Here is a 68,188-nt window from a genome sequence, read left to right as displayed (position 1 = left end):
TTTTATTGACCAAATGTTAGATAGATTGGCTAGTAAGGAATATTACTGTTTTCTAGATGGCTATTCAGGGTACAATCAAATAGCCTTAGCCCTTGAGAACCAACCAAAGACCATATTTACTTGTCCTTATGGCATCTTTGCCTTTAGGAGAATTCCCTTTGGGCTGTGCAATACCAGCCACCTTTCAAAGGTGCATGATGGCTATTTTTTTTGGGGACTCTTTTGAAGAATGCTTAAAAAATTTGGGAACTGTGCTTGAGAGATGTGAGGAGACAAATATAGTCCTAAATTGGGAGAAGTGCCATTTTATGGTGAGAGAAGGCATTGTGTTAGGACATAGGATCTCCAAGGCTGGGTTAGAGGTTGATAAAGCCAAGATAGATCAAATTGAAAAAATTGCCACCCCCTGTTAACATAAAGAGGATAAGGTCTTTCCTTGGGTATGCTGGTTTTTATAGGAGGTTTATAAAAGATTTTTCAAAAACTTCTAAGCCTCTTAGTCATTTGCTTGAAATCAACACCCCTTTCCATTTTGATAAGGCTTGTCTTAAAGCCTTTGAGGAGCTAAAACAGAAGCTGATTTTTTCTCCAATTATAATAGCCCCTGACTGGTCATTGCCTTTTGAGTTAATGTGTGATGCAAGTGATTGGGTAGTGGGGGCTGTTTTAGGACAAATAAAAAATAGAGTTTTCCACTCTATATACTATGTCAGCTGAACCTTAAATGAAGCCCAATTGAATTACACAGTGACTGAAAAGGAACTGTTAGCTGTGGTGTTTGCCTTTGACAAATTCAGATCATATTTGGTAGGCACCAAGGTCATTGTGTATACTGACCATTCTGCCTTAAAATATTTGGTGGAAAAGAAATATTCAAAGCCTAGGTTAATTAGATGGGTTCTTCTCCTTCAAGAGTTTGATATGGAGATTAAGGATAGGAAATGAACCGAAAATCAAGTGGCTGATCACTTGTCTAGGCTTAATGAAGGACAACAAGATGAAAAGGTGGTTGAGCAAGCCATTAGAGAAACCTTCCCTGATGAGCAACTATTTTTAGTTGCCACTAACACAACCCCATGGTATGTTGACATAGCTAATTATTTAGTTAGTGGGGAACTACCTAAGGAGTTAAGTTATCAACAAAGGAAAAAGTTGATACATGACAGTAGGTTTTACCTTTGGGATGAACCTTACATGTTTAAAAAATGTGCTGACCAGATCATTAGGAGATGTATTTTAGAGGAAGAAAAAGAGGAAATCCTTAGGTAATGCCATGATTCACCATATGGTGGTCACTTTGGTGGCATGAGGACAGCAGCAAAGGTGCTGCAGTCCGGTCTTTATTGGCCAACTGTGTTTAAGGATGTAAATTCTTATATTCATAAGTGTGATAGGTGCCAAAGACTTGGCAACATTTCTAGAAGGCATGAAATGCCTTTGAAACCTATTCTGGAGATTAAACTCTTTGATGTATGGGGCATAGATTTTATGGGCCCCTTTCCATCTTCTTTTGGAAACCAATATATATTGGTTGCTGTAGATTATGTTTCCAAATGGGTGGAGGCTGCTGCCTTACCCACAAATGATTCCAAGGTGGTAATTAAATTCTTGAAAAAGAATATTTTTACCCGATTTGGAACTCCAAGAGCCATTATAAGTGATGGAGGTAAGCACTTTGCTAGTAGACAATTTGAAGCTCTTTTAGCTAAATTGGAGTTAAGCACAAAGTTTTTACTGCTTACCATCCACAAACAAGTGGGCAGGTGGAAGTTACAAATAGAGAAGTTAAAAGGATTTTAGAGAAAGTTGTGAATCCTTCAAGGAAGGATTGGTCCCTTAAATTAGATGACTCTTTGTGGGCCTATAGGACAGCTTATAGAACACCTTTAGGCTGCTCTCCTTACAAGCTGATTTTTGGTAAAAATTGCCACCTACCCGTAGAGCTTGAGTATAAGGCATATTGGGCTTCCACACAATTGAATGTTGATGCCACTGCTTCAGGAGAAAAGGGGCTTCTCCAACTTAATGAAATGCATGAATTTAGATTAAATGCTTATGAAAATGCCAAGTTGTATAAAGAACAAATGAAGAGATGACATGATAAGAAAATTTTGGATAGGAAGTTTGCAGTGGGGGAACAAGTCCTGCTTTTCAAGATTAAAATTCTTCCCCGGGAAGTTGAAATCTAGATGGTCGGGTCCATTTAAGGTCACTAAGGTACATCTTCATGGAGCTGTAGACATCTTGAGTGAGAAAGATGGTAGGAAATTCACTGTTAATGGGCAAAGATTAAAACATTATTTTGGAGAGTCCATAGAGAGAGCAGTTATTTCAATCTCTCTTTGTGACCATTCTACTTTGTAAAAACAAACACAGTGACAAAAGTCTAGCTTAAGACTTTAAAATTAGCATGTTTTGTGATGTTTGAATTTTTTTCTTTTCTGTCTTTGCTGTTCTGAGATTGTGGATTTTTTTTTATTTCCAAAACCAAAAAAATATATATATCTTTTGAAAATAAAATAGCTGTTACTGACACTCTCATTTCTTCTGTTTCAGGTGTTAGTGAATTCTTTTTGCTGATTTCTGGAAGCAAATCCAAATTAAGTTTGGGGGAGTGGCCTAAGTATCAACTTGCTATTTTATTTCTTTTTTGTAGTTTTAATTTTCTGTTTTTAATCATATTTTTTACTTGGCATCATGGTTAGAAAGCATATCTTGCGTAGTGGAGGACCCCACAGTCCAAAGCTTACACCACACACACCTGATCCTGAGAGTTTTTCCCTCTCATCTTTTACATGTGAAAAAGCCGTGGAAAGATTTGAGAAAACTATGCTTTCCAGGGACCCCACTCCTAACAAGGGATTTGAGGAAAATGGCTCTTATCTCGAATATGTTCATGAGGTAGTTCGAACCCGACATTGGGAACAGTTCTACCTGCATCCTAAGGATGATGCAAATGTCAATGTGGTGAGGGAGTTTTATGCAGAAATTCTGGATAAAAGTCAAACTGTAGTTAGTGTTAGAGGTGTTAAAGTGTCCTATGACCCCAAGGCTATTAGGGAATTTTTTCCCTACCTAAGACCCCCAAAGATGAATTTGAAAAGTATGCAAAGAAGCATGACCATGATTTCATGGTAGAGGTATTAGGGGTCATAGTTGTCCATGGGGCTCAATGGGACATAAAAGACAAAAACTACACCCTGCAGAAACATTTTTTAAATGAAAAAGCTCAAACTTGGTACCACTTCATTAGAGCTAGACTGCTGCCCACTACCCATGTGCATTTAGTGACTAGGGATAAGGTTGTTCTGTTATGGTGCTTATTAGTTGGCAAACCTGTGGATGCTGCCAAATTAGTGTTCACGGGAGTTGGAGCTTGTGCTGGAGGTAAAAAAGGCAAGCTCCGGTTCCCCAGCTTTATATCCCCAGTTGTGCAAAAATAAAGGGTGTCTCAGCAAATGCAGCTGATGAGTTCTTTAAAGTGAGTGAGGCTATCACTGTCAAAATAATTAATAAATTAAAAAGAGGCATTACTGCACCCTTGGTTGAAGAAAAAAAATTGAAAAAAGTGGGTAAAGAAAAATTGAAAGGAGTGGTTGAAGTTTTTTCCTCCAGGGAAGAGAGGAAAATATGTCCCTAGTGCTGAGAGTTCTCAGCAGTAGAAAGCTGAAAATATTGCAAATGCAAAACACCTGGAGCAAATGGATGCTCCCACTGAAAATCACTTTCCCCCTGGCTGGTTACATAACAATCTGGTTCATATACATAAAGTGCTCTTACAAATGCAGGATCATAACAAAAAATATGACTTGTTGTTTCAAAAAACTTATGATCAATTTTATACTTTTATGTATAATAGATCCAGATTTCATGATTATATTGCAGAGAGGGATAGAGTGTTAAATGATTTTTTGAAAAACACTTTTGTGAATTTTCCTGGTTTGCCTCCATTTCCTCAAGATTTAACCTGGCCACCTTCTTCAGTGTTTGTTGATCCTCAGGTTAAAGAATTCATGGCAAAAGCTGCTGATCCTCCTCCTCAACCTATAAAGAAAGAGGCAACTCATCAACCTACCAAGAATGAGGGCACCCCATCTAGCTCAAGGAAGAGGGGAAGGCCGCGATCAAAAGCTGCCATTGAAGAAGTTAGTGAAAATGAAGAAGAGGGTGACATGGAAACATCTGAAACTGAATCTGAGGATGTGGATAAATCTGAGGATGTGGATAAATCTGAGTCTAGTGACTCAGATTATCAAGAGGAATAGGCCAGAACATCTTCTGGCCTCAGGTTACACTGTTTTTAATTGCCAAAAATTTTGTAACTTGTTGGAGGCACAGTGAGGACACTGTTGAACATAAGTTTGGGGGGAGAAAAGCCATGCTTGTTGAACCATATGTTTGTTCTAAAAAAATATTTTATTGCTCTGTTTCATTTGCTGTTTTGAGATGATTATGAATATGTTACTGTTTTGACAACTGGAAGTTGGTTATCTATTTGTACAGTTTTGTTTTAAAAAATAATAAAAAATAAAAAAAATAAAAAAATAAAAAAAAGAAGAAGAAAAATGTTTTCTGGTTTCAAAAAAAATTTGTGCATGACATAATAGCAGAGGAATCCTGATTAAAAAGCTTGATTTTTTTTAGCAAATGCTCAGCTGACAATGGTGTGAATATAGACCTTGAGAGAAGAGTGTTTAGATGGTTAAGGGATGATATCAGAAAGAGATTGATAATCATAATGGACTGAGGAAGGGGAGAAAAATTAGAGCAATAGGTGATTGAGATGGTAATTGAACACAGTGAGGATTTGGGCCTAAACAGATGATATTTCCTGTCTTTTTCTTGAGAGATCTTCACTTGGGTAGATGAGGCAGAACTTGGCCTGATGCTTAGGTGAGTGAGTGTAGCACTTATGTAGGTTTGAAGTGATAAGGGCATTCTTTTCATATAGCTTTGTTGAGCCAAAAAGCCATCCTGAAAAAAATTGAACATTGGAAACCCCTTTGTGTCTGATCTTGGTTTTTCTGGTAGCCATAATGAAAACCATCCATAGTCTCACCCCACCATGTAGTTGTGATGGAAAATAAAAAAAATAAAAAAAAATCTTGAGGCAAGTTACTGTTGGCTGAAGAAAAATTACAAAGTATTGCTGTTTACTGAAGAACTAAGTGTTTTTTTTTCTAATGCAGTTAAAAAAAAACAAAAGAAAAAAGTACTCAGCAGCAGGAAAAATAGCCACTAAGACTGTTAGATCAATGCCTCTGATATGTGCTTTATTGTTTTTTATTACAATTGCTTAGCCATCATTCCCACAGTTACCGCACCTAAACCTCAGCCAAATTACCACCCTGGAAGTCCCTTTGATTAAGCCTTCACTTGTTGTTGCACTTAGGAAGCATGAGCATCTTGCCAAGCCTATGTCAAGGCTATTCCTAGTGAGGTATGGAGAGAAACAGATCCTTGAAACACTGAGTGAGAATGTGAGGAGAAAAGTGTTCATTATGCTATTCTCAATTACTTATTGTGATGATTTTATTCTCTGCTGTTAAGAAGTGAAATCATGATCTTCCCTGATTGTTGGTCCATTAACCATTGAGTACATTCTTGAATATAGATTTGCACAATGTTTGTTGAGTGATTTGTGATGAATTGAATGTTTAATCAAGCTGCATGATTGGTTGATTCCATAGCTGTTGTTTTCATGTACAAAGTCTGTGAAATTGTGTCATGCGCTAGTCATAGAACTTATCTTGAAAAATCTGTTTGATTTGAAATGAGGTTACATGTGAGGATAAAAGTTGATACATAAATCATGCTTATTGTTTTGTTGGTTAGAAGTGAATTTGTTCCTTGGGGACAGGCAACAATGTAAGTTTGGGGGTGTGATAACACTACAAGAAAAGTGGCTTTTGCCGTCGGATTATTTTAGGCGGTTACCACTAAACCGCCTCAGAAGATACAATTCAGGCGGGTAACCAGGCAGTTAACAAGGCCGACGACTTTTGGTATCACACACCGTCAGAATTCGTGGCTTTATATCGTAACCGCCTTTGTTTGAATATATTTGGAGGCGGAATGTCTGGCGTTTGGGTTTGACCGCCCTAAAATTTGAGCAAACGCAGGCGGTTTAGACGTCGGATCTGGGAAATAGTCGTCGAATTCTTGTTAAACAAAGGCGGTTATTATTTAACCGCCCAAAAATGATGTTCGGAGGCGGTTTATGTAGGCGGTTTCAGTAAACAGAGGCGGATGTATGAATTTTGAGATTCTTGATATTTTGAATAACTTCCTGGTTCTTTGTATTCATTAAATGAAAATTAATACCATTTAGAGTCTTACGATCAACGTTATTCAGTTGTAGATTTTCCGTTTCTATGGATTTAAAAGAGAGAATGTGAGATTGGAGAGAAGGAAAAATTGACAATAATAGAAATACATTGAATTTAAAATTGATAATCTGTTTGGCGAAGGAGAAAAAAACTGATAATCTAATAGGTGTCACTTGTTTTGTAGTTAGGGCATCCATAGAACATCCTTCGTGGATTCTTTGGTCTTCGAGACATACGCAACACAGCCGCTTCTCCACAGTCACAGAACTTTAGCTTCGATGTTGATAAACATGAAGATTGCCCGGAATAATTTGATCATGACCGAATAATTTTATCAATTTGTATGTCATACCCTAACCCTAACCCTGACTCTGACCGTAACCCTAACCCTAACCCTGAACTTGACCCTGATCCTAAATGTAACCCTAACCCTAACCCTAACCTTAACATGTATGTTTCTGATTTTGGCTCTTTTTCGTTCAGTTTAATTGTGTGACGCAATGAGTGCTAGACGCGTTTCAAAGCTGCCAGTGGGGGAAACCGAGCGATTGAACGAGTGAATGACTGATTCACGACCATTACATGTTAGTATACAAAAATCATAGATAGTATAAGTAAATTGTATCTAAACCCTATAGTTACGAATGTAAGTTTCACTATCAACTATGAAGCTTTTAACGTTCAATTGACACGGTTGGTGAAGACCTTTCAGTGTTGATATATATAATATACAGTGGCAATTTGTTTTATCCTTTTAAAAAGATTTAAAATTGTATCATTTTAAGTTAAAGACACAAAGTAGTATAATGATATAAGTACGTATATATGTATATTAATATACTCATAAATATTCTTACTTATATAAACGTATATTTAACTATTGTATAAGATCGAGTTAACTAGTTGATATACTTGTGTAAACTGATGTGAATACTATGTACACTGTTTATATAATAGAAAAAAAACTATACAATAAATTTAATACCAATTTATTACAATAAATATAGCTTTCGAGTGTAAATTTTTGTTAATATATAATGTTGTATATTCATTTTTACTGAAATTGATTATTAGTGTGTAGATCTTAAATAATTGAATATTAATTTTTGAAAGATTATAATAATAAATAAATATACTTTTGATATTATACAAAAATTATAGTATATAAAGCCAATAGTTTGAAAAAGATATTTGCCGGTTTAATTTTTTTTTTTTTTTGGTGAGGAATATTTGCAGATTTTAATTAAAGAATAAAAATGACAACTAAAATGTGTAATATGAAAAAATATTTGTCGGTTGTCATAAAATTTAAAAATATACATTATATGAAAACAACAAAGTAAAACTAAAATTTGCGTGTTAAGGTTATAAAAAATAAAATGTATAATATCACTACTAAATTTACTATAAATTCACATGAGATTAATAATGATGAAAACAAAAATATAAATTAAGTATAAAAAATAATATATATTTAATATTAATATATATGTTTTATTTATTAATAAAACATTTTTTTAATTATGTACTTATATATAGTGTAAATAATAGTACAATATGTGACTAAAATTTTGGTTCAGCGGACTATTTCCCTCGTAAGTGAAATTTTTGTTCCCTCTTACCAACTTGGAACATTTCCCTCCTATGTGAAAGACACTCCTCTCAGAATAACTTATACGCAATTGTCTCCACACTTAGCGATTTTTATTCTGACTGCAACCCTAGACTCCAAATGTGTCCAAATTTGGCTTTTTACCTTTTGGAGATTAAGAATCCAATTTCTTAATCTCTCCCAAATTTCCCCCAAAGCCCTAACCTCTCATTCACAGTGTCTCTTTCACCGTTTGCCCTAATCTGTTATTCAACCAATTTGGGCGAACTGTTCGAAGGTATCATCTCTTCTTCTCCGTCTCTCTTATTCTGTCTCTCATTATCGTTTTCATTTGCTCTCAAAATGTGGTTTGCACCTCTCATTCACAGTGTCTCTTTCACCGTTTGCCCTAATCTGCTATTCAACCCATCTGGGCGAAGTGTTCGAAGGTATCGTCTCTTCTTCTCCGTCTCTCATTAGGGTTTTCCAGGTAAAATTTACTATTTTGTCTCTCATTATCATTTACTCTCAAAATGTGGCTTTGGTATTTTTTTTTTCGTGTAAGGTTTTGAAGTTTTTTTTGTTTGCTCTCCTATTTTGTCTCTCATTTTTTTTTGTGTAATTTTTTCTACTTTCTTTTTTCTTTATTATTTATTGGGTTATTTATTGTTATCTTTTTTCAGAACATAGTAGTTGAATTTTTTGTTTTTGTTGCATTCTAGAAAGACTAAAAAATTATCAAATAATATGATTCAGTGGTTTGCTAGTAGGAATAGTAGTTCAATTTACTGTATAAGAATAAAGCATGGACCCCATTATCCTAATTCAGTGGCTGTGGTTGTTCTTGTTGGTGTGGGTGTTGTGTGGGAAAATGAGAAGTTGATGGTCATGATTGTAAGAGCTGATAAAGAGAAATCTGGGTGTGTCTGGCAGTGATTTTGGTGTCCCTGAGTTTTCTCTGTAAATTATAATTTATGCAAATTTTGATTGTATTTAGGTATGCTTTAAATTAGTTACTACTTGACTAAGTTCTGAGAAATAACCTCATAGCTGTCTTAAAGAGTTGAAATTTATTAAAATATTTGGAATCTACTCGTCTCAAAGAAGTAATTAGGATTGGAACAGAATCCAACAGTGTTGGAACAGAATTCAACTGGCCGGGTTAAAGAAAACCTCCCCAGTCAATAATGGGCTTTTTTAAAGTCTGACTATCCCAAAGGTTTAAATTAATTTGAATATGCAAATAAGAGTGACTTTTTGAGCAAGTAAAATGTTAGTTTCTATTTGACGAACTAGTAGGAGAAACAAAAAAAATGAATAAACGAATCAAGGAAAACACACGTGAGGATAATAATTCAGACAAGTCTAACATTGCAGATGTTGGTCTAAGTGTCCAACCAGTTCAATTAGACCAAAACTACCAGTAGAAGCTTCTTTTGCTGAAAAGTTGGACTTAAAACAACTCAATTCGATTTTAGCCATGGGTTTCAGATACCTATGGCTACTGATTCGATTTTAGCCCATAAAGAGTCAACCGTTAATTTTTCGAGAATCTTTTTATTACTGACATTTATGGTCTTTGACCATGGCCACTGTCTTTATCTGACCAAATTGAATTCTGGATTCAGCGTCCAGCTTCGTTCATTCAATATTGATATTGTTTTTCTACTTTCTTTTAGCAAACTCTCATCATTACTTGCTGCTCACTATTACCAAAGTGTCTCTTAAATATATGTACTAGTTAATTAGTCAGAAGGATCAGACTTTTTAAGTTAAAATGTTCTACATGGCATGACTTATTTAATTGGTTACATCAGAGTCAAAATGTTCTACATGGCATGACTTATTTAAGTTAAAATTTAATTTAATCCAACCTATTTACACACTTACTTTTTATGGAATTGTTTCAAATCCTAAACTCATTCCTTACTTTTTAATGGGATTGTTCCATGGCCATAAGTAAGGTAACGATAAATTTTATAAATAGATCATTTTTTCAAAATGTTTCCTAGCCATTTTGTTGAGTGCTTTTTCCATTTTGTTCACATGAATGTTTTGTTCAGTAACCCATGCTGTAATGTGACTTTATAATTATTGTATTTACATCTTCAGATTAATAATTCAGTGGAAGGCTCATTCATTTTGTTGCAGTTCTCAACCGATCTTGTGAAGTATCTTCTTCAGTCAACCACAGGAAGATAAAGATTTGTGTGGTATGTCTTGTATTTGTTGTAAATTATTAAAAGTTTCCTTCCATGTTTGGCATAATTGTGTAAATGATGAGTAAAATATCGGTATGTGGTACATCAATGATGTAATTATAACAGTGTTTGAATTTTGATTTTATTTTTCCTGTGTGTTGGACAAGTAATTATTTCTAATGCAGCATAAGGTTGCATTAGGTTAGCATCATAATGGTGCATTAGGTTAGCTTAATTTATTTTCTCTTTCTGTAACAGTAAGACCATATTCGGTATTCGTTAGACCAAAACCCACACCCTGAGTACAGAACCTAAACTATATGGTTTTCATATACGTAATACCCTGCTTTTAAACAGGGTCATTTGACACAAAAATATGGTTTTTTCAGTGTCGATGGACAAATCATGGATTGCACAACCACGAAATACTGTTGAATATCAACAAGGCGTTGAAGGTTTTATTGATTTTGCGGTCACACACAGCTCTGCTGAGGGTTTGATATTATGCCCTTGTTCACGTTGTGGTTTTAGAAAGTGGCAGCCAAAGGAAATAGTGAATGACCACTTATTATGCTCCAAATTTCCTGAAGGTTACACTTTTTGGGTTTTTCATGGAGAGTCACGTATTGGAGAAAGCAGTAATTCCAGTGATGCAAATGTATCACATGGAGTGGAAGACAACGTAATCCATGAGGATCCAATACGCAACATGGTAAATGATGCTTTTGGGGTGGATGGGCAGCAAAACAGTGGAGACACGACAAATGATGGACATGAAGAAAATTATGGAGGCAAAGAATTTTACGAACTAGTCAAAGATGGAGAACAACCGTTGTATGAAGGGAGTAAGAAATATTCAAAGCTTTCTTTTATTGTGAAGTTATATCATATCAAGTGTTTGTGCAAGATAAGTGACAAGGCGATGTCTTTAATATTGGAGCTAATACACGATGCATTTGACCATGCAAAGATTCCTTCTTCATTTTATGAGGCAAAGAAAACTATTACGAAGTTGGGATTGGATTACCAGAAGATACATGCTTGTCCAAGAAACTGTATGTTGTATTGGGGTGAGGAAAATGTAGACATGCAATTTTGCAAGGTTTGTTCTTTATCTAGATGGAAACCTTGTGCCAAAGGAGGTGAACCACAACATGGAAATAGCACGCGTAAAGTGGCTGCCAAAGTTGTACGTTATTTTCCACTTAAACCACGCTTGCAAAGATTGTTCTTGTCTACAAAGACCGCTGAAGACATGAAATGGCATGCTACAAATGGTCACAATGATGGTTCCATGAGGCATCCCAGAGATTCAGAAGCTTGGAAGCATTTTAATTCATTACACACAACCTTTGTTGCGGACCCACGCAATGTTCGACTTGGTTTGGCTACGGATGGTTTCAATCCTTTCGGGCATATGAGCTCCAGTTACAGTGTTTGGCCAGTTATTCTAATTCCATACAATACGCCTCCATGGTTGTGTATGAAGTCCACATCATTTATTCTATCAACGATTATACCGGGCAAAAAAATGCCCGGAAATGATATTGATGTGTACTTACAGCCGTTGATGAAAGAGTTGCTTGAATTGTGGAACGAAGGTGTAGATGCTTATGATGCCTCGACACGGGACATGTTTAAGTTACGTGCAGCTTTAATGTGGACAATTAGTGATTTTCCTGGTCTTGGTAATCTATCTGGGTGGAACACACATACTGGGTTAGCATGCCCAGTATGCAACTTTGACTTTGAACCCACTCGTCTTTATCATAGTAAGAAGTGGTGTTTTATGGGCCATCGACGTTTTCTTCAACAAAGACATCGGTTTAGATTGAACAAGGTTCGATTTAACGGTAAACAGGAGCTGCGCAATCCTCCAAGGATATTATCTGGCTGTGAAATCCTTGAACAACTTCAACATGTTAATGTTACCTTTGGTCGACCACCCGAAGTTAGCAGAAGAGGGAAAAGGAACCGAGTTGGTGATCGTGATGCACAAGGGAATGCCCAACAATGGAAAAAGAAGAGCATATTCTTTGACCTTCCATATTGGAGACATAATTTATTGCGCCACAATCTTGACATGATGCATATTGAGAAGAATGTATGCGATAATATCATTTACACGTTGCTTAATGATTCTTCAAAATCAAAAGATCATTTAAGTGCTCGAAGAGATCTACAAAGAATGGGTTGCAGGACTGACCTTTGGCCAAATGACAATGGAAAATATCCTCTAGCAGTGTATACAATGACCAATCAAGGGAAGAAGGCTTTTCTAAAGACTTTGCGGAATATCTCTGTACCTGATGGTTACGCAAGCAACATATCTAGGTGCATTGATGTTGATTCTATGCGAGTGAGTGGGATGTTGAAAAGTCATGATTGTCACATATTGATGGAGCAACTACTACCATTGGCTACGAGAATATCATTGCCTGATAATGTATGTAGCATCTTGATTGAATTATGCTCATTTTTCAAGCAACTATGTGGTAAGGTGTTGAGTGTTTCGGAACTGGATAATATACAACGTCAAGTTGTGCTAACCCTATGCCATATGGAAATGTTATTTCCCCCTTCATTTTTCACCGTCATGATTCATTTGATTGTTCATCTTGCTGACGAAGCTAAGCTTGGAGGTCCGGTTCACTATCGGTGGATGTATCCTATTGAGAGGTATTTGGGACAATTAAAATCATATGTTCGTAATAAGGCACAACCAGAAGGTTCAATTGCAGAAGGTTACCTTATGCAAGAGATCTTAACTTTTTGCTCAAGGTACTTGGACAATATTGAGACTCGGTGGAATCGACCTAGACGTGTTGATGATGCTCATGATGATATACAGCCTCAAACGCGCATTGATGTTTTTTTCCCCAAAGTAGGTAAGCCAATTGGTGCATCAACATTTTGCAATCTCACTAACATGGAAAGATTACAAGCACATAGACATGTGCTTACCAATTGCCCACTTGTTGAAAAATATCTTCAGTAAGTACCTAGGTTTTTGACTAACAATTTCTTGTCATTGTTTAAGTTATTAGGTTTTTAAGATTTAAATGAAGTTTTTATTTAGGGAATTTAGGACAGATGTTAAGAGGCAACTAAGGAGGACTACTCGAAGTCAAGCAGAGATAGATAAGCGGGTTCATAGAGAGTTTGTAGATTGGTTCTCCAAACGAGTGAGTTAACTAGCAAAGATTAGATACACCTTTAGTGTAATAATTTATATAAAATTCTAAACATTATCATTAATACATTTGTCTGTCTAGATTATTGTAGATATCAACAATATTGAGGAATCAGATGTAGCTATCATGCTTTCTCTTGCTAAAGGTCCATTTTATGAAGCTAGAAGGTTTAATGCATATAATGTAAATGGCATTAAGTTTCGGACCTTAGAAAGAGACAACAACCTGAAAACACAAAATAGTGGGGTTTATGGGACTTTTGACACTAGAAGCTACTCAAGTAGTAAAGATGGCCAAATGATATGTGGGGGGGGGGGGGGTTCCTTATTATGGTAAATTGATTGACATCATAGAGATTAATTACAATGGTTTATTCACAGTGGCTTTGTTTAAATGTCAATGGGCTGATACCACTACTCAAAGAGGGCTAAAGAAAGATAAAATGGGATTTACGCAAGTAAACTTTTCAAAACTAATACATACTGGTGAAAAAGAAGATGATGAGCCATATATTAAAGCTTCAGAAGCTCAAATGGTGTTTTATGTTGATGATGAGAAAGAAAAAGGTTGGAGCATTCCAGTTCATGTAAAGCCACGAGACTTGTATGATATGGGTGAAGACGTTATGACATGGACTGGCCAATTTCCATCACAGAACTTGGATCAGGTTGATGTCGATGACACAACACCTTTACAATTATCACGACCTTTCACGGATGATGACAATCCAATTGTCCTTGCTAATCTAAACGAGGATGAAGAAATGGAAATATCATAATACTTTGCCTGAATATAGTTATAACTTGAGCAGATTACAATTTTTTTTGGTATTGTATTGTGCTTAAGGTTAAGTGGTGTTTTTTGTTCACATCACTACATCATTTTTTGTGATAAACAACTTATCAAAGTTATTTGCAAGCAAAAATATGTAAACATTATGCTTTAAATAGATCAAAATATGTACATGCTGGATGAAATTAAAATGTCTAAAATTCCCAGTACATTCTGATTTGCAGGTATAATATGCGCAAGTTAAAGTAGCATGTTGTTTTTCACTGATTTAAATTTTAAAACAGAAGTTGTCATGTTGTTTTTTGTTGGTGTTACTAATTACCTGGGATTTTTATGTTCTGTATCTATAAATATGTATGCTTGCAAACATTCTTATGTAAGCAGGACAATGGCATGTACAAAGAGGTTCACTAAAAGGACCAACTCGACAACCTCCAATGCTAATGAACTCATAAGCAATGAACAAGAACAGAACATAAACTTGCAACTTTCGACTGAAGAACTGAATAGTTAGCCACATCACATAGTGGTCCACCAACAAGTTCCTTCTGCTCAATCTGCTGAATCTGCTCCTACACATGGTGCATCTTCATCTGCTCAACCTACACCAGCAGTATCTCAATCTGAATCAGTTGGTCGTCAACCTGAGGACTCAAATCCAAGACCACGAAACCCTTCCCAAAGGACATGCAACAAGTATTGGGTTGTTGATGTGTTAGGTAACTCCGTCTGATTTACCTGTATTGCATTCTTATATAATGATATACTTGATTAAACATTCTCACTTATATGTAACTTTCATTTTTGGCACTTGCATTAACAACAATGTAATAGCTGATAATGGAATGGCTGATGAGGAGAGATTATGTGTGCGGGATCTTTTGGTACTTCCTCCTCATAAGAGGGTAGTTCTTGAATGGAATGAAGACAATTAACCTGTTGGGGAGGCTGCTGGCCTATTCGGTGGTTTTTTGGGACACATTGCATGTAACCCTAACATATTCCCTATAAGTTATGCAAGGTGGCCTGACGTACCTAAGATCTACAAGGACGATGTTTGGGTCAGCACTATTAAGGTCAGAATGCTTTTTTTATTTTCAAATAGGTTCCTGTTGTAATTATATTAATATTTACAATTTTTAGCTCACTTTTCTCTTGCAGAAGAGATTCGTTATGGATAATGATGACCACTACCATTATTGTATGGGCAACATGGGTAAGAAATGGAAAGACAATAGGTGGAGACTAGCCAATGAAATATATGAGAAAGATAAAAATTTTCAAGAAAACCTTGATCTTTACCCTGAAGGCATGACAAGAGAACAATGGGCAAGTTTTTTGACATACAAAACAAGTGAGAAGGCAAAGGTAACGAAGGATGCAAAACCGCCCTTGTAGGTTGCTGTCACTTGTATTCAAAATTAATATGTTAATTATTTTGTTTCTTCCATCATGCAGAAGTATATTATTATCAATACTGCAAATAGACAGAAACAAACAATCCCACACACACTTGGCTCAAAGACGTTAGCAAGGAGGAAAAGGGAGCTGGTATGGTTTTATTAAAATGTTTAATCTTTTATCATGTCACTATTTTGCTTCTGTAATTAATGGAAATAATGGGCTTGGTGTCATGGCAATTGTCAGGAGATACAAGAAGGACGCAAATTTAGCAGAGGTGAGATGTATGCTGTTTCTCATATCAAAAAGGATGGCAATTTTGTGAATGAGGAAGCTAGGCTAAAAAATGTATTAACACTTCCTTGTAATTTGTTTTTATATCAATTTCTAGCTTTGAGGTACACTTTTACAAGGTTCTCATGCCCTGTATGTAGGATAATTTAATTATAGAGATGGATAAAGCCAATTTCGAAGATGAGGCTTTTGTAAATGTGTTTGGGAAGGAGCACCCAGGTCGAGTTAGAGGCATGGGTTTTGGGGTGGTCCCAAGCCAAATCCGTAGAACATCTACCAGTTCAGCCTCAACTTCTTGTAGTGGTCCTACACAAGCTGAGTATGATGCCCTGAAAGGAGAATTGGACACTATAAAAGGCAAGATGGCTGAGTTTGATACATTGAAATCGCAAATGGCACATTTTACTGAAAATTTTGTTGGCCACTCACCATCTAATCAGGTATATGGCAGTTTTTCTGTAAATTACATATTCAGTGTGACTATATTTTTTTTTCCTTTGTAAAATTTGTGCTATTAGTGCAAAGCATTTCAGGTTGTGGTGTGGCACCATTGTCCTTTGGCTGTTCTGATATTGTTTTCATTCTTCAGATATTTATCATTTATTGAACTTGAATCGACATTGTGCTTAAAGTTTGGTAGATATATATATATATATATATATATATATATATATATATATATATATATATATATATATATAGATATATGGTAGGCTTTTCTGCGAATTGCACCTTCAGATTCACTATTTTTTTGTTTCCTTTGTTACCTCTGTGGTACTAGTGCAAAGCATGAAGGTTGTGATGTGGTATTAATTATCTTTGGCTATTCTGATATTGTTTTCATTCTTGATATATTTATCATTTATTGAACTCGGATTGACAGTGTGCTTAAAGTTTGATACTGTTCCAAGTTGAAAAAACTGGAAATATGGTTGTTGACTGTTCCAACTTGAAAAAACTGGAAATATATATATGGTTGGTGACTGTTCCAACTTGAAAAAACTGTTCTATATATGGCTGCACTGCCAATATTGTTATTTTTATTGGAAGATGAATTACAATTGTTTTTTTGGTAAAATCTAAGTTTCCATTGTACTTGATATATGTCACCACACCTGCTATATATGTACTCCACTGTTGGCCTTGTAGTGTTGTGACATTATATAGTCTGAACTTCATAGATGCTGATTCCTTCAGTTTGCATAAATTTTTTTGGAATGGATTATATGGTTGCTGGGATACATATTTAGTTTGTATGGATTATATGATTGCTGGGATAAAGATTCAGTTCTGTTGGATTATTAGTGTGTATGGATTATATGGTTGCTCAGTTGCACTCTCTAACCTTGTTAAGTAATTCGTTATTGTTCTGTTCTACCTACTTATGGTCAGTTACTGCTTATGTCACTGATACATTTACCTAGAGCTGTTACCTCAAGTGTATATACTCCAGTTTTGTCAATAATAGAAATCTGATTAATTCTCAACCTCATTTTGCTTTATATTTTTTTTTGCGTTTTCTTAACCTTTTTCTTAAAATTAACTTATGGATTAATATATGTTTTCTTTTTTCCTAATATATCAGGTTGTTGACTTGGGCTCTCCTGGAATCAGAAAGTCCTCCCATGCTAGTCATGACCCTTCTGATGGGCCAACTATATCAAATCAAGCACCCCAACCACCAGAATCCTAATTTCACATAATTTGGTAGTTGTTCATTGAACCACTGTATTTTGGATATTTCAGTGGTTGTACATGGAATTTGGTCGTTTTGGAGTTTAACATTGTTGGTTGAATTCCAATGTTTTTCAAGTTAGGCAGTACCTGGATCTTTTTTTTGGATGTTATGCATATTACGTGGGTATTTTTTGGATGTAATTGATGACCTTGGTACGTTCTGCATGCAACCAGCTTGGTCTGTTTTGCTTTTGTATGTTAATTAAGCTTTGGTCAATATGTATGTCACTGTTTCCAAACTTAAAGAATGAATGATGTTTACTTTTTTGCATAAATATCCTCGATCCATGCATGAATGTTTATAAAGCCTTGATTAAAATAATACTATACTTTTTTGACAGGTTATCTATTTTGGTTTTGTATATTAACCTTTGGTAAATATGTTTCGGAATTTAAAGATGGAAGAATGTTTTTAATGTTTATGGGGTTATGCCCTCCTTACCTAACAAAAAATTGTTTACTTTTTTCTTTACTATTCTAATGCATCAATGCTTATAAACCTCTGATTAAAATAATAGGGGATTTTTTATTAAAACAAAATAATAATTCAAATTAATTTTAAGCTTTTTTTAAAAAATTATAAAGTTTAATATTGGCGGTTATAAAGACCATCCGCGAACTCCAACACGAGGCGGTTCACCCACCGCCAGAAAATATTTCACATTTTTTCGTAAACTATACTGACCGAGTAACAAGTCACGTTGAACGTTGCTGTATGGAAATAGCAGGCGGTTAGCCTAAACGCCATAAATTTTTGCTGACTACATAAACCACCCTCATAAGCATCGAAATATTGACAACTTTGGCGGTTAGTCGTACCGCCTGCAGCTGAGAATTTCATCATTTTTGGAATATCCTACGACGACCTTACCCGACGAAAGAACCGCCATTGTTATACTGTGGCAGCTGTTCCAGCGGTTTTTCTAAACCGCCTGAGAATGAGGTCTCAACCGTGGTAACAAAGGCGAATTGTCAACCGCCAAATGAGTTAAATGCAGGCGGTTGTGACCGCCTCTGATAGACAAAACAACCACCTTCGTTTGCACAGTTTGTTGTAGTGAATGAATAGTACGGTTGAATTGTATAGTCAGGTGTAAGACAGTAATGAGAATTGTAAAGAAATTATAATCTTGTGGTATATATATAGATACTACTAATAGTAGTGTGCTTATGAAATCGTTGGTATTTAATATGGATTGATAGACAGTGTGGAGGTATTTTCAATGTAAGGAATATTCTACAACCACCAAGGGTGGAAGTGATCAGTAAAATAGACGGGTTGTTATATCATTTTGCGTAGAGGTTTATGTGGGCCGTACCAGGAAATGGATTAGAACGGTGACAAGATTTTGTGGGTTATTAGTGTATAACAATAAGGTGAGATGGTATGATTAGAGAATGAGCTAATGTACAACCTGATGGGAAATCATGTGATTAGTGTATGAACTAAGTTACAATAAAGTGTGGAATTATGTGTTTAGCAAAAGAGCTAATATGTAATGTCAAAACAAAAATGGCAAGATTAGTTAATGAGTTGAGGTATAAGTGTTAGTGCAAGGATTGATATAATTTTCCAGTGCACGGATTGAGGTGAAATTAGTCCTCTGTGATAGGACGAATACGTTTAGAAGATCCCTGTGTGATGGGAAGTATATGTGAGATGTGTACTGAACTTTGAGAAAATTCTGGATTCACGGAATAGAGATTATGTTATGAACTATGCCAAGTGAATAGTCAAAGTAAAAGAGAAAACAATCTGTGGGAAGAATAAGCAAGGAAGGGATAATGGACTATGGATTTGAACAATAACATGACAGAAGGAACTATTGAGAGTTAAGAAATGTTTACGAAATTACGAAGAGAATGTGAATTATTATAATAGTAACTTACATGTAAACTATCAGTGAGAAGAATGAAATGAGATAGTAAAATGAATTGACTTATATATATAACAGGTGTATATTATACCACTACTACTATGGTTATGGGGATAGCCCTATGTGAATATACCAAAGATATTTTGCTGTTATATATACAGAGGTGAGACAGACACCAAATGGACAGGGTCCAAGTGTGATCTGGTGTGTACTGGGTACACGTTGATTGTGATATACAGATTTATTGTGAATATAAATTTCTCTATGCACTGGGTGCATGTGGTACGACATGATGTTATGGGCCCACAGGGTATGGTTATCTCCGTGTGGATTACGTTCCCGGAGACAATTGTTATCTTATATGAGTAATCGGTGACGAGGAAGTGTTCCGTATTGGTGTGACTGTTAGTATAGTTGAGTTGATTTATATAAATGCACCAATAAGAAACGTTGGAAATGCTAATAGAACAGGATAGCTAGTGGTAAGTTATTATTACGGCAGAGATCATATGGGTGGATTCTCTGATCGATGAGTTATTACATCTGGGGCCCTGAGGAAAGCAAGAGCTCGAGCGGTTAAAACCTGTGAATGTTGTTACCCACTGTATTGAGAGAGTTCTTCCATGTGATTAACGCAAAATATGAGGTCAGATATTTGTAAATGAACAAGATATGTCAGATTTGGATATAAGAGGTGAGGCATAGTGTGTAAGAATTTAGAAGTGTGATAGTGAAGCACTATTGTGGGTGTAAAGTAAGTCTGATGAAATAATTTCGGCTCCAAGTGAGGTAGTAAATTTGTTGGAATTCTCGTCTTATGATGAAAGAGATAATAGTGTGATTTAATGTTGACAGATGGAGTAAGTGTCCTTCTAAGAAGGCTGGTGATGATCAAGAGTTCAGGTTAAAACGGTGAATTATAAGCCCTTATAAAAGGTAAACTATGATGGAATCAAGCACGAATGTGCAATAATAGTTGGAAACGGGAATTGCGATCGGTTGCCTAAAAGTTGATAGCTTGGTTGTACTGATAGAGTGGATTGAGGAGTGTTATATATATAATCGTATATGCCGCTTATGGTGGAAAGTGTGTGGAAGATGCACAATGTTAATGTTGTTTTGGTTAAGTATTAATGAGGTATGGCCGAGTGTTTGTGGTAGCTTTGAATATTCCGAGAGAATGATATACCATTGTATAAGTAGTGGCAAGGATGGATTTAGTTTTATGTGACTTGATAATGAAGTTTCAAAGATTCCTATAGGATGAGACTTGCATGTGAGAGACATGACATTTTTAGTGGTCCATCAGTTAATAGTGAAAAGAGTGTGGAAAAATGATTCGTCCCAAGGTATTTGGTGGAAGTTAGTAAAGCGGTAAAGTAATAGTGTTTAGCGTCTGACATCCATGCTAAAATGATGATGGTTATGAAAAAGTGATAAATAAGTGGAACGTATGGTTAAGTTGCAACATCGGAATGGAATGAAAAGTTAAAAGTAATTAGTGGGTGAAAATATTAAGCATGAGGCCTTTTGTGGGGTGTCCCAAGAAACAAAACCGTGAGCCCGAGGGCAAAGCGGACAATATCATGCTACAGGGTTTGGGGCTGTTACATTAAGCATTTATGTTTGATTGATAATGTTTGATTGATAATGATTGATTAATAATGATTGATTGGTAATGTTCGATTGGTAATGATTGATTGGTAATGATTGATTGGTAATGTTGATTGGTAATTTGATTAGATATGATGAGTCAATAATGAGTCAGCATTGAGTTAGCAAATAAGTTAGCTGTAATCTGAGCCATAAGAAATTAATAAGAAAATAGTGTATAAAGCCAAAATCTGAGCCAGATACATCAATAAAGAATAAGGAAATAAATGCACGAAATCCATATCTGAGCCCAAAACTTCAACTATAAATAGAGGTCTAGCCTAACCAAACCAATTCACTCTTCAACATTTCTCATCTACTATTCTCTCTTCTTAGTTCAAAAACTTAGTTTAACTTATTTTATATTCTTCTGGTTACCAACCGGTTCTCTGCCCCAAATTTCTCTAATCTTTAGGTGGTTGTAGAGATTATAATCTATGCTCCACTGGTGAAAAATTTGAAATAGGTTATATATACGGTTAAAACTTAAAACCCTGTTCGGAGTAAAACCCTGTTGCGAGTAAAACCCTATTGCAAGCGTGGTCCTTCCCTGCGGTTCGGCGCTCTGTCTCTCTCTCTCTGTTGTTCGGGTAAGATGGTTTTTGTTTTGTCGTATTTTGCTTTGCTGGAAATTTAACTTCTCAATAATATTGTTTGATACAATTAGGAAGAAGAATGAGAACGAGTTCCTTCCACCCATTTTTTTGGAGTGGATCATCTCATGTGTAAAAGTGGTCATGTGGTCATGTTATTTGATCACAACCATTCATTGATGATGAGATAAGAGAGAGAAAAATATATAATTTTTAAATGAGTGATTGTGATCAAATAACATGACCACATGACCACTTTTACACATGAGAGGATCCACTCCCCATTTTTTTTTAAGGGGGAATGATTGCTTTTTTAAAGGTAGAAACTTTTTGTCTGCCTCGAAAGAGAAAAAATAGAGTGGGGTCTATTTATCATATTTATAGTTTCTCTCTCTTCTTTTTTTCTCTTCACCGCAGACAAATGATTTCGGACATGCCTTTTTTTTTTTAATATATACACGATACAGTTTTGTCATGAAAAATTATTATTATTATTTTTTTTGTTTTCTCATAAAGTTGCTTCTCTCTCAATAAAATTGCTTACTTAAAATTTCAGTTTTTTTTTTCTTTTTAAGAAAAAACCCTTTCGTTCCGATATGAATGGCAAACTGGGCGGGATTAGGGACTTCTTGGTTACTTTATGTGTTTTCACTTTTCTCCTCTCTTTTGTTTTTGAATAATTTTACTCTTAAAGTTTGCTTTTGAATAAAAAAACATCTATAGTGTAGAAAACACCATACTCTTCCTTAACAACTGCATGCCCCTCCTCCATTATTGCTCTTATTTAAACCCTTCAAAGTGTGATTATATTTGTTGTTTAAACAGGGACAATAATAAAAGAAACACATAAATGTATTAATGGTGATAAAGAGGGTATGGGTATTTTCTATATCACAGAGCCATTACTGTTTAAAAAAAAGGTTAAAGGGTATTTTTGATTTTAAAGCAAACCATAGGAATATTATTAAAGTTTTTCCCAAATTTTTTTATTTCTGGTGTCGGGGAATATGGGTTTTTGATAGTTTTGAGTTTTTTTTGGCCTGGATTTATGCAAGTTGTAAAAAAAAATTGTCCGAATTTGGTGTTTTGATGTCAATTTCTTTTTTAATCTAATTCACTGTATATGCATGCCAGTGTTTGTGTTATAAAAAATGTGATTTTTTTTTTGGTAATTTATAAAAAATGTGATTTACTTTGCGCAAAAATGTGTTTGATATATGGAGTTATTTAATATTTGATTTTTTTTCCTCGTATGGTGCTATATTTTATCCCTAAATTAATTATGCTTGTTGAATTGGGTTACATTATTTTTGCTGGGACTGTTGCTATCTTTTTTTTTTTGGCACCTTGTTTGGGCTATCCAATATGTGATTGATGTATTGTTTCTTTGATGCCTTTGCAGCAAAGTGTGCCTGTTGGATCCTAAGAATTTGGAAATCAAAACATTATCCTCAAACAATTTGTTTTAATACATCGTTATGGGTGCTACTAAAACAACAGTACAAGGTAAGAAATCAAATTTCAAGTTACTACTTACAACCAAAAGGGTTGAAGTTGATTCTGGATTGAAAAAGTATGAATTTAGAGAAAAAGCATCCCACTTTGATGAGAATGAGTGCTCTAATTCAAAGGAAAAATCCTCTATGACAGGTTCCATCAAGAGAGGACCACAAGGTATTATCGAGGGCCATAAAGAGAAAAGGCAGAAGATAGATCGGAAAACATCTCTTCTGTGTACTGCCATTCTGAAGAGTCTAACATCCCACAGACATGGCTGGGCTTTTAATAAGCCAGTGGATCCTGTGGCATTGAATATTCCAGATTATTTTACAGTCATATCTCATCCCATGGATTTAGGCACTATTAAATCCAAGCTGGAAAAAAATATTTACTTTAGCATTGAGGAATTTGCAGCTGATGTTAGATTGACCTTTTCAAATGCCATGACATATAATCCTCCTATGAATGCTGTTCATTTAATGGCAACGGAGCTCAAAAAAATATTTGAGAGAAAATGGAAAGACTTGGAGAAAAAATGCAAGTGTGAAAATGAGAATGAAAAAATTATGACTGGAGCAGTGAGGGGACATGTGAGAAAATTTTGTAATAGGATGCGTCCCCTGCAAAAGGATACCTTGCCCAAAAAGTTGCAAGTACCTGAAATGAAAGAAATTCAGAAGATTAGTTCATTGGATGGAAGACATGCTAAAGTAAGTATTGTTTTCTTCGAGGGAAGTAAGCCTCATTGGAATTTGCGAAAATGTAATACATGTGTTGGTATTGATGTAACATAATGTTGCTTGATATTGTGTTTTGCTTGTTTTATGTATGTTCATAATATTTTTTAATTGTGGCAATACTTTGATTATATAGGTTGAGGTTCCTAAGTCGTTAGCAAATTGATTCAGAAAAACTTACACAAAGGTACAAAGCATTAAGTCGTTACAGATTCGTTGCAAATGATTTGTGATATGTGACGTTCTACCTGTAACTTATTCGATAATTTGGAATGCACTGATGATGTGGATAGTATGTGAAGGGGCTGCAAGTTGTCTCGATAGTGAACATGGATGTTATACTTCTCACCTTACATCACCTGTTACTGATTCCCTTTCTAGAGAAGGTCAACTTTTCCATTTATGCTTCATTTAATTGCTACTGCACTTTATATTGTGAATTGGTACGACTCTAATTGCTATTTTTTTTCCAGAATGGAGCACTCCTGTTTATGATGTACTGTTATCACCCAAACAGGCTATCCGTGTTGCTACACTGAAGCGCCGCTTTGCAGATACTATCCGTAAAGCACAAAATGAAACACTTTTGGACCAGGTAAGGCTTTTGCATATCTTGGTTATGGTACTTTCTCCTTGTGTTTTAATAGTTTGTAGTTTTGAATGTAGCATTATTCCCCAACTCCTTTTTGCCTTTCTTTGTTTAGGGTGTGAAAATGAAGATGCAAAAGGAAAGGGAAAGGAAGCAGCATGAAGGTGAATATAGCATCTGTCATTTCCATACTTGGGGAAAAAAATTAATTTGGTTTAATATAACTTTATGATTGTTTTCATATTTAAATGCTCATTATCTTAGTTGAATTTTGATTTGGGGACTATGAAGCTTTATTTCTAGCTTTTATATAATATAAATGCTGCATTTTGCTTCATTTACACTGTTGTGGTAGCTGCAAGAATGAAAGCCAATGAAGCGTTTAAGCAGCAAAGAGAAAAAGAAAGAGAAGCTGAACGAGTCAGAATACAAAAGGTTTTGTTCTTGTATAATATATTTTTTATAATGGTTTTTCAAAATGACAACATGAAGTTTCACTCTATGTGTCTTCTTTGGTAGATTGAAAGAACTGTTGAGATACAGAATGACTTGACGATTTGGGAGGAGCTTGAAATGTTGTGTGGGGGTAAGCTGTGTTATGGAGACTTCAGCAGTAAACATTGCTCTAGAGTTGCAATGGATAAATCTCGTGCTCAAAACCCACTCGAGCGGCTTGGTTTATTTTTCAAGGATGACTATATTACCTCAGATGAAGATGTGGAGGATTTGAATGATTTGTGTTGAGAAATATAGTCCCACATTGGTCACATTAGTTGCACATACAACCAATGTGGGACTATATATCTCAACAATTTGGAAGAAGGGGAAATTTGTTATTAAGAGATTTGATACTGTTCATAGTTGTTTACACTTTTTTTTGGTTGGAACGGTTTTGAGAGATTTGAGTATTTGACATTGTTCTTTCTGCTATGCTTGTTTATACCTTTTTTCGGCGGAATCAATTATGGTCAATGAAAATATTTCTGTTCATTATTCCTTGTGTTATCTTGTGATGTTTATAGTGTTACGAATTGATTAATAAGATATATTTGTAATAGAAGATTATATGTATTCTATGTAATGATTATTAAATGTAATATTTGGGTGAAATAAAACTCTTGAAAGAGAAAAGCCAGAGAGAGCACTGTTGTGTTTTTCACTCTTGGTGTGATTGCATCTATGAAAAATGAAAGTGTAACGTAAGCGGGGTGAAACCCTTCTGAATGAAACCTTAAAATTTTAAAAATCCACGAACTGAGGTAAGCATTTGTTTCTTTTTTTCTAAGACTGTAAATTTTGTTAATATAATTATAGGCGATCATTTACCTAAAAAAAATATATACATATATTTTGGTGTCGTTGTCTTGCTGATAAACTTAAACTCATTTGTGCTTTCTATGTTTTCTATTTCAATTTCATATTTGTATCATTATGAAAAGTATATGCATTGAAGAAGTATCAGGGGTAGTTAGTATTTCCTATTAGTCTTAATAATATTTGTAATTTTATAATTTTATTTTTATCCCCTGTTATAAAAAATCCCGGGTCTGCCAGAGAAATTTGAATTCATTCATACACGACTTCAGCAAATGGATCTCTGTTGCTCCATCTTCTTCGTTACCAATTAATTCCCCCTATGACACAACCAACATAAATACTAGAGAAATGCATTTCATTAAATACAAATTTTAATAAAGCAGTATAAGATGTAACAAAATCAGACTTATGCCAAAATCAAAAAAAAAATTGATTACCTTCACTAATTTCCCTTTTATTATAGCAATAGCTTTAGCATTTTATGTAACGAAGAAGATGCTGATTTGGAAACCCAGAATATTGTTTGACTTGCATCGATCTGGGTTAAATCACATGCAAGTCCTCACGTGCAACCTTGTATTTCGCGTTACTTTGCCAAGTTCTCAATCCATATATAGTTTCCTCTCTTTTCTAAAATCTAAATTTTCTCTTGAAGTAAAGACTGCCCATAACAATGCTAGTTAAGCATGTATCGTGCAATATCATCCTTCATTCAATTGAATATGATATAAAATAATATCCCAATGTCATGCAAAGTTTTAGGTCATTCTTTGCTCAGTTTTGTGTAACCCCAGATAGTCACGATACATCTTATTTGTGGTGAAATCCTTATTTGACTTGTTGGTCCGTATAAGACCTCTAATAGCTTTAGTGAAAATATGAACAAGGTAATGGATCCGATGGTCAATATTGCAGGTGGTAACGGTGCTGCAAAAGAGTACCATTGTGGCCTCCTTTTTAATTTTGTTTAATTTTTTTCAGTCTTCGTATAGAAAGTATTGATGTGATTGGAGTTTGAATTTTGTTTTTATAGCCTGGAAATTTTACCTTTTTGTATGTGGTTACTGTATAATATAGCAGTGCATGGAATGAAATCACATGCCTAAACTCTTCTAACAAGACATGAAATAAAACTATTTTCTTTCTATAAATGTATCATTTATATATTGTAGGTTTTAGTTATGCCTTCAGCTGTTGTGGGGACAGTACGCTCATTGGAGCGTGACTCTAATGCCTGCAAGGTTGCAAGAGCTGGAGATAACGTAGCTGTAACATTGCTAGGTGTAGATGGAAGTCATGTAAGGGCAGGAGGTGTACTATGCCATCCTGACTTTCCTGTCACAGTTGCAAAGCATTTGGAGTTGAAAGTACTTCTCTTGGATGGTGCAAGTCCCTTATTGGTGGGCTCTCAGGTGTGTATGATATGTATGAGGTATTCTTACAGTTTATTATCCAATTTCTATTCATTGGGGGAAAAAATTCAATTTTCTTTTTCTATACGTGCAGTTAGAGTTTCATATACACCATGCAAAGGAACCTGCTAGAGTTTCAAAAATATTGTCAGTACTTGATCCCAAGACTGGTAAGGTAACCAAAAAGTCCCCACGCTGTCTTACTGCAAAGCAAAGTGCAGTAATTGAGGTAAATAAATAATGCAAAACTTGCTTTTTAAATAATCTTACCCGAATTTTTGTTCGTCTTCAATGCCACAGACTCAAAAAAACTTGGAATGACTTTTATTATCTATGATTTCAGGTGATTTTGCACGAGACAGTCTGTGTAGTAGAGTTCTCTAGTTGCAATGCTCTTGGAAGGGTGTCCTTAAGATCATTAGGAAGAACAATTGCTGTTGGACTTGTGACAAGAATTATTGAAGATGAAAATTAGTTTATGATATTCGTCATAAAAGATTAGATGATGATAACATGGAGAATTTAATGGTATTTTCAGTAAACATCTTTGTTTGCCATCTAAGTCTAGAATTAGTTATGCTGGCAGACAACGGGCGGTTATGTGACTCTTGTTGAGTTTCTCGGGTCAATATATGAATTATGTAAGAGTAGTCCAGTTTTTTTTTTTGTCACTATATATGTATCATAGGAATAAATCTTTGGTGCTACTGCTGCACCAAGATTCAGTGCATCCCATCAATGAAAGTATTACACATCATAGGAGAGAGAAAAAATTTGACAGAGAAAAAAAACTTTAGCTCCTCTTGGCCTTACTCGAGCTGTAGTAATCTTCAATATCACGACATTACTGAACCAGTGTCCCAAAATCTCTAGAAGCAGAACCAGCTAGGTAACCAGCAATATCCTCACTAAGTCCCCTGCGGAACTTAGCAGCCAGAAATGTAGGAGTAGGCCTCGCCATCCTGAAGTGTGCAAACTTCACCAACTGGTTGAACTTGGCCAGGTACTCGTCCACAGACAACGAGCCCTGAACCAATCTGTCAAACTCCCCCTGCTGCCTCTCCTGAGCTCATATGGAAAGTACTGACCCAAGAAGAAATCCTCGAACATAGGCCAAGTCATCACATGACCCTGCATCTCGTAGACATGAGAAAGGTTTGTCCACCACTCATGGGCATCGCCCTCCAGCATGTAAGTAGCGAACATCAACTTCTGCAGATCTGTGCACTGCATGACCCGAAAAATCTTGTCCAACGCCTGAAGCCAACGTGCAGCAGCAACAGGATCAAAGGATCCATCAAAGGCAGGTGGCTTATGCTTACGGAAAGCATTCAGCCGGCGATCGATCTCATCACGATCCTCAACAAAAACAGGGACGGTCTGCATGGCCCCCGTAAGATGACTGCCATCTCCCATCTGACTCTGAGAGTCATCCTGCAGACTGGGTGGAGGTGGTGGTGGTGGCGGTGGAGGTGGTGGCGGTGGAGCATGACCAACATCAGGGCCATTCCTCATCTCCTCCAACATGACTCTAAACATCGTCATGTTCGCCAGACGGTTGGCCTCCAACACGTCCTCAGTGGCCTTCCTGTTCGCCTCTCTGACGGCGTCCAGCATGGCCTGGTTTGCCATTCTCATGGCCTCCTGGTCGGCTAGTCAGGCCGCCTGCATCTCAGCTAATGCAGCCAGGACAGGATCAGGCCGATCCTTCGAAGTCTCGCAGTTTCTCCCGGGTCTTACCATGATTCTGCACAAGTTACACAAATTATGAGTTGATCAGGCCCACGCAATGTGGTCACATATGCATTATCATAATAATACTCGACGGAGCAAACACACAAAACAGACACAACCAAACCTCCTAATCATTGCAATACATACAGGCTTTTCCCTAGAACCGTTGCTCTGATACCATAAAATGTAACACCCCGTGTATACCCGGAATATTAACATTACATCGTATTAAGCGGTGCTTAATTAAAAATGCAGAATATTCTTTTTCTTTTCAATTATGACGTCATTATCAATTACCAACTTGATTACTTAATCAATTTCATAAAACAACGCCTGTATGTAAATTGCACTAAGACATCTACTAAAATACCTCAATATATAGATAAAGTGTGTATCTAAATCACGGCATTACATCAAGTAATCCGGACAATATCCTGGTACATTATTACAACTCCAAAAGACTCAAGACATAACCAAGACATAATAATACTATGTGTCATGGACAATCCCCATGCTCACCAAATAGACATAGTAAACAACAAGTCTCAACATAAAACTCCATAAACATAAACTGAAGTTATAAGCATATAGACAACATGCAAATCCAGCATCCAATCATGGCAGCATAAAATAACAGCACTCTAACTCAGCTCCGGCCTCCTGCCGCCTGAGGTCTCAACATTACCTGACCATGAAATAAGTATTCCCCAAACGTGGGGTGAGATCTCTAAACTAGAAATCTCAGTAAGACAAGGGGGGTCCTCAAGGATCTTCCACCCCAAGCTCACTTACATGTGCAATATAAGTTCAAAAAGCATTTATATCATTATCAGTTCCAAAACTATGTAGTGCAACAGATATCTATGGCATGTGTGTAATCACTATCTACTGGCCAGAGAAATGTAGGAATACGTCTATTCCCTACATGTAGTACAAGGAACATCGCTTGCACCTCACCCACAGCCTCACCCTCTTGTATGTTCTACATACTCAGGTTTACCGTATAGGTGGAACACCTCCATGCATATCAACAAGGCACTAACATACAATAGCTCAACAGCATTTCTAAAACATCAAAAGCATGTAACACAACATGCATATAACCATATCCCCATGGGACATGGTGGAACCACAACATGGCTAAACCGAGGACACGAAAGCTTACCTCTAAGCTAGCTATCCAATGCCACAAGCTCAAAGTCCAATCACAGCAGATCACAATCTGATATGGAGCAAACATAAATCAATAAACATGTACCACATGCATACAATTAAAGACAACATCTTTTCATTACGTTTTCAAGTCTTAAAGCTTCTAACAAAGCCATAAGCCCTTAATCCCATGATTCTGGCTTAGTCCATTAAAAACAGAAGTTCAACTTCATCAATCTAGGGTCTACAAACCCCAATAGCCTACTGTATGCACATCACAGCTACTGTTCTGCGAAATCCCAGAATATCCGGATACTCCTCGGGACCATATCCGGATATGCAATATCCAGACATCTCACTTTCCATATCCGGATATGCAATATCCGGATATACAGATTCACATATCCGGATATACAATATCCAGATATCCCAAAACCCCATATCCGAATACACATATCCGGATATCATATCCGGATATCCAATATCCGGATATTCCACGGGCAGATATCCGAATATTTCACGACAGAATGCAGTTTCTGCATTTTCGTGAAGATATCCCTTAAAGGTTCCCTTTTACCGATTTTAAACACCTAATCATGCATTTCTAGGCGTGTTCAACATTACCCAACAACAAGTTATCATCTTTTAGTCATTAGGTGCATAAAGGTACCACTTTTAAGCCTTAAAACTCAAGTTAAAGGTTGGTGATCATACCACAGCTCAAAAAACAGCAGAGGGAGGTGCTCTTGGAGCTCACTAGAAGCTCCCACAGTTCTGACTTCACAAGGCTACGAAAATACACTTCAAGCTTGTCCCTTTATGCCAAAAGGTGTCTTCTTGAAGCTCAAGAAGCCAAGAACAAGGCTACACAACCCAAACTCAGAACAAACAGCCCCAAAAACGTCCCACAAACAGCAAGCATCAACTCACAAAGCTCCACCACCCCCTCACAATGCTCTCAAGCTTAGTGTTTACAACTCTCAAGAAGAAGACTCACAACAAAGATGGCTTCTTGGTCCCTTTTCATGAGCAAAGGCCAAGACTTTCAAGAGAGAAGAGAAGGCTGGAGAGAATCAGCAAAAGAGTCACGTATAGAAATCTGATCCTAGGGTTTTGTGCCCATAATGGGAGTATTTATAGCCCAAACACACTTAAACACACAATATTAACTTTAATTGCTACGCTTAGCATTTTAATCCCAAACTTTGGATTCTGAAACTACATAATTTTCTAAGAATTATCATATTTTTCTTATATTTTTCTGAGCAACTTTCCGGTACGCGCTTTTCAAAGCCAGTACCGGTTTCTAGCACCAGTTCTCATTATTTGGACTTGAAAATCGTTCTACAAGTCCTACATATTATTCTAGTAATTATCATGCACTAACTTTAATTTTCCGGGATACTTTTTCGGTACACATTTATACTGACTAGAAGAACCGGTATCTGCACTTTTCTTCCGAAAAGCGACTTTCAGCATTCTTAATCACTTATTATGATTATTAAGTCTCATAAATAATTATTAGGGTCAATTATGGAATCATTCTTATTTTTGCATAATTAATTAATTAAATACCTTAATTAACGGTGCGGGTTCTTACAACATGTGAGAAAATTTTGTAATAGGATGCCTCCCCTGCAAAAGGATACCTTGCCCAAAAAGTTACAAGTACCTGAAATGAAAGAAATTCAGAAGATTAGTTCATTGGATGGAAGACATCCTAAAGTAAGTATTGTTTTCTTCGAGGGAAGTAAGCCTCATTGGAATTTGCGAAAATGTAATACATGTGTTGGAATTGATGTAACATAATGTTGCTTGTTATTGTGTTTTGCTTGTTTTATGTATGTTCATAATATTTTTTAATTGTGGCAATACTTTGATTATATAGGTTGAGGTTCCTAAGTCGTTACAGACTCGTTGCAAATTGATTCAGAAAAACTTACACAAAGGTACAAAGCATTAAGTCGTTACAGATTCGTTGCAAATGATTTGTGATATGTGACGTTCTACCTGTAACTTATTCGATAATTTGGAATGCACTGATGATGTGGATAGTATGTGAAGGGGCTGCAAGTTGTCTCGATAGCGAACATGGATGTTATACTTCTCACCTTACATCACCTGTTACTGATTCCCTTTCTAGAGAAGTTCAACTTTTCCAGTTATGCTTCATTTAATTGCTACTGCATTTTATATTGTGAATTGGTATGACTCTAATTGCTATTTTTTTTTCCAGAATGGAGCACTCCTGTTTATGATGTACTGTTATCACAAAAAAAGGCTATCCGTGTTGCTACACTGAAGCGCCGCTTTGTATAACAACTCTCACTGTCAAAATATATAACAGTAAATCAATCGAGTGTTTAATTAGATTAAACACGTAATTAACGAAATGGTGAGTAGGAAATCATGTGATAAATATGATAATTAATTTAAGGATACAGTTCATACCATGTAAGTCTAATAGGGCCCAAATATAATTATGGATTATATATGAGGATATGGATGTTATGGTAGTAAAAGATCAGATTTATTTTAATAATTAGACGAAATAAGTATAATTATGATTTAGAATGTATAATTAATTAGTTTAGCAGAATTAGTGGGTTTAAAGTACCTTTAATTTAATTAGATAATTGCTGTAATAATTATTAAAATTAAGTTGAGATAAATTAAATAAAAGAAAATCCAATAAGAATTTAATTGAGGTTAGAAGAATTGAAGATGTATATAGGGTAACAATTGAAGTTACTTGGACTTTAATTTTACTAAAGCAAATCTCTTTTTGCTGCTCCTCCACGTCACTTTTATTTCCTTGTAGTCAAGTAGTAGCATTTGAATTAAGCAACCAAGTAGCAATTGCTTAGCCTTCCAAATCGGTTTTATATTCCTTTTGGTTTTTCACGATAGTTTTCTTACCTTGTCTTTAGTGAGATAGCAAAACAACCATCATGTTGAAAAGTCAAAAAGGAGATGGCATGAAAGTTAATTCATTTGTTATAAAGGGTACCCAAAGTCGGTTGCCTCTTTAAGTCTCATTTCCACGGTTCATCCTTTTGTTTCTTCTTCTTTTACAAAACCGAACGCATATGAAAGAATAGGGCAAGCGTACAACTTCATTTCCTGACATCTTCCTGCTTCGGTTTCTCCAAAGAAATCAAAGACAACAACCTTAAGATCATACCCCAAGTGAAAGCGCCTTGTAAGAAGCCTTATTTGGTGAGATATTCCCCTTCCATGGTTGCGACCTCAAGGCTGTCAAGGGAGCTCTCGTGGACTGCCTTCTTTATTTCTTGTTGGAGAAAATATCCTAGCTTCTAGAGAAGTTAATTAAGGTATGTAAATTGATCTTTAATGGCTGTAATCATGGCTGGAAAACAGATTTATAATGTGTTTTGGATGAATTTTATTGAGGTTAAAGGATGTATGTATGTTGGAATTTAATTGGTTCATGGTTTGTTGTTATTGGATGATGCATTCTTCTAGTTGTATGCTTAAAACAATCTGCACATGGGGTGAATTAAGGAACCCCATATGGTTCGACCTTTATGTGTAAAAAGATGCACACTAGGTGTTTGTAATAATGCCTAAAAGAAATCAAGAATTAAGAAGGTCTTGTGATGAATTAAGTTGAAGAAAATGATGTAAAGTTCACTAGATTTTGGTGATATCCCCATAGGGCAAATCTGCCCTATGAATGATGAATGGTATGGAAGTGATTACATAGGTTTGTAATGAGGTATACATAAGTTAAAGATGCATGAGAATTGATTAAATCATGATACAATGAGTTTGAATTGAAAATAATCCTTGAATCCTTTGTTTTTGGATGCCTCAGCCTTTGTAGAAATTTAAGGGTGGATATTATTATGAAGTTGTCAACAAAGATTAGAGTATGTTAGATAATTTGTTGAAGATTGAATCCATAGAGAACCAATTTAGAATCTTTAGAAAAAGTGTTAACTCTAGGAACCTACACATGTGATTTTCAGCCCTCTTCATCAAAATGTGTGAGAGTGGTGTTTGAATACTTGTTTAAGTAAAATCTTTAACGTGTGGTTGTATAAGGTGCAATGGATTCACTTCTTGGTTAATTAAGAATGTAAAGTTCATAAGTTTAGTATGAAAGTGTTATCTATTTTATAAGAACAACTATGTAATTTAATAAAAAAATTATTGAGGGCTTGTGATTGAATTATTAATCACACAAATATGAAATAGATCAATCTAAGTAGTTAAATGAAAGGATGTTAGTTATGTGAAGTTAATAGAAATTTTATGTAAGAAATATTTGTATGAGAATCAAGTTAATTTGATTAAGTATGGCAACAAAAGAATTGTATATATGTTTATATATAGAATTCGGCCATGAAGGAATAATGGGCATAGATTATGTGTTTTCAATTCAAGTGATTGATTTATAGCATTTTCCTAGAATAAGTAAGTATAATTCCAATGGTTTAAGATACGTGAAGCTTTTTTTTTAAAGTGTATGAAATGTCAACTATAAATTAGTAAATTAATTAACTAGTTGAGGGTCTAAGTTATGAATTATAAATTAAGTGTAGACTTGTGGTATGGCATGAACTGTCAAGGGAAATAAAGTTGTCAAGTTGGTTATGAAATTGACATATGAAATATAATTATTCGGATTTCAAGTAATGTATATTTCATTGGAAATTAATGGTACTTTTATATGTACGGTAACAGAGTGTAATCGGACGAAGTAGGTGGACGAACAACTTGTAGACAACCAAGTTACGATGTATTAAATAGCAAGTTAGCAGCAGGAAAGAGGTGACAGGTAAGCTTTCGGTTTAGGAGTTTTCTCAGCCTTTTTGTTCCGCCATGATCAGTGGCGATTATGGTTTCCGTATGGATATAATTGTTGTTAATATTGATACTTGCGTAGTTGCATTCATATAGTGCATGCATATGATATTATTTATGTTATGATAAGTTAATATGATATGATCTTCAATGAAATAAAGCCTTGGAAGTGTAAGTTACGGTTTCTGAACAGAGGAAACAATTATGGATATGATCACGGTATACATAAGGTATAGCCGAGGAAACTTTAGTTCTCTGATCATTATGAGTATGCTATTGAATGTGATACAATATTACGAATATAAGATGTAAGCCTTATTTATACATAAGACATGAACATACTTAAGATTAATAAGAAAGTACGTTATAAGAATAAATTAGAATTATCAGAAAAGATATATGATACGGAAATTCTAATATGGATTATATGGTGTTATCTATGTCTTGGTACTTGATATTTTCTTGCAGGAAGTGGACTCTTGGGTGGAGACTGCTCCATAAACCCCAAGTTTATTGAGATTCATTCTCACCCCGCGTTATGGGGACATATTTCAGGTATCGCAGCAGTTGACGATCGTTCTCGGGGCAAGAGGCCCGTGGTTGATGAGTAGATCTAAGCATAGATGATGCCTGCTTATTTTGGTAGTCTGTCGTATTTATATGTACACTGTGATGTATTATGTTTATGTAGGTTGATGTAGGATGTTGTAGTTATGACACATAGCCACCTTTTAATGTGATATATATAGAGTTATGGATCATGCATGTATATTACTGTATATGATATGGAATTGTTGTATATTGTGGGTTGTAAGAGCCCCAAGGCATTGTTGGTCCTTGTGTGTGCCACCCACTGATTATTAGGTACCATTTGAGGTCATAGACCACTTGTACAAATTTGGAAAATGTTGGAAAAACAAAGGAAATTCTGGCGAATTTTCTGTAGAATTGGCAGATTTTAGACGAACTTTGGGAGAGCATATCTCCCTCCACAGAGGTCCAATAGGGACATACCATATGCCATTTTGAAGCTTGAGATGTCCCCTACATGGTGATAAAATATGAGGTTGTTATGATCTAGGAGCTGGACTTGGGAGGGCTGTGAACACAGCTGCCCTGTTTGCCCTGCACTTGGGGGCTGTTCTGGCCTGTTTTTGAGGAATTGTTTCCCGCTTCTCCTCTCAGTCAAATTAAGCGTGTGATGTATCAAATCGAAGCTTGAGGTGTCTAGTTGGTAGCATAAAAATTTGAGAGTAATTGGATGAGACGATTGACTACAGTAATTCGTGGAGTGAGTGTGGTTTTGAGCTGTTTTGGGGTTGGTTGGCAGTTTTGCTTGTCCAACTTCAAACGGCGATAACCGGAGCAAACGAGCTCCGATTAAAGTGTGTGATAGCTTATTAGAAAGGGAATTAAGTAAGAAAAAAATATAATTTGAAAGAAAGGTCTGGTTGTGAGTGGTGTGTTCGTAGAAAATTAATTAGTGAACCATGTTCGAAAAGGTAATAACGTAAAGTTGAGAATTGGCTAAGTGGGTTTATGGGAACCCCTTAGCAACTTATAATAAGTGAAGTAAGATGTAAAAGTAGTTAAAATAAGTATTCCGCAATACAGTTTAAGCAGCAAAGAGAAAAAGAAAGAGAAGCTGAACGAGTCAGAATACAAAAGGTTTTGTTCTTGTATAATATATTTTTTATAATGGTTTTTCAAAATGACAACATGAAGTTTCACTCTATGTGTCTTCTTTGGTAGATTGAAAGAACTGTTGAGATACAGAATGACTTGACGATTTGGGAGGAGCTTGAAATGTTGTGTGGGGGTAAGCTGTGTTATGGAGACTTCAGCAGTAAACATTGCTCTAGAGTTGCAATGGATAAATCTCGTGCTCAAAACCCACTCGAGCGGCTTGGTTTATTTTTCAAGCATGACTATATTACCTCAGATGAAGATGTGGAGGATTTGAATGATTTGTGTTGAGAAATATAGTCCCACATTGGTCACATTAGTTGCACATACAACCAATGTGGGACTATATATCTCAACAATTTGGAAGAAGGGGAAATTTGTTATTAAGAGATTTGATACTGTTCATAGTTGTTTACACTTTTTTTTGGTTGGAACGGTTTTGAGAGATTTGAGTATTTGACATTGTTCTTTCTGCTATGCTTGTTTATACCTTTTTTCGGCGGAATCAATTATGGTCAATGAAAATATTTCTGTTCATTATTCCTTATGTTATCTTGTGATGTTTATAGTGTTACGAATTGATTAATAAGATATATTTGTAATAGAAGATTATATGTATTCTATGTAATGATTATTAAATGTAATATTTGGGTGAAATAAAACTCTTGAAAGAGAAAAGCCAGAGAGAGCACTGTTGTGTTTTTCACTCTTGGTGTGATTGCATCTATGAAAAATGAAAGTGTAACGTAAGCGGGGTGAAACCCTTCTGAATGAAACCTTAAAATTTTAAAAATCCACAAACTGAGGTAAGTATTTGTTTCTTTTTTTCTAAGACTGTAAATTTTGTTAATATAATTATAGGCGATCATTTACCTAAAAAAAATATATACATATATTTTGGTGTCGTTGTCTTGCTGATAAACTTAAACTCATTTGTGCTTTATATGTTTTCTATTTCAATTTCATATTTGTATCATTATGAAAAGTATATGCATTGAAGAAGTATCAGGGGTAGTTAGTATTTCCTATTAGTCTTAATAATATTTGTAATTTTATAATTTTATTTTTATCCCCTGTTATAAAAAATCCCGGGTCTGCCAGAGAAATTTGAATTCATTCATACACGACTTCAGCAAATGGATCTCTGTTGCTCCATCTTCTTCGTTACCAATTAATTCCCCCTATGACACAACCAACATAAATACTAGAGAAATGCATTTCATTAAATACAAATTTTAATAAAGCAGTATAAGATGTAACAAAATCAGACTTATGCCAAAATCAAAAAAAAAATTGATTACCTTCACTAATTTCCCTTTTATTATAGCAATAGCTTTAGCATTTTATGTAACGAAGAAGATGCTGATTTGGAAACCCAGAATATTGTTTGACTTGCATCGATCTGGGTTAAATCACATGCAAGTCCTCACGTGCAACCTTGTATTTCGCGTTACTTTGCCAAGTTCTCAATCCATATATAGTTTCCTCTCTTTTCTAAAATCTAAATTTTCTCTTGAAGTAAAGACTGCCCATAACAATGCTAGTTAAGCATGTATCGTGCAATATCATCCTTCATTCCATCGAATATGATATAAAATAATATCCCAATGTCATGCAAAGTTTTAGGACATTCTTTGCTCAGTTTTGTGTAACCCCAGATAGTCACGATACATCTTATTTGTGGTGAAATTTGTATTTGACTTGTTGGTCCGTATAACACCTCTAATAGCTTTAGTGAAAATATGAACAAGGTAATGGATCCGATGGTCAATTGCAGGTGGTAATGGTGCTGCAAAAGAGTACCATGGTGGCCTCCTTTTTAATTTTGTTTAATTTTTTTCAGTCTTCGGATAGAAAGTATTGATGTGATTGGAGTTTGAATTTTGTTTTTATAGCCTGGAAATTTAACCTTTTTGTATGTGGTTACTGTATAATATAGCAGTGCATGGAATGAAATCACATGCCTAAACTCTTCTAACACGACATGAAATAAAACTATTTTCTTTCTATAACTGTATCATTTATATATTGTAGGTCTTAGTTATGCCTTTAGCTGTTGTGGGGACAGTACGCTCATTGGAGCGTGACTCTAATGTCTGCAAGGTTGCAAGAGCTGGAGATCACGTAGCTGTAACATTGCTAGGTGTAGATGGAAGTCATGTAATGGCAGGAGGTGTACTATGCCATCCTGACTTTCCTGTCACAGTTGCAAAGCATTTGGAGTTGAAAGTACTTCTCTTGGATGGTGCAAGTCCCTTATTGGTGGGCTCTCAGGTGTGTACGATATGTATAAGATATTCTTACAGTTTATTATCCAATTTCTATTCATTGGGGGAAAAAATTCAATTTTCTTTTTCTATACGTGCAGTTAGAGTTTCATATACACCATGCAAAGGAACCTGCTAGAGTTTCAAAAATATTGTCAGTACTTGATCCCAAAACTGGTAAGGTAACCAAAAAGTCCCCACGCTGTCTTACTGCAAAGCAAAGTGCAGTAATTGAGGTAAATAAACAAAGCAAAACTTGCTTTTTAAATAATCCTACCCGAATTTTTGTTCGTCTTCGATGCCACGGACTCAAAAAAACTTGGAATGACTTTTATTGTCTCTGATTTCAGGTGATTTTGCACGAGACAGTGTGTGTAGTAGAGTTCTCTAGTTGCAAAGCTCTTGGAAGGGTGTCCTTAAGATCATTAGGAAAAACAATTGTTGTTGGACTTGTGACAAGAATTATTGAAGATGAAAATTAGTTTATGATATTCGTCATAAAAGATTAAATGATGATAACATGGAGAATTTAATGGTATTTTCAGTAAACATCTTTGTTTGCCATCTAAGTCTAGAATTAGTTATGCTAGCAGACAACGGGCGGCTATGTGACTCTTGTTGAGTTTCTCGGGTCAATATGTGAATTATGTAAGAGTAGTCCAGTTTTTTTTTTTTTTTTTGGTCACTATATATGTATCATAGGAATAAATCTTTGGTGCTACTGCTGCACCAAGATTCAGTGCATCCCATCAATGAAAGTATTACACATCATAGGAGAGAGAAAAAATTTGACAGAGAAAAAAAACTTTAGCTGATATGTAATAATTTTATTAGTGGGATGTACTGAATCTTTGGTGCAACAGTAGCACCAAAGATTTATTCGTATCATAGGTGAGCGTTCCTCTTCATTAGTCTGCAGTTCTACTATAGCAATCTAGTTGGATTAGAAGACAGAAAAATGATGTATCCGTTGGATGTAATTGCTTTTATTCTTTGATGCCTAGACTTCAGCATAGATTGATCTGCTTATAATAAAACACTGCATCACTTGTTTATATTCGGGGCTTGCAAATCATGAAAAACTCTCGGTGTTGTTCTCGGGGAAGGCATTATTTTTCTACTTACTGTAGTAGCCCCAAACCCTGTAGCATGATATTGTCCGCTTTGCCCTCGGGCTCACGGTTTTGTTTCTTGGGACACCCCACAAAAGGCCTCACACTAGAAGAGGTATCCACACCCTTATAAGGCATGCTTCGTTCCCCTCTCCAACCGATGTGGGACATTACATCCTCCCCCACTGGAAATACAGCGTCCCCGCTGTACACACCGGTCCAGGGCCAAGCTCTGATACCAAATGTAACAGCCCCAAACCCTGTAGCAAGATATTGTCCGCTTTGCCCTCGGGTTCACGGTTTTGTTTCTTGGGACACCCCACAAAAGGCCTCACACTAGAAGAGGTATCCACACCCTTATAAGGCATGCTTCGCTCCCCTCTCCAACCGATGTGGGACATTACATCCTCCCCCACTGGGAATACAGCGTCCCCGCTGTACACACCGGTCCAGGGCCAGGCTCTGATACCAAATGTAACAGCCCCAAACCCTGTAGCATGATATTGTCCGCTTTGCCCTCGGGCTCATGGTTTTGTTTCTTGGGACTCCCCACAAAAGGCCTCACACTAGAAGAGGTATCCACACCCTTATAAGGCATGCTTCGTTCCCCTCTCCAACCGATGTAGGACATTACAAAATTCTAAATTTGAATTTGAATTTTGAAATTCGAATTTTGAATTTTGAATTTGAAATTTGAAATTTGAAATTTGAAATTTGAAATTTGAATTTGAATTTTGAATTTTGAATTTTGAATTTGAAATTTGAATTTGAATTTGAAATTTGAATTTGAATTTAGAATTTAAATGTTTGAACGTTTGAATTTAAATGTTTGAATTCGAATTTGAATTGGCTATGAAAAGTTGTTTCATAACAAAAGGATAAGATGAGATCTTGTTGGAACAAATCCCTTGTATCAAGAGAAGATCTATGGAGATCTCCAAGGGCTGATTTGGGGCGCCATTTTGGTGGGAGATGATTGTCATCTTGTCAAACCAACAAGCTCCAATCAGATTTGGTTGTTGAGAGAATCAGTGAGCTAGTTGGTTCAAACTTGAATGCAACAACTCAAATGTATCTGGACCCTTTTTGGGCTGAATAGGGGTGCATGAATTGGTGGTCATATGATGACCATTGGTTCAGAATTTTGACTAGATAAAAACCTAGTCTTATGAGGATCCAAAGGGGAGGTTGTTGGGATTTTTGAATTGCAACAACTCCACCTATGTCTCACTCACTTGTGCGCCACTTTTATTATAAGTAAAGTAAAAATTCTGATTTGATACACTAATTCTCTCCCTCTCTTGTGCGCCTAGTTGGTGAGTTCCTCCTTAAGGTTTTTCAAAAGAACCTCGCCAATTCTTCTATATACCATTCCCACTCTTGTGAAGTTTTCATGCTGGAGACTTCACTCTTCTAAACACATATACCTAGCCTCCCTCTTCACCTATTGAGCGCATGGCAAGCCTCTCTGTGGTGGTCAATTGGTGGCTTTCAAGAAAGCGTTCTTGCATCTTGACGTGGGTGGTGTGGATCAACGTTAGAGGCTTTGAACCCTTCAAACCTAACACTGATCGTCTTGGAGTTTTGAACTCACAAACAAAGGTAACATCACATGCCATAAAGCATGATTCTTGATTGCATGTGTAATTCCGTATATGAAAAATTTTGTTTTTCCCTCTCACATGCTACGGCCTTCAAGGATATTTTACTTTCAATTGGTATCAGAGCCCGGTCGCTTTACCATCGACGGGTGATGGTACTTTGTTTGTGAAATTAATTTTCTCACGGTCAAAAGGTCTTTTTGTTAAAGATTAATTCTTTGCATGTGGATTTTTTTTATGAACATGTTTAATATGATTATGGTGTTCATATATCTACATGACCTCATGATTTTGTTTGTTTTGATTCTTTGTGAAAGTTTTCAAAAGAAACATTTTTTTTGAAAAGGGAATATGATTCTGCCATGATATGAATATTCAAATGCATTATTTTCTCCATGATTTTATTTAATAAAATTTTTGTATATGATGATGTATGTTTCGGCCATATGAGTTATGGTTGAATAAATGGTTTAATTTTTGTGATCTTTGAGAAAAATTTGACAAAGATTTGAATTATGCATAAAGATGCAAAATTCGACCATTGGGAGAAAATTGGAAAAGTTTTTGAATTTTGATTCTTGTTTTGATATTTTAATTGTTAAATTATCAAAATATATGTGAGGAAATATTTATATAATATTTGATATTATGTACTTGCAAGCTGTTTAAATTTTCAGGTGCAATTTGGAAGGGGATGGTCATGCTGCCCGAAATTCGAATTTCAAATTTTAAATTAATGTGTAATTTTGCTCTATTTTAATTAGAGTTGTAATTTGAATTTTGAATTTTGAATTTTTATTATTTGTCCCTCCAAAGATGTTTTGGAGTTTCTTTAATTATATGTAATTAGAGAATTAGGCTAGTGGCGTATAGACGACGAGGAGCCGATGCTTGAGAAGCAAGATGGACAAATGCACGAGCACCATGACCATCTCAAATAAAATTGTTTTATATGCATGTATGCTTTTATGTTTTGAACGACTAGTATGCATGAATTGGACAAATCACGTTTGTATGTATTATTATGCATGTCCAATTACAACTAGTGTAATCCGATAGATGTTTGACATATAGGATAACGACTAGCATGATAATAATATAAATGCGTTTGATGAGACCTAATAAACCCCAAATAAAAGGAACCCTTAAAGGAATAAATTATTAAGCATATGATTACCTCCCACCACCAATATTACTCGAACCTCCTCTACATAGTGGTGCTCCACAACTCAGTTGGGACCCACTGTTTCGTTGAGTAAGAGTAGTATTAGAGGTGTTAGACACTTAGGGTGCTGGTTAATACTTAACTGAGACATAAGTTGCAGGCTCAGCCGGGCTTATGTGCTTAGGGTAATAATGCTAGGTTGGTTGCATGAGATGAACCACTAAGTGACAAGGAGTTGTCAACCTAATGTTAAGAGAGGGTATGAGATACTGTTGATGAGGATCAACTCATTATTTAAATTAATCTTGCGGTCACAGACGGGGGTTAAAATAGATAATCGCACTCTTAATCTCACTAAGGTAAAATCTAAAAGTAGATTAACTCTAAGTCAAATGGGAAGGGTCATTGACTTAGATAAAATAGTGGGAGGGGCAAATTATTTAAAGTCTTTAATAATTTGTTTATACAACATGTCTAAATATATTAATTAAATCATCTTTACATCCTTTTCAGTTTTTAGTATGACTAATCCACTGTCACTGCGCTCAATACTCGATACGAACAAACTGACCGGTTCAAACTTTATGGACTGGTATCGGAACTTAAGATTTGTTCTTAGGGCCAAAAAAATAGCTTATGTCCTGGATGCTGCATTACCCGTAGCTCCTAGGAAGGGGAAGATGGGTTTGCAGAATTTGATTTCGAGGCCCACAAACAGCACATGGATGACAATGTGTTGACTGTCTGCATCATGTTGGCATCCATGTCGCCTGAACTGCAAAAGAAGCATGAGCATATGGATGATCCCTCTATTGTCTTACATCTCAAGGAGTTGTATGACATTAAAGGCAAACATGAGAGGTATGAGGTCTCTAGAGAATTGTTCTCATGCAGGATGTCTGAGAACATGTCTGTAAGCAGTCATGTTCTTAAGATGATCGGGCTCATTGAGAAGCTAGGAAATCTAGGCTTTGTGATGGATGCCGAGCTAAGTAATGACTTAGTCCTGAGCTCACTTCCACCTTCCTTCAGTCAATTCATTATGAATTACAACATGCATGGGATGCTTGTGAGCTTGCCTGAATTGTTAAGCATGTTAACAACTGCTGAAGTGTCTATCAAGAAGGATAGGACACATGCTCTTCTGATTGGTGGGCCTAGCATGGCAAAGGGTAAAGGCAAGGAGCCTGTGAAAGGAGACTCCCTTAAACCCAAAGGAAAACCCAAGAAGAAGAAAGGCAAAAAGAAGGGTAAGAGTGCTTCCAAGGACAAAAGCAATGCTGAGTACTTCCATTGTGGCAAGAAAGGCCATTGGAAGAGGAATTGTCCAGACTACCTGAAGAGTGTGAAAGACAAGAAGCATGGTGATGCTTCTACCTCAGGTACTTTCATGATTGAGATAAATTATTCTTGTGCTAATCCTACCTCATGGGTATTGGATACCGGTTGTGGTTCTTCTATCTGCAATATGTTGCAGGTGCTTAGGAGCCCAAGGAGATTGGAGAGAAACGAGGTGGACCTCCGCGTTGGCAATGGAGCAAGGGTTGCTGCTCATTCTGTTGGAGATGCCGACCTTATTTTGCCTACGGGCCTTTTATTGCATTTGAATAATTGTCTTTATGTTCCAAACATTTCTAGAAACATTATTTCTATTTCTTGTTTAGAACAAAATGGTTTTACTTTTAGTATTAAGAATGGTACATTTTCTATCATTTCAAATTATATTGTTTATGGTACTGCTTCTTTAATAAATGGATTGTATGTTCTGGAAATGGGAACTAAAGTGCTCAATATAGCCGTGAAACGACCTAGGATAGATAATCAATCTTATCGTTGGCATTGTAGACTAGGGCACATAAACGAAACAAGATTGTCTAGGATGCATGCAAATGGATACCTAGATTCCATGGATTTGGAATCCTATGGACAATGTGAATCTTGTCTAGCTGGGAAAATGACTTGTCACAAGCCCAAAGGGCTTGAGAGTCATAGGGCTAGTGAGTTATTAGAACTCATTCACACTGATGTTTGTGGGCCAATGTCTATAGAGGCTAGAGGAGGATACTCCTATTTCATCACCTTTACTGATGACAAATCAAGATTTGGGTACGTGTATCTAATGAGATATAAATCTGAAGCCTTTGAAAAGTTCAAGGAGTTTAGGAATGAAGTAGAGAAACAGCGTGGCAAGATGATTAAGACATTACGATCAGATCGTGGTGGTGAATATCTGAGCCATGAGTTTCAGGATTATCTGAGAGAAAATAGAATTCTCTCGCAGTTTACTGCACCTTACACACCACACCAAAATGGTGTCTCCGAAAGGAGAAACAGGACCTTGTTAGACATGGTCAGGTCTATGATGAGTGAGACTCAACTTCCGAAATCGTTTTGGGGATATGCCTTAGACACAGCGGCATACCTTCTAAATAGGGTACCGTCTAAATCTGTTCAAACCACACAATATGAGATATGGAATGGTAAGAGACCCAACCTGAGTTACCTCAGGGTATGGGGATCGCCAGCTTATGTCAAAGCGTTGGCATCAGACAAGCTTAGTGCTAAGAGTACTAAATGTCTATTTGTGGGGTATCCCAAATGTACTAAGGGATACTACTTTTACTCCATGGATGAACACAAGGTGTTTGTGTCAAAGAATGCTGAGTTCCTTGAGAAGGATTTGATCTCTCAAGGAGCCAGTGGGAGTAAGATTAATCTTGAAGAAGTTCAAGAACCACATGAACAAATTGAGGAACCCGAGTCTGCTCTGCAGGCGACGTTCTCCAATGGAGAAGTAAACACACAACTCCGTAGGTCAACGAGAGTCATCCATCCACCTGAGAGGTATGGGTTTGTGATTGAGAATCAGCAAACCGTCGAGGATGATCAACCAAGTAACTACGAAGAGGCAATCAAGGATGTTGACTCTTCTAGATGGCTTGAAGCCATGGAATCTGAAATGGATTCGATGTATCAAAACAAGGTATGGACCTTGGTTCCTAAACCACAAGGAATAGTTTCTTTCGGTAACAAATGGGTCTTTAAAAGAAAGACTGATGCAGATGGCAACGTTCAGACCTACAAAGCTAGGTTGGTTGCGAAAGGGTATCGTCAAAGACAAATAGTTGACTATGATGATACTTTCTCGCCTGTTACCATGATCAAATCTATTAGGATCATGCTTGCAATAACGACATATCATGACTATGAAATTAGGCAAATGGATGTCAAGACCGCCTTCTTGAATGGGTTCTTGAAGGAGGAAGTGTACATGACACAACCTGAGGGCTTTGAAATCAAAGATCAGGAGCATATGGTATGCAAACTTCAAAGGTCAATATATGGGCTAAAGCAAGCATTAAGGAGTTGGAATATTCATTTTGATGAAGTCGTTAAGAGTAACGGTTTTATCAAGAATGAGGATGAACCTTGTGTTTACAAGAAGGTTAGTGGGAGTAATGTCGTCTTCCTGGTACTTTATGTAGATGACATATTGTTAATAGGAAATGACATCCCCTCATTACAAATAACGAAAGAGTGGCTTTCAAAAAGCTTCACCATGAAGGATTTGGGAGAAGCGACCTTTATACTTGGTATAAAGATCTATAGAGATAGATCCAAGAGGCTGCTGGGTTTATCTCAATCCACGTATGTTGACAAGATGCTAAAGAGGTTTAGCATGGAAGGGTCGAAAAGGGGTTTCTTCCCGTCCGTCATGGGGTACATCTTTCAAAGGCTATGTGTCCTAAGTCACAGCCTGAGAAGGATCGCATGAGTGGAATTCCATATGCTTCGGCTATTGGATCCATCATGTATGTCATGATATGTACGAAACCAGATGTCTCTTATGCTTTGAGCATTACGAGCAGATACCAGTCGGACCCTGGAGAGGGTCACTGGACAACAGTCAAGACCATCCTTAAATACTTAAGAAGAACTAAGGATGCGTTTTTGGTCTATGGTGGGGTTGATGAGCTAACAGTGAAAGGGTTCACTGATGCCAGCTTTCAGAGTGACAAAGATGACTGCAAGTCACAGTCAGGGTTCGTATTCACCTTAAATGGTGGGGCAGTATCTTGGAAGAGTTCTAAGCATGAGACAACAGCAGATTCAACGACAGAAGCTGAATATATATCTGCTTCAGAAGCAGCTAAGGAGGCCGTGTGGATCAAGAAGTTCATATCTGAACTTAGGGTGGTTCCAAGCGTGGATGAGCCCATACAGTTACTTTGCGACAACGCTGGAGCCATTGCGCAGTCAAAGGAACCTAGGTCTCATCAAAGATCTAAGCACGTGCTCCGCAGATATCACCTGATTAGAGAAATCATTGATAGGATAGATGTAAAGATGGATTATATTCCCACAGATGATAATCTAGCCGATTCTCTGACAAAGACTGTTTCTCAGAGAAAACATGAAAGTCATTATGAGGCTTTGGGTGTACGACTTAGGTCTGATTGGCTCTAGGCCAAGTTGGAGCTTGTTAGTATATGGATGTCCTAGAGATAATCTTTTAATTAGATTAGGACATATGTGGACCTTTGTATTGTCGCAAATAAATAAAAGCACTATTTATCCTGTTTCATATTTTGTCTCAATATTACTGTTAATATTTTATATGAGTAACTGGATAAACCCCTTGGAATAAAATAGGTATCTCTTGAGTATCTGTGATGAGATCACGATCATGAGGATTCAAGGATACTGGATATTTATTCCTAATTTTATGTTCCTAGTCTAGAAACACTGAGAATGCGGATCAGTGATCTCGGGTAAGACTAGCACGACTTATCTACTTGTATTTGGATGCAAGGTAAAGACCTCATGAGCTACAGATATGGAGATGTCTTAGCTAAAGTCGTGGGTGGATCTATAAGGGTATAGCTCGCACTGAACAGACCCACAAAAGAGACTCTATGAAGAAATCTCACAGAGAGTATCATTAGAGTAGTCTCTTTATATTGGGGTATGTCTTTCCTTAGATCAGAAGTTATTACCTAGACTATGTTCTAGAAGGCATGCTTTGACTGTATACCTCGTCTGCCTGAAACATGGAGACTCATAGGTATACTGTTGGGCTTGTCCTGAAAGAGCACAGGGCTAGGGTGATAAGCTGAAGGAATTCGTCAAATCTCTGTGAGAGATTAGGTTATCTGTAAACCGGAGAAATCGGGATGACATTTATAGGGACTCGGGAATCTATGCATAGTAAAAGAGATCATGAGATGATCTGCCTTTAGAGTCAGTAAATTGAAGATTCCCTATTTCGAATAAAGCTTACCTGAAACCGCAAGGGTTGATACGCTTCCTTACCCTAGGTTTTATGGGAAGGTAACCGAGACGAAAAGAAATACATACGGCAACCAAATATGTGTAATAGGATGATCAAGTCATTAATCTAACTAGTTCTGGGGCAACAAAGCATTGCTAATGCTCTGTGTTGTCATTAAATGGGTTGTGGGCTTGTTGGGCCCGAGCCCATTTATGTCAGTGGCTATGTTGGACCTAATGGGTCACACACTAACACCTTAATGTCATGATGATATAGCATTAAAGGTATTGGGCCTAATAATGGTTGTTAGCCCAAGATGAAGTTTGGAAGCCCACCTAAGAGGGAGAGGGCGCATGGTATTGTTAATGGGCTTGGAAGGTCCAAGACATTACTAATTAATTTAATTAGTTAAATTAATTATCAAATATTTAAATTTTGAATTTTGAATTTGAATTTTGAATTTTGAATTTGAATTTTGAAATTCGAATTTTGAATTTGAAATTTGAAATTTGAATTTTGAAATTTGAATTTTGAATTTGAATTTTGAAATTTGAATTTTGAATTTGAAATTTGAATTTGAATTTGAATTTAGAATTTAAATGTTTGAACGTTTGAATTCGAATTTGAATTGCCTATGAAAAGTTGTTTCATAACAAAAGGATAAGATGAGATCTTGTTGGAACAAATCCATTGTATCAAGAGAAGATCTATGGAGATCTCCAAGGGCTGATTTGGGGCGCCATTTTGGTGGGAGATGATTGTCATCTTGTCAAACCAACAAGCTCCAATCAGATTTGGTTGTTGAGAGAATCAGTGAGCTAGTTGGTTCAAACTTGAATGCAACAACTCAAATGTATCTGGACCCTTTTTGGGCTGAATAGGGGCGCATGAATTGGTGGTCATATGATGACCATTGGTTCAGAATTTTGACTAGATAAAGACCTAGTCTTATGAGGATTCAAAGGGGAGGTTGTTGGGATTTTTGAATTGCAACTACTTCACCTTTGTCTAACTCACTTGTGCGCCACTTTTATTATAAGTAAAGTAAAAATTCTGATTTGATACACTAATTCTCTCCCTCTCTTGTGCGCCTAGTTGGTGAGTTCCTCCTTAAGGTTTTTCAAAAGAACCTAGCCAATTATTCTATATACCATTCCCACTCTTGTGAAGTTTTCATGTTGGAGACTTCACTCTTCTAAACACATATACCTAGCCTCCCTCTTCACCTATTGAGCACATAGCAAGCCTCTCTGTGGTGGTCAATTGGTGGCTTTCAAGAAAGCGTTCTTGCATCTTGACGTGGGTGGTGTGGATCAACGTTAGAGGGTTTGAACCCTTCAAACCTAACACTGATCGTCTTGGAGTTTTGAACTCACAAACAAAGGTGACATCACATACCGTAAAGCATGATTCTTGATTGCATGTGTAATTCCACATATGAAAAATTTTGTTTTTCCCTCTCATATGCTATGGCCTTCTTGGCCATTTTAATTTTCAACATCATCAACCATGTCAAGCAAGACACAAGGCAAGTTCTAGAGTTACTCATGCATTGAAGTGCTCTCTGAACAAAATTTTCTGTATAGGCTCAATTTTCTCACAGTTCAGAGTGCATGCTTGACTTTCCCTCTATGCATCAAACTAATCTCCCTACTCTTACACATTGAATGAGTCATGCAATCATTTTATTTTACTAAACATGCAAGGCATAAGATTGTATCCTTAATTTGATCAATCATCTAAAACTCTGATCAGTCAAATCCTCATGGAATTCCATATCAAAAGTGAAATCCAAATTCTGTATTACCACTAAAATCTAAATTACACTAAAATCTAAATCACACAGAAAACTTAGAAAAGAAAGAGATTGAGATGTTTCCCTGTTTGGCTCATCAATTCATGTGACTTCTCCATGAAGTTTGCATGCCATTCAATCACACCCCAATTCCCAGATTTAAACGTTGATGTCCCCAACAACTAATGTAAATCTAAAACAGCAATTGATCACTGAAACACATTCGTATATAACTCAATAGCAACAGTACTATCGCAATGTGCATCAATCAAAACAGTAAATATCTCAATGTACTAAACCAACTTACATAAGAAAACTAACAACAAAATGAAACCAGTGTAAACCAAAATAAAATAAAATAAACTGAAATGTAATAAAATCAGGAGTCAATGTGTGACTCTGAGTCCTCCTCAGCTGAAGTGAGTGGATCTGATCCTGGATATGTAGTAGGTAATGGTGTGTACTCAACATTAGCAGCCTGATCCTACTCCATAGCAGAATCATCTCCAATAATCTGAAACGGTCTGATCAGCAGCAGTCTGGGCATCAGCACCCATGGCAGCCATTATAGCCTCCTTCTCATCAGCACGCTCCTCAAAAAATGTTCTAGCGGCTGCCTCGAATGCATCCTCCTCATCTGAATGAGGATACTCCGCAGGCTGATATGCCACCGGCTCTATACCCTAGGCCTCACATAGGGCTGTCAACATCCGGAACATCTGGGTCTGAAATGAGTTCTGGATCGTCTGCATGAACTTCAGACGACGATGTAAATACCCCAGACGAACCTCAGTGTTGACTAGCCACTTCTCCCCTGATCGCTTCTGCCGCTCGGATGCAGATTTTGCTTCACTCATGTTCTTCTTGCCCGGTGTCAGACCTGCAGGTGCTCCTCCTCCAATCCGAAGTTGTCCCCTGATTAGCTTGGCATCAATTGTAGGGTGCAACTTAACCTGTGCACCATTATCAGGAATATCCACCCCAGCCCTCTCACATAGATGTTGGATCAACGAACTGTGACCCAGTGCAACAGAACTACTATCAGAATGAGCCATATCATAAATACATATCTGCAGAATGATGGGAAGCTCCACTTTCTTCCATGTCATGATAGTGTGGATCAGCACAGCCCTCATCATAATTACTACCGCCTGGTTGGAGGAAGGCATGACATTGGAAACCACAAAGTGGAACCACACTCTAGCTTGGCCATTCAGCCACCTCAACCACAACAGCTTAGGATTGACCTCATCTTTCATCATCTGCCATTTTTCATTTGGCTTGGCTATGGTTTGCAAAACAGGCTCAGCTGCTCCCAGTTTGGTCCAAGTCTCAAAATCAGGACTACTTCTCCTTGGGGGATTGTCAATGCTTTCCCAAGTTTTCTTGAACTGGCAATTCTAGTTCTGAATGTAATCATAGTGCGTGATTTTCAAAAAGCTTCTGGATAGTGTGAGCATCATATTTCATTTTTTCCCCTGATCCCTGGTAACAAAATGCCTCTTGCCACCTTCATCTCCATTATAAGCATTAGCATAGAACTCCGGACAAATAGCCTGACTGCTATTGTCCAGCATACTTCCAAAAGTCTCCCATTCCCTTTTTATCAGCTGGGATTGGAATTCTGGGTACTCATCCTTGTCCAGGACAAATTTCCTCTCCCGAACAAAGGGCCTGGATGATGTATTGTCATTAAACCGCTTCTCATGAGCAGCACTCTTCCATAATCTTTCATCAAAGGTAGGTGGAGGTGTAGGCTCAGTTTCCTTAGTCACCCGGGACCTCTTTTTGCCGGTTTTCTTTGGTGGTGGTGAAGACATGGTCCTGCACATGGAAGAATAAGTCAGTATACCAGTCAAAGCAATTGAGAGATCATGGATCCAATTCCCAGATTTAAATTGGAAAGAAGTGTGTGAGATTGACCCAAAATGTAAAGGAAAACAACCCCCCCCCACAATGCCAGACTAGCAACCTAAATCATGCATGCATCAGGGCCTAGGCGCTAAAACGTTCACAGGGAGCGTTTTAACGTCCTGGCATTTTTCGTAGTGCAAAATAGTGGAGCGCTAAAACGTTGGCTGGCAAGCGTTTTAGCGCTCCGGTAATTTCTGGTCAGGCATTTTTGCAAACACCTTGTGTGTGTGTGCAAATGTTAAGAGTGAAAACCGATTATGGGGGATTCCCTGCACCCCAAAAATGACACAAAAACAGAGGGATACACCAATCAATCACATGTTATCAACTATTAAAACATGGCATCATGAAGGAATTTAACACATAAAATCAAAATCTTATAAAACCTAAGATGAAGGGAAAACAATGGATGATGAACATAAGTGAACGGAAACAATGTAAAACCTAGGTACGAATCACATACCTTGAGAACACTTGTTGAATGCTATAGAAGTAGAAGGAGGAGAAGCAAAAGAGAGACACAATCGTGAGTGAAAGTGAGTGAAAGTGAGGGAACAACCGTGTAATTCAAAATAAGTGACGCGACGCTAAAATGTTGAAGCCCAACGTTTTAGCGCCCAGAACCAGAAAAATGTGCACACGTTTGTATGCAGCATCGCATTAAAACGATCAAGAAGAACGTTTTAGCGCTCTGGGCCAGAGTGCTTGCATTGTGATGCATTTGGGGAACGCTAAAACGGTCAAGCAGAACGTTTTAGCGCTCTGGGCCAGAGTTTTGCATTGTGATGCAACTCTAGACTACTAAAACATCCACGATGGAAAGTTTAAGCGCCCAACACTTGTCAATTAATTTTTTTTCATTTCCCAATTTTTTTATAATGTTTTTACATTAATCATATACTACATACCTGATATAGTGGGTTGCCTCCCACTCAGCGCGTGTTTAACGTCACGAGCCTGACGGTTCTTATCTATCTTACCTCCAACAGGGCAACTGTAATAAGTTTCCTGTCCACAGCACTTCCAATGTATAGCTTCAATCTCTGACCGTTGACAGTAAAGCCTCGGTCAGAATCCAAAGGACAAATTTCCACCGCTCCATAAGACTTCATATCCTTAACCACAAATGGTCCAGACCATCTGGACTTCAACTTTCCTGGGAATAGCTTCAACCTGGAATTGAATAGCAGAACTTGATTGCCCACCTTGAAATCCCTGGGTGTGATCTTCTTGTCATGCCATAGCTTGGTCTTTTCCTTGTATAAGCTTGCGCTTTCATATGCAGAAAGACGAAATTTATCCAGTTCATCCAATTGCAGTAATCTTTTCTCACCTGCTGCTTTGGAATCAAAGTTTAAAAACTTAACAGCCCACAATGCTCTATGTTCCAATCCCACAGGAAAATGACATGCTTTCCCAAATAACAACTGAAATGGAGACATTCCAATAGGAGTCTTGAATGCTGTCCGATATGCCCACAAAGTGTCATCAAGTTTCTTGGACCATTGAGTCCTAGCATTTCCAACAGTCTTTTCCAGTATTCGCTTAAGCTCTCTGTTAGAAATCTCAACTTGACCACAAGTTTGTGGATGGTACAAAGTACTTATCTTATGCCTGACTCCATACTTTGCAAGATCAACTTCTACCAGCCTGTTGTCAAAATGTGTTCCCCCATCACTGATTATGGCTCTCGGGACTCCATATCGCACAAAGATATTCTTTTTCAGAAAGGCGATCACAACCCGAGAATCATTAGTCTGTGTGGCTATGGCTTCAACCCATTTTGATACATAATCCACTGCCACCAGGATGTACTTGTTGGAGTAGGAAGAGGGAAATGGTCCCATGAAATCCATTCCCCAGACATCAAAGATTTCCACCTCCAGTATATTGTTTAATGGCATCTCATGTCTCCTGGAGATATTACCAGTCCTCTGACAGTTGTCACATGCTTCCACATACTTTCGTGCATCCTTGTACAGTGTTGGCCAATAGAAACCGCTTATTAAGACTTTTGTTGCAGTTCTTTCACCTGCAAAATGTCCACCATAGGCTGAACCATGGCAGTGCCATAAGACATCTTGTTGTTCCTCCTCCGGAATGCATATTCTGATTACCCCATCTGAACACCTATAGAAGAGGTATGGTTCATCCCAAATGTATCTCCTCACATCATGCAGAAATTTTTTCCTCTGTTGCCAGGTGAAATCCTTAGGCATTGCTCCAGCAGCTTTGTAATTTGCAAAATCGGCAAACCATGGTGGAGTGTTAATTGTCAAGACTTGATCTTTCACCAACTTGGAAACAGTGCTTATGGCCAGTATTTGCTCATCAGGAAACTCTTCTTTAATCACTACATCCGGTCCTTCTTGCAGATTTTTCTCTGTGATCCTGGATAAGTGATCAGCCACCAAGTTTTCAACTCCCTTTTTATCCTTAATTTCCACTTCAAACTCTTGCAGAAGTAACATCCATCGGAGTAACCTGGGCTTAGCATCCTGCTTAGTTAACAAATACTTCAAAGCTGCTTGGTCAGTGTAAACAATAACCTTTGACCCTAGCAGATATGACCTAAATTTGTCAAATGCATACACAATAGCCAATAACTCTTTTTCTGTAGTAGCATAATTCTTTTGTGCCTCATTAAGAATTTTACTGGCATAGTAAATGACATGCAATAATTTGTCCTTTCTTTGGCCTAGCACTACTCCCACAGCATAATCACTGGCATCACACATCAGTTCAAAAGGTAATGAAAAATCAGGTGCCATGATTATTGGTGCAGTGATCAACTTTTCTTTCAAAATATTAAATGCATGCAGGCAGTCATCAGTAAACACAAACTCTTGATCCTTTCCTAACAATTTGCATAAAGGTTTTGCAATTTTGGAAAAGTCTTTTATAAAGCGTCTATAAAACCCTGCATGACCAAGAAAACTTCTCACACCTTTAACATTTATGGGAGGGGGCAGTTTCTCAATAACAGAGATTTTGGCTTTATCCACTTCAATCCCTCTGTTGGACACCTTGTGTCCCAAAACAATACCCTCTGTCACCATGAAGTGACATTTCTCCCAGTTCAGCACAAGATTACAATCTTGGCATCTTTGTAAAACACTATCCAAAATTTCTAGACATGCATCAAAAGTAGGACCAAATACAGAAAAACCATCCATAAAAATTTCAATGCATCTTTCTACCATGTCAGAGAATATGGAAAGCATGCACCTTTGAAAAGTTGCTGGTGCATTACATAAGCCGAAAGGCATCATCCGGTATGCAAAGATTCCATATGGGCAAGTGAATGCAGTTTTCTCCTGATCTTCGGAGCCACAACTATCTGATTGTAGCCGGAGTATCCATCTAGAAAACAGTAGAAAGCATGTCCTGCCAATCTCTCCAACATTTGATCTAAAAATGGAATAGGGAAATGGTCTTTCCGTGTTGCTTTGTTGAGTCTCCGGTAGTCAATGCACATTCTCCAACCAGTGACTGTTCTTGTAGGGATTAGTTCATTGTTCTCATTCCTCACAACAGTCATTCCTCCTTTCTTAGGCACCGTCTGAACTGGACTCACCCAAGCACTATCTGAAATAGGATAAATCATTCCAGCATCAAGCAACTTCACCACTTCCTTCCTTACTACCTCCTTCATAGTAGGATTGAGTCTTCTCTGTGGTTGCCTCACTGGTTTGACTTCCTCTTCCATCAATATCTTATGAGTACAGAAGGAAGGGTTGATACCCTTAAGATCTGAAAATGACCAGCCCATGGCTGTCTTGTTCTTTTTGAGCACCTCAATCAACTTTACTTCCTCCCTTTCAGACAACAATGCATAGATAATGGCTGGGTATGTTTGATCATCTCCAAGGAACATATACTTAAGATTTGAAGGTAGTTCTTTAAGCTCCACCTTGGGTGCTCCCTTGGGAATGTCATCTACCTTCTTTTCCAACTCTTCAACTACCGGTTCCTCCTGATAATATTCCCCACTTGTCTCTTCCTTGAATTTGTCTTCCTCAAGTGAAGAGTCTTCTTCTCCTATCACTTCTTCCACAACCTCCTGTATGATATCAATTCTGAAACAATCCTCCAGATCAACAGGATGTTTAATGGCTTCAAACACATCTATTGTAACTGTTTCTTCATTCACCCTTAGCATCAACATTCCTTGTTCAACATCAATCAGGGATCTTGCAGTTGCTAAGAATGGTCTCCCTAGGAGTAGAGGACTTTCAGTATCCTCCTCTTCCATATCAAGTATTACGAAGTCCACAGGAAAAATGAATTTATCCACCTTGACCAGAACATCTTCTACCACCCCTTCTGGTCTCTTGATTGATCTATCTGCTAGATGCAGAATAACATTAGTATCTTTCAACTTGTTAATCCCCAAAGCTCTACAGACAGACAATGGCATCAAATTTATGCTAGCCCCCAAGTCACACAGTGCTTTTCCTACTTCCATATCTCCAATAGCAATAGGAATGCTGAAACTTCCTGGGTCTTTCAACTTTGGAGGAAGCTTCTTCTGAATCAGGGCACTACATTCCTCCGTTAAAGCCACAGTCTCACCATCTTTCAACTTCCTCTTCTTAGATAGAAAATCCTTCATGAATTTTGCATAGTGAGGCAAGCTCTCTAAGGCTTCAGCAAATGGAATGTTGATCTGCAATTTCTTGAAAATATCCAGAAACCTTGCATAATGCTGCTTCTGAATTTCTTGCTTCAACCTATGAGGATAGGGAACTTTGGCATATGGAGACAAATTAATTGGCTGGTCCTGCTTGTCAGCCATTTTCTTCTTCTCCCACTTCATCAACTTCTTGGGTGAAGAATTATTTTCAACTACTACCTCATCTTCTTTCTTATCTTTCTCAACTTTTTTTTCTTCTTCTTCTTTTTCAACTACAAAAATCTTCAACAACAACTTCTTCCTCATCTTTCTTTTCTTCCACTTTCTTCTTAACCGGTTGAAGCACAAGCCCACTTCTTGTAATTATGGACTTGCAATGCTCCTTTGGGTTCACCATGGTATCACCGGGGAACTTTCTCTATGGTCTCTTAGATATCTGTCTAGACAACTGGCCAATTTGGGTCTCCAAATTCTGGATGGATGCTTCCTGGTTCCTGAATGCTGTTTTTGTCTCTTGCATGAAAGTAGAAGTTTCTTCTCTGAAAGAATTTGACCCCTGAATATAATCTTGAGTAGTCTTTGATAACTGGGCAAAAGCTTTCTCCCATGCAGAGGTATCACCTTGTTGTGATGAATGTGTTGGAGGAGGATGCAGTGGAGGATTCAACTGATGATTGGAACTATAACTGAACCCTGGGTGCTGATTCCTATTCTTCCATGGTGGAACATACACATTTCGCCCCTGGTTGTTATGGTTCCTCTGATCATACCATACCCCATTTACTTCTGCTTGTTCAGCAGATCCCCTATAATCGCAATCATCTGTAACATGGCTTTTCGCACAAATTGCACACACAAGATTAGTGTCTACAGAAGCAACCTTTTGAGAAGATAGCTGCTTCGTGACAGCATCCAATTGTTGTTGTTGTTGTTTTTGCATTTGCATCATCTGATCATTCTTGGCTAACAAAGCATCATAGCCATCAAGTTTTATAATCCCCGTTCTTCTGTCATTTACTGGAGCATTGTCAAACTCCTGAGATGCTAGGGACTCAAATATGTCAAGGTCTTCCTGAGGAGTCTTGGTCGTTAGTGAACCACCAGCTGTGGCATTCACCAATGTCCTTGTGTTGGTTGTCAACCCTTGGAGAAATATTGCTGCTTGATTCCACACTTTAATACAATGTTGTGGACATTTCCTCAAAAGTTTCTTGAACCTCTACCAAGCCTTATAGATAGACTCTGACTCTTTTTGCTTGAACCCTGTAATATCATCTTTCAATTTCGCCCTCTTGGATACTGAAAAGAACCTGGTTAAGAACCTGGTTTGCAGATCATCCCAAGTTGTGATACTCCCTTGAGGTAATGATTGTAACCATCTTCTTGCATCATCCTTCAGTGAATGAGTGAACAACCTCAACAGAATAACATCTCTGGTCACACCATTGATCTTCACCGTATCACTCAACAGTAAGAAATTCTCAATGTTCAAATATGGGTCTTCTGCACTGGTTCCAGCAAACTGTTCCTTCTGCACCAATTGTACTAGTGCATGTTTCAACTCAAAGTTGTTGGGCTCCACTGTAGGTCGAACAACACTCCTTATTGGTGGAATAACAGTGGGAGTCATGTAATCTCCCAGTGTCCTCTGTGGTGGTGGCACATGATTTTCTGCCATAATCTCTTCTTGAATTGTCACACTAGATTCACCCCTTTCTTGTAACTGTCTTCGTCTTGCTGCCTTCCTGTTCTTCCTAATTCTCCTTTCTAATTCTGGGTCAAACAACAAAGAATTTGGATCAATAGTACCTCGCATACACCAGAATTGAAATTGAACAAAAATTCACACAAAAATATAAATTGCTGAAAAATAAAAGATTCAATCTCAAATATTTATGGTCTCTGTCAATGTTGAAGAACAAATCCCCGACAACGGCGTCAAAAACTTGTTGCAAATTTAGCAAGTGTACTAGTCGTACAAGTAATAAAATGATGAGTAAAGATCGTTCCCAGGAGGATTTGTGTTCAAACACTGACTAACGATATATAATTAAGTTGAATCAACCAAAAATTTATTGATTGCATTGATTATTGTAACCAGAAATTGAATTGTATTAAGATTTGATAAAACAAATAAACTGTGAATTATAATTTTAAAAACAAGTAGTCAGACATCAATATCCCTCAAGCATGAACTTATGTAAGAATCAATCCTATTATGAATTATCTCTCATGTGATGTTAATCAACCTTTTTCTTATCATCAAGATGTAATCCCTTACTATCCTGATTTATACATTAATCAGAAACCCCAATCCCTTGGTGATTCCCTTCTTAATACATGCATTAAATACTAAGATCTTAAAGATTACATCAGAATCCTAGTATCAATCCCTTGAATACTAAAACACTGATGATGAAATTGTCAGTTACAGGAATAATGTAAACATCCCTGTTCTACACTACTCCCTTGATGGAAAGAATTGATACAGACAACTTCATATCATCACATAAACATAATATTCAAATCAACCATACATAAATTCATCCTTGAGTTCCATTGACATCAGACTACAAAGGACTCTACTCAGACATAATAAAAGAAATAACAAGAGAAGAGGAAAGATCAAACTCCATTGTCATGATGGTTGAGTCTTCAATCTTCAATTACAATTACATAAAATGTACTAACTATTACAAGAACTAAATCCTAAAGAATTTGAAAAGTCAGAGAAAGCGAAGAGTCAGATCAGAGGATCTGAGATAGGATAGGATGGAATATGTCCAAATGTGAAGGCCCGTGCCTTTTATAGAGTTACAAAATACAACTGAATAACAACCAGAAACTGACATGGGCGCTAAAACGTTCATTGTTGGACGTTTTAGCGTTCATGTTTGACGGATGTCCAACTGCTTTTAACTGTCTTTAACGCGAAAACGTTTGACTTGGACGTTTTAGCGTTCCAGACCAGAGTCTTTTCCAACAGTAGAGCGCTAAAACGTTTGATCAGGAAGTTTTAGCGCTCAAGACCAGAATCTTTTCCCACAGCAGAGCGCTAAAACCCTTGCATTGGACGTTTTAGCGCTCAACACTTAGCATTTTCCATTCTTCAAAATCTTCTTCCTTCTCTCATTTGCTTCTTTGAGCTTCATTTCCCTACAAGAACAATGTAAATTTTCAACAAAGCTTACAGAACTTGTATTTGAGGGCTTTCCAGGACATTAACCTCTTTTCCATCCATTTCATCACACAAATTGATACTAATTCATGCTTAAAAACTGATGAACTAAGGGTTTATCAGAGCATGCAGATCATTCGAGAATGGTATTGCAAATTATGAAAGAGAAGCAATTGTATGCTAAGTTATCTAAATGTGACTTCTGGCTGGCTGAAGTGAATTTTTTGGGTTTTGTTATTTCTGCTGAGGGAGTGGCAGTTGATCCAAGTAAGATAAAGGCGGTAATAGACTGGGAAAGACCCACTACTATGACAGAAATTAGAAGTTTTCTACCGGATATTTATATATGGATTTTCTACAATGGTGTTACCATTGACCCGTTTGACGAGGAAAGATACTCCGTTTGTATGGAACCATGAGTGTGAGAATGCTTTTGGGATCTGAATAAGAAGTTGACGACGACTAAAGTGCCGATTCTTCCTGATTCGGAAGGAAAGTTTGAGTTATACTGTAATACTTCGAAGAAGGGGCTGGGTTGTGTGCTGATGCAAGAAAGGAGAGTTGTGGCTTATGCCTTTCGACAATTGAAACCACATAAAGAGAATTATCCGACTCACTATTTGGAGCTTGCTGCTATAGTATTCGCTCTGAAAATCTGGAGACATTTCCTGTATGGGATAAATTTTGCTGTGTTCAGTGATCATAAAAACTTGAAATATTTGTTTGATCAGAAAGAGCTGAACATGATAAAGAGGTGCTGGGTGAAATTCTTAATAGATTATGATTTTGAGTTAAAATATTATCCGGGTAAGGCTAATGTAGTGGCAGATGCATGGAGCAGGAAATCTGCTGCACGCTCCTAAGATTATGATTCCATTGGATAATTATGGACAGGTTGACAAAGTCTGCACACTTTCTGCCAGTACGAGTGGATTTCTTTGCGGGTAAGTTAGCTCGCTCTATGTGAAGGAGATTGTGAGGCTTCATTGAGTGCCTAAGAGCATTGTTAGCGATCGGGACCCAAAGTTCACTTCTCGCTTCTGGAAAGAATTGCAGGTGTGGTGGCTTTTAGCACTCAGTTGAAACTGAGTACTACTTATTATTTGCAGACAGATGGTTAGACTAAGGGGACCATTCAGACGTTGGAATATATGTTGAGGGCTTGTACTCTTGAGCAGGGTACTGCATGGATGAGTATCTTCCACTAGTGGAATTCTTATACAATAATAGTTTCTATGCTAGTTTGGATATGGATCCCTACGAGGCTTTGTATGGTCGAAGGTTTAGAACACCAACCTGTTGGTCTGAGGTTGGAGACAAAGAATGGTTTGGGCTACATTTTGTAAATGAGACAACAAAGCAAGTTAAAATTAACAAAGATTGATTGAAGAAGGAAAAGAGTCGTTGATGGTCCTCAAAAGTTGAGGCCCATTAAGTGTAAATTATTCCACAAAATCCATGTTTGGTTATAAATCACTCCCCTCAACCTTTTTCTTTCCAAATAGAGCAACTGTTTTGAATAGTGGACCAGAGCAATACCGAAAATGGGAATTAAGGTAGACCTGGAGCAAATTTAACATTAACTTTTTCACATATGACTATTGGGTTAGTTTGCTTTGTTCAGGACACCTAAGGCCATCAGAAGGAACCATAAAATGAAGAGAGAAGAAGGAGGGTTGCGCAGAAAGGAAAAACCTGCTGTAGTACAACAGCAGTCAAAGAAGGAAATGGGAAGCCGCCACGTCAGCCACAACAGAGAAGGTGGAGGTGCTACCTCTGCTACAGTACGGAAGCAAGGGAGCTGAGCAATCAAAAGAAGCCACGTCAGCTGCAGCAGAAGGAGTGGAGGTGCCTCCCTGAATCCGATACTCCTACTCATAAAAGGAGCCAAAAGCAAGGGGGACCACTTCCATTTAAGGCCAAGCTGGCAAGAAGCAAGGCTACGATTGGAGAGGATTTAGACAAAGCACGACCCTTGATGAAAGGAACAATGTAGATCAAATGAAGAACCCTATAAAAGAAACAAGCAATCCTCATAAAGGGGATCATCAGCGCCCATCCTAGGACTCGTTATCTCTTTGTTTTCTTTTTGTAAAAATGCTCACTAGGAGCTAACTTCCTCTAAGTAGGTGAGGGTTCCATAAAAGTAATCCCTTTTGTCTTAGGATAACTTTGTAAGGAACACATATTTTATAAATGAATTTTGAGTTGCTCTTTGGTTTAATTTATTGATTTTGTGAAACCCTTTGGGCTGGCAACCTCATCCCGGGTCCACTCGGTTGATGAAACACTGACAAAGGCGTGTGGAGCATTCTCAAAATCCTGGGGTAGTTTAGCCTGAAGAAAGGAGGGAGAAACACCTGGAATGGGGAGCACTGCCATGTGAATCCATGCTCTTTTGAGAAGGCAGCATGGTTTCCTTGCATATAACTCCAAGTACTATGGAGTAACGTGGAGAGTAGGGCCCTACCCTCTGCTTACCTATAGCAAAACAAGGGAAGGAGCAAAATCCACTTGTAAAATATGCTACCAAGCAGGGTTAACCAAAAGGATGAAAACATGGAACCCGTGACACTTTCTTGACTTTTTCTGAAATTAATCTTAATTCAAACTTCTATCACAACCTTTCCCTCACGATAACTGAACTGTGTTTTACCAGCTGATGCTCTTACTTTTATTTCGTTGACTGCTCTTGAGGTTACTTAAATTGATGTTTTTTTTTATTCGATGACCGTGCTAAGTCATTCACTGCGCTCATCTGGTTCAGAATGGTTAACATTGTTTATCTAGCTGCCCAGTGATTGCTCTTTGCGAAGCTTAGCTGAGAATAGTACTTTCTTTTATTGCTCCATTTTACAAATTAAGTTTCCTTTAGCGTTTCTTACTTCACAACTGCTCCCTGAGGACGATAAATCTGGGGCTACAATACCCTATATTGCTTGACACGTACGCTTGCGTATAGTTGAAGAGGGTTGCTCTTAGTCAGAGTAGATTGTTCCTGTTGGCAATCCTGATTATTACTCTGCACTCTTGCTCTCAGAAAAGATATTCCCGAGCAGCTCTCGGTTCGACCAAGCAATTGGCGCCGTTGCCGGGGATCATTTGGCAAGAAAGGGCATTTTTAAGGAAACATTTTTGTTATTTAATTGCAGTCTTTTTGTTTTGATAGACCTCCTCCATTTGTATGAGCACAGAACCTACAGAACTTGGACTGGAAATAGTACTTTTTGATCCAGAACCCGAGAGAACCTTCAGAAATAGAAGAAGAGTACAAAGGTTGAGAAACATTACAATGGAGGGGGTAGTGAACAATGATAACAATGGAAATCATAATCATGAGCAAGGACCGAATGAAGGAAGAGGGCCATCATTGAATGATATGGCTGCTCCCTTCAGAAATGGTCCAGAACGAGGCTATGTTCCCCCTCCTTTGAATATCCCGAACTTTGAAATAAAACCTGCAATGTTCCAAATGATTATGAACGCTGGTCAGTTCCATGGACTACCCATGGAAGACCCTCACAGTCATTTGGACAATTTCACTGAGATAGTTGATAATTTCAAAGTTCATGGTATTTCGGAAGAAAACATGCGGATGCGGCTTTTTCCATTTTCCTTAGCTGGAAAAGCCAAAGAGTGGAGGAGAACATTGCCCCCAAACTCCATCACCAATTGGGAATAATTGGCGGAACAATTTGTTACCCGATTTTTCTCCCAAGCAAAACAAGCCCAAGTGAGGGCTGATATAGCTTCCTTTCAAATGTATGATGGAGAAAGTCTGTATGAAGCGTGGGAACACTTTAAAGAGTTGATACGAATTTGCCCGAATCATGGAGTTTCTGATTGGGGCATCATTCACACGTTTTATCATGGCTTAACCCCACCATTGAAAGCAACTGTTGATGCAGCTGCAGGGGGAGATCTTTTGGACTTTACTTATCCAGAAACCTACCAGTTGTTGGAAAAACTTTCCAAAAAACATATTTCATGGCCTTCCACACGACACAGTGCTCCTAAGAAAGCAGGAGTTCTTGAGCTAAGCTCAGCTGATGCTCTTTCAGCACAAATGGCTTCGCTCCAGAACACTATAAAAAACTGGAAGCCCATGGAACAGAAAAAACCAACTGAGCAACTTCTCTTGACTCAATCAAGTCAGAGTTGCCCCACTTGTGGAGGTCCTCATGAATATGAGGACTGTAACAATCTAGCTGTTGTGTGCTATACAGGAGGGTATGACAACAACAACAGGAGCAATGACAACTATCAAGGGAACAATAACCGAGGCTGGAGGAATCAGAATAGTGCTGGAGGAAGTGGAGGAAACTACCAGAACCGACCCCCGTATCCCAGGCAGAACCAACAAAACTGGGATAAGGGTGAAGGGAAGTCCCAATCCTTTGAGACTTCTGTCAAGGAGTACATGAATAGGAACAGCGCAACTATGCGAAACCTAGAAACCCAAATTGGTCAGCTGGCTGGAGCACTCAAACAGAGGCAACCAGGGACACTCCCTAGTGACACAAAAAAGCCGTCTCAGGATAACCAGGAGCATTGTAATGCTATAAGCCTACGAGATGGAAAGACTTTACCACCCCCAGATTTAGTGGCACGACCTCGAAAGCGCGAACCAGCAAAACAGACTATAGGAAAGGAAGTTGAAGAAGCCACTGACCCTTCACACCTTAAAACTCAGACAGGTCCAGAAGAGAAGGTCCAGAGCAATGAGTCTGCTGAAATCAAATCGGATGATGCAACACCTGTAGCAGACCTTGGAGCAACAAAAGTCAGTGAACCAGTTTCAGTTCCAACTTATGTTCCCCCATGCAAGAGAAGGAGTGAGCCGATTGAGCCTCATTTTCCACAGAGGTTGAAAAAGCAACACGAGGATAAGCAGTTTAGCCAGTTTCTTGACTTGATGAAACAACTTCACATAAACATTCCTCTGGTAGAAGCTCTGGAGCAAATGCCTTCGTATGCAAAATTTATGAAGGACATTTTGTCAAAAAGAAGAAAGATCGAAGAGTTTGAGACCGTAGCCCTCACTCAACAGTCGTGCAAGTACCTGACTAAAATTCCTCCCAAACTAAAAGATCTTGGTATATTCACCATCCCGTGTACAGTTGGGAAGAACTATCTTAGTCGGGCACTTTGTGATCTGGGCTCAAGTGTAAATCTAATGCCAGCTTCCATCTTCAAGCAGCTTGACATAGGAGCAACAAGACCAACCACAGTCACTCTTCAACTTGCAGACCGATCTATAGCCAAGCCAGAAGGAAAAATTGAGAATGTCCTTGTCCAAGTAGACAAGTTCATTCTACCAGCTGACTTCATCATCTTAGACTTTGAAGCAGATCAAGAAGTTCCAATAATTCTGGGCAGACCATTCCTGGCTACCAGTGATGCTATCATAAATGTCAGAAAAGGTGAACTTTCTATGAGTGTAAACGGAGAAAAAGTGAAGTTTAATGTCATGAAAGCAATAAAGTTCGATGAAGATGACAATGAGGAATGCTCTAGTATTTCGATCCTTGACTCGGTCATAAGAGAAGAACAGCATGAGCATTTGCAGCCAGAGATAGGCATGAAGGACTTTGAAGAGCTGGAGGAATACATTGCATCCATCAGTTTCCACCAACCCCAGGGAAGGAAAGAAAAGGTCTTTGAATCTTTAAACCGATCAGAGCAGAGCAAAGACCGAAATTGCCTTCAGTAGAGCAACCACCTACCTTGGAGTTAAAACCCTTCCCTGAACACCTGAAATACACTTATTTAGGTAAAGACAACACTCTCCCTGTGATTATTTCTTCTTTGCTAACCCATGAACAGGAACTTCAACTCACACAAAAGCTCAAAGACTACAAAGGAGCAATCGGCTGGACCATGGCTGACATAAAAGGAATTAGCCCAACAATTTGCATGCACAAGATTTTGCTCCAAGACCCTGACAACTCATCTGTGGAGCATCAAAGGAGGCTGAATCCCAATATGAAGGAAGTGGTAAGAAAAGAAATCATCAAATGGCTTGATGCAGGTATAATCTATCCCATCTCAGATAGTAAATGGGTTGCTCCTGTACAATGCGTTCCAAAAAAGGGTGGCATTACTGTAGTTGAAAATGACAAACAAGAGTTAATAGCCACCAAAAAAATAACTGGGTGGAGGATTTGTCAAGACTACAGGAAATTAAATAATGCTACCCGAAAGGATCATTTCCCCCTTCCTTTTATTGACCAAATGCTGGATCATCTAGCTGGGAAAGAATTCTTTTGTTTCTTAGATGGGTATTCGGGATACAACCAAATCCCGGTTGCTCCTGAAGACCAACACAAAACCACTTTTACGTGCCCCTTTGGGACGTTTGCATTCAGAAGAATGCCTTTTGGGATATGTAATGCCCCTACAACTTTTCAAAGATGCATGTTTGCTTTGTTTACTGATTTGGTAGGGGAAGCAGTAGAAATTTTCATGGATGATTTTTCTGTCATTGGTTGCTCTTTTCCTACTTGCCTTAATAACCTTGAACAGGTATTGAAAAGATGTGTCAAGAGAAATTTAGTGCTGAATTGGGAGAAGTGCCACTTTATGGTAAGAGAAGGCATCGTGTTAGGACACAAAATCTCAAGCAAGGGCCTCGAGGTGGACAAGGCTAAGGTGGAAGCAATTGAGAAGCTACCTCCCCCTACTACAGTAAAAGGGATCAGAAGCTTCTTGGGACATGCTGGGTTCTACAGACGTTTCATTAAAGACTTCTCTAAAATCGCCAAACCACTTTGTGAGCTTCTGGAGCAAGACAGGAAGTTCAATTTTGATGAAAAATGTTTGACAGCCTTCCTGGAGCTCAAGTCGAGACTGGTGTCCGCACCCATCATTCAAAGCCCAGATTGGAGTCTTCCTTTTGAACTAATGTGTGACCCCAGCGATTTCGGCTTGGGAGCAGTTCTTGGGCAGCGAAAAGACAAAGTCTTCATAACTGTTTACTACGCTAGTAGAACTCTTACTCCGGCACAAGCCAACTACACAGTGACGGAGAAGGAGATGCTGGCAGTTGTATTTGCATGTGACAAGTTTCGTTCATATCTAATATGCTCCAAAGTCACAGTATTCACTAATCATTCAGCAATCAAGCAACTCTTTGCTAAGAAGGATGCCAAACCAAGACTAATTAGATGGGTACTGTTGCTCCAAGAATTTGACCTTGAGATCAAGGACCGGAGAGGAAGTGATAACAAGGTGGCTGACCACTTATCTCGATTAGAGAGGGCAAGCCCACAAGAAGGAGATCATATCAAGGAGACATTCCCTGATGAGCAGCTTCTGATGATCTCTGAAAGACAAGCTCCTTGGTTTGCAGATATTGCAAACTACCTGGCTGCCGGAATAGAGCCATACCACTTGAATCACCAAGGGAGAAAGAGGTTCCATCATTAGGCTAAGCAGTATTTATGGGACGACCATTTGCTCTACAAAAGGTGTTCTGACCAATTACTTCGAAGGTGTATCCCTGAAGAAGAACAACAGAAAATACTGGAGCAATGCCACAACTCCCCTTATGAAGGACACTTTGCTGGAGCAAGAACAGCAGATAAAGTGCTGCAGTCAGGTCTATACTGGCCCTCTTTGTTTAAAGATGCTAATGTTTTTGTTAAAAAATGTGACAGGTGCCAGAGAACAGGGAACATTACAAGAAAGCATGAAATGCCCCTTGTCCCAATAATGGAGGTTGAATTGTTCGATGTATGGGGCATTGATTTCATGGGGCCTTTCCCACCTTCCTTTGGAAACAAGTATATACTTGTTGCAGTTGACTATGTGTCGAAATGGGTAGAAGCTGTTGCTACCCCCACCAATGATGCCAGGATAGTGCTGAAGTTCATCAAGAAGAATATTTTCACTCGATTTGGAACCCCTAGAGCAATTATCAGCGACGGGGGTACACATTTCGTGAACAAACAATTCCAATTGCTCCTGAAGAAATATGGAGTGCAGCACAAAATTGCCACCCCTTACCACCCACAGACCAGCGGGCAGGTAGAGGTGTCCAACAAGGAGATAAAAAAGATCCTGGAAAAGGTCGTAAACCCAGATAGAAAAGATTGGTCCAACAAATCAGATGAATCCCTATGAGCATATCGAACAGCTTATCGAACGCCCATTGGCTGCTCCCCCTATAAGTTGGTATTTGGAAAAGCGTGTCACTTGCCTCTGGAACTTCAACACAAAGCATTCTGGGCCATCACATTGCTAAACATGGATTCCAGAATGGCTGGGGAAAAGAGGTTACTCCAGTTGGTTGAACTGGAAGAATTCCGGAGCAAGGCATATGAAAACGCCAACCTCTACAAGGAGCAGATGAAAAAGTGGCACGACAAAAAGCTTATCAAGAGAGAGTTAGAAGTTGGAGATAAAGTGCTGTTGTATCGATCTAGATTGAAACTGTTTCCTGGAAAGTTGAAATCAAGATGGGAGGAACCTTATGCAATCACTGAAGCACTTCTCAATGGAGCATTTACCATTGCTCATGAAACATCTGGAGCAACGCTCAGGGTAAATGGACACAGACTCAAAAAGTATAATAGAGGGATCAAGGAGCATGAGAAACTGACTTCTCATCTCGATGACCCAGCTGAAG

At 37.6% G+C, this 68,188-nt stretch overlaps 5 protein-coding genes, 1 long non-coding RNA gene and 2 other non-coding genes across 9 annotated transcripts in view; 6 read left to right on the top strand and 2 right to left on the bottom strand.

Annotated features, from left to right (window-relative positions):
• Positions 1-10,515: 10,515 nt before the first annotated feature.
• Positions 10,516-14,093, top strand: LOC133286368 (uncharacterized). The gene is made up of 4 exons (XM_061483772.1): positions 10,516-13,115; positions 13,201-13,306; positions 13,397-13,595; positions 13,696-14,093. The coding sequence occupies exons 1-4, from the start codon at positions 10,516-10,518 to the stop codon at positions 14,091-14,093; spliced, it is 3,303 nt and encodes a 1,100-aa protein (XP_061339756.1).
• Positions 14,094-14,495: 402 nt separating this feature from the next.
• Positions 14,496-17,495, top strand: LOC133286367 (uncharacterized). The gene is made up of 8 exons (XM_061483771.1): positions 14,496-14,502; positions 14,635-14,826; positions 14,942-15,012; positions 15,269-15,475; positions 15,566-15,658; positions 15,755-15,856; positions 15,943-16,242; positions 17,388-17,495. Exons 1-8 carry the CDS (start codon positions 14,496-14,498, stop codon positions 17,493-17,495), a joined length of 1,080 nt encoding a protein of 359 aa, XP_061339755.1.
• A 5,645-nt stretch (positions 17,496-23,140) lies between these two features.
• On the top strand, positions 23,141-24,763 carry LOC133286366 (transcription factor GTE12-like). Its single transcript, XM_061483770.1, has 5 exons — positions 23,141-23,897; positions 24,193-24,285; positions 24,373-24,494; positions 24,604-24,652; positions 24,753-24,763. Exons 1-5 carry the CDS (start codon positions 23,141-23,143, stop codon positions 24,761-24,763), a joined length of 1,032 nt encoding a protein of 343 aa, XP_061339754.1.
• Positions 24,764-33,125: 8,362 nt separating this feature from the next.
• LOC133286363 (uncharacterized) lies at positions 33,126-35,860 on the top strand. Of its 2 annotated transcripts, none has more exons than XR_009748116.1 (3): positions 33,126-33,438; positions 34,814-34,907; positions 35,489-35,860. It is a non-coding gene; the product is annotated as an uncharacterized LOC133286363 (long non-coding RNA). The 2 variants fall into 2 exon arrangements; XR_009748117.1 differs by having other exon boundaries at positions 35,402-35,860.
• Positions 35,861-56,799: 20,939 nt separating this feature from the next.
• Positions 56,800-58,197, bottom strand: LOC133286365 (uncharacterized). Its single transcript, XM_061483769.1, has 2 exons — positions 57,704-58,197; positions 56,800-57,598 (listed from the first exon to the last, which is right to left on the bottom strand). Exons 1-2 carry the CDS (start codon positions 58,195-58,197, stop codon positions 56,800-56,802), a joined length of 1,293 nt encoding a protein of 430 aa, XP_061339753.1.
• Positions 57,560-57,666, top strand: LOC133286369 (small nucleolar RNA R71). Its single transcript, XR_009748118.1, has one exon. It is a non-coding gene; the product is annotated as a small nucleolar RNA R71 (small nucleolar RNA).
• A 5,094-nt stretch (positions 58,198-63,291) lies between the features above and the next one.
• Positions 63,292-63,396, bottom strand: LOC133286370 (small nucleolar RNA R71). The gene has a single exon (XR_009748119.1). It is a non-coding gene; the product is annotated as a small nucleolar RNA R71 (small nucleolar RNA).
• Positions 63,397-67,806: 4,410 nt separating this feature from the next.
• Positions 67,807-68,188, top strand: part of LOC133286364 (uncharacterized) — a 587-nt gene continuing 205 nt past the window's right edge. The window contains exon 1 of the mRNA XM_061483767.1: positions 67,807-68,187. Coding sequence (XP_061339751.1) covers positions 67,807-68,187 — 381 coding nt within the window. The remainder of the gene's footprint in view (position 68,188) is intronic.

The sequence above is a fragment of the Gastrolobium bilobum genome, unplaced genomic scaffold (assembly GCF_033153095.1).
Source record: "Gastrolobium bilobum isolate Gb01-03AN ecotype WA unplaced genomic scaffold, APGP_CSIRO_Gbil_v1 utg57423, whole genome shotgun sequence".
Taxonomy (NCBI): Eukaryota; Viridiplantae; Streptophyta; class Magnoliopsida; order Fabales; family Fabaceae; genus Gastrolobium; species Gastrolobium bilobum.
Note: the sequence above shows the minus strand (reverse complement) of the source record. Positions and strands in the feature narration are given on the sequence as shown.

Excerpts from the sequence above, each read along its gene's own strand:
- LOC133286368 (XM_061483772.1), top strand. The coding sequence starts at position 10,516 with ATGGACAAATCATGGATTGCACAACCACGAAATACTGTTGAATATCAA. Across the intron at positions 13,116-13,200 it reads CTTGTTGAAAAATATCTTCA|GGAATTTAGGACAGATGTTA; the intron begins GTAAGTACCTAG and ends GTTTTTATTTAG. Across the intron at positions 13,307-13,396 it reads TAGATTGGTTCTCCAAACGA|ATTATTGTAGATATCAACAA; the intron begins GTGAGTTAACTA and ends TTGTCTGTCTAG.
- LOC133286367 (XM_061483771.1), top strand. Across the intron at positions 15,659-15,754 it reads CAAGGAGGAAAAGGGAGCTG|GAGATACAAGAAGGACGCAA; the intron begins GTATGGTTTTAT and ends GGCAATTGTCAG. Across the intron at positions 15,857-15,942 it reads AGGAAGCTAGGCTAAAAAAT|GATAATTTAATTATAGAGAT; the intron begins GTATTAACACTT and ends CCCTGTATGTAG.
- LOC133286366 (XM_061483770.1), top strand. The coding sequence starts at position 23,141 with ATGGGTGCTACTAAAACAACAGTACAAGGTAAGAAATCAAATTTCAAG. Across the intron at positions 23,898-24,192 it reads TATTGTTTTCTTCGAGGGAA|TATGTGAAGGGGCTGCAAGT; the intron begins GTAAGCCTCATT and ends TGATGTGGATAG. Across the intron at positions 24,495-24,603 it reads ATGAAACACTTTTGGACCAG|GGTGTGAAAATGAAGATGCA; the intron begins GTAAGGCTTTTG and ends TTCTTTGTTTAG.
- LOC133286365 (XM_061483769.1), bottom strand. The coding sequence starts at position 58,197 with ATGCGAGGTACTATTGATCCAAATTCTTTGTTGTTTGACCCAGAATTA. Across the intron at positions 57,599-57,703 it reads TGGGATGATCTGCAAACCAG|GTTCAAGAAACTTTTGAGGA; the intron begins GTTCTTAACCAG and ends GGCTTGGTAGAG.